This window comes from Apodemus sylvaticus, chromosome 16, assembly GCF_947179515.1.
Source record: "Apodemus sylvaticus chromosome 16, mApoSyl1.1, whole genome shotgun sequence".
Taxonomy (NCBI): Eukaryota; Metazoa; Chordata; class Mammalia; order Rodentia; family Muridae; genus Apodemus; species Apodemus sylvaticus.
Genome location: NC_067487.1, coordinates 37265847 through 37337935, shown reverse-complemented (window position 1 = coordinate 37337935; position 72089 = coordinate 37265847). Strand labels below are relative to the sequence as shown.

The following is a 72089-nucleotide window of genomic DNA, read 5'->3' as shown; positions in this document are numbered from 1 at the left end:
CACTGAACCCTGAGGTCATTCTTACCATCACCATAGACCTCATTTCTCTATAAACCTAAAGTATTAATGGACTAAAATGTAGTTAAGTCTCAACTGAGTGGAGTCTCCTTTTTCTATGGTTATAGTCTTTGCAAATGTAAAAGCTGTTGTCTTATAACACTAGTTTTGTCTGAGATCTTCCCTGAAATGCTTCATTTTGAGTTTCTTCTTTGGCAACACAGCTTTCACTATTTGTGTGTGCCTGGGCTTTTATAAAAATTCCTTGCTTTTTCATGGTTGTGTTGTTCAAGTGATGTGTTTCTCTTAATGTGACACGGGGTAATGTTTTCTACTGTCGAAAAGACTATTCCCTGAAACTCTTTGTATTACACAACTGTGTTCAAACAGACAACCACAGACATTCAAAATTTTAGGAGTTCAAAAGCCTTATTCCCAGTAAAGTGTTAGAAAGTTGTTGCATTCCAACTTATCTCCAGTTCCCAGGCTCACTGAATTGCTGACTCATGCTGACTCATGGATGGGTCTTGTCCCTGAATACTTCTTGCTTATTTCCCTAAAATCAATTAGAGAAAATAAAACATAAAGAGGAAAAATATCTCTTTAGCGTCCATTAATAATTTGAGTTTTGTACCACATCCACCAAAATTAACTTCTTGGGTTGCAATTGCCCAAAAGTAAAAACTACCTAACTAAATAATAATACAACTATATTTTTTTTAAAAGGGTGCAATTCCCTGAACTATCATAATTGTTTTGAGAATACTATGTTGACAAAAGATAATTTTATGTCAGAATTTATTGAAATACAGAAAACTTACAAGCTGCACATCAGCCTTACTGGAAATTTATCTCGTAGCCCCAAATTTCCTTCATAACTGTCAGTTGGAAGACACAGGTTCCTTTATTCCAATCCTCATTGATAATATTTACTTTTAGATCAAACATTATACATCACACAATACTTATATCTCTATCTATGTAGATTATACAACAACTAACAGAGAGTTAAAGGGGCTACAGTGGTCTTCAAGACATTTGAATAGGTTTTGCTAGAGGAAAAGGATGGCTGATGGGAACACAGGTTAAATAAGGAAGATGATTGGAGAGGATGCCAGAGCCAAGCTACCAATGACAGAGTTCACCAAAGACCCAGCTGCAGAGGTGAGGTGAGGACCACAGATGCCCTGAGGCATGGGGCATGGCCAGGGCTGGTTGAAGTAACAGATGGGCATCAGGACAGACAGAAGTTAGTCTGTGTCAAGAGTGGAGCTCAAGCTGAGCTGAAAGCTTAAGGACATTGGAGAGTTCTTCACACATCAGGCTTTGACTCACATACCCAGTGGCAAGATGGCAGGTCAGTGAGCGATAGGTGTCCTTTCTGTGGAATCTAGTTGAGGTCATTATAGACTTGTCTCTGGCCTGGTGCATTACATAAGTTCCCAGACCTAATTAGCAGCTCTTCCAAAACCTTCATTTCCTCTTTTGTTTATAAGGATGCCTGAAGTATCTTCTTGCTTTAATGTAACTTGCCACTGGCCATAGTATGATATATTTCTCAGACTTGCTATAGAGGGCTCTTCAGAAGGGTCTACATTGCATAAATACTAAACATTATAGAAAACTGAAATCCTAAACAGCATGATGGGACAGTACAGGTTTTTCTTTAGTTGTCAACCTAGGGAGCCATTTTCATAATAGATTACCATTTGTGTGACTACATTTTGTCTCTTTAATGTAACCTTCATCAGCATGGCTCTGTGGGAATATGAAGAGTAGAAATAGATTTTTGTACCTGATTAGTCACTTCATGAAGGCTTGAATGTGGTTTTAATATAGCTATGTGGTCATATGGTCCAAATTTGCTTGGAAAATCTATGAGGTACTACTTTTAGAAAGTATGACTCGCCTTACTTTTAGAAACAAATTATTAATCAGCCTGTGTCTAATGGGTGATACTAGATACATGCTATGGTATGCACATAAACAATAAAGTGCAATAATTTGTTTCTACTTATTCTCTTTACATCCTGCTCACTGTCTCCCTCCTGGTCACCACTCCCAAAATCCTTCCTCTGAGCAAGTGGGGACCTCCTTGCATATCCCCCAACCCTAGCACAACATATCTCTTTGAGGCAAGGCATATTCTTTCCCACTGAGGCCCAGAAAAGGTAGCCCAGCTAGTGGACTACACCTCACATATAGGCAACAGCTTTGGGGATAGCCCTCACTCTAGTTATTTGGGACCCAGATGAAGACCAAACTTCACATCTGCTACGTATGTGTGTGAAGGCCTAGATCCAGCCCATGTATGTTCTTTGGCTGATGGTTCAATCTATAAGAACCCTAAGGGTCCAAGTTAGTTGACTCTGTGTATCTTCCTGTAGAATTCTTACCTTCCACAAAGGTTCCCAAGCTCCAGCCAATGTTTGGTTGTGTGTCTCTGTACCTGTCTGAGTCAGCTGCTGGGTTGATCCTTTAAGATGACAACCATGCTAGACCCCTGTCTGAAAGCATAATAGAGTATCATTAATAGTGTCAGGGATTGGTGTTTGCCCATGGGATGGGTCTCAAGTTGGGCCACTTATTGGCTGGTAATCTTGCCTCATTCAGTAATGGTCTAAATATTTCTTATAATATGGTGTCCCACTGGGAGGAAAACTGTGATCAGAATATACTGTATGTATATATAAATATGTGGATGTATATATACATATTAAATATATAAAATATGTGTGTAATATAAAATATTATATATAATGAATGTACATATTACATATAATATGCAAATATAATATATGATATATATGTAAATATTTAACATAACAAAACATTCTCTAATTCCAAGTATGGTGCAAAAGACAAAATCTCATTGGGCATCATGGGTGAACCCTGTTCTGTGTGTACACCCAATGTTATCTACACCAGCCCATCTGTTCAGTGATATTAATGCTATTGTCATATCTTAGCTATCATAAATGGAGCCACAGCAAGTATGATATATATATGTCTCATCACCACACTAGTTCCACTTTCTTTACATATAATCCCCAAATTTAGATAGTTATATCACATTGTAGACATATTTTAAGCTTCTTGAGCAAGGACTTAATTGGGACCAATATAGACTGAATCTATCTTTTACTAACACAGCCAGGAAATAAAGAAATTTTCTGTATCAACTGTGCATCAACAAATCTAGGGCTCAACGATCCTTTTCAGATATCACATTCCTTAATTCAGAACATCAGTGTCCATGCCCATAAGTATATACAGTTCATATGTTAGAAGGGGATTTCTTCTCAGGCAGTGTTGACTTATTAGCCAGAATGAACAGCCCTCTTGCTCTGTTATGTATTGGAAGTATTGCTCTACTCTTTCTACCTCTGTTTCAAGCACACTAGTTAGCTCAATAAAATTGGATATTCGAACATAGAATTTTACAAATAACTAGAAATTGAATTAACAATCAATAAATAAGAGCCCCTTGCCTATACATTATTCTAAATCATAACACTTGGAGTCATTAAAACATATTTTTACATGCTCATGTATAATTAATTGATATCCAATTTGTATGCTGCTATTAGAAATCCTGCTCCCAGTCTTTGCCAGAGAGCTTCTTATTGCAATAGGTAAGGGTTAATGAGGAGACTCTTTACAGATCTAAGGAAAAACGACTGTGAATGCTCAGCGGAGGATGGACATCTACAGAGCTCCCTGAAGCTCCAAGAGCACTCTGCGAGAGGAGCTGGAGAGATGGAAGAGCTCTAGAATGGGAGGAGAGCTATACATGATGAGTTCTGGATGTGGCATGGTGGTTATATACACCGACTCAAAGCAACCGGGTTTATCTGCACAAGATCAAGCAAATTAAAAATCCAGCACAACATGGAGGAATGGGAGGCTCCTGATGCCTAAGCTAAGTTGAGGAGCTATTGGCAGTTGATGGTTTCTGGGGCAGAAAGAGTCACATTTGGAGGTGTGTGTGTGTGTGTGTGTGTGTGTGAGTAATAGTCACTGTTAGGCTCTCCATTTTTCATTTGGTGACTCCAAACCCAAGAACATATGGGTAGCACTAATTTCATACACTTAAAGATATTAATAACTAAATAATTCAAAGGAAGACAAAGTTGTGGAAGGAGAGGTGATGGCATAGTCCCAGTGGAAGTTGAAAGGGGCAGGGTATGGATATGGTCAGGATATACTGTATAAATATGTGAAGCATTCAAATAAGAAATAAAAATCAATTAAAAAGAAAGGTTAAAAAAGAGTCTTGTTTTCTTATTTTTTCTCTGCATTTATCAATTTGTACATTGGAACCAATATTTGCCATCTTTTTTTAGATTGCTAAATGAGCAATAAATCCCATGAAATGAAAGAACAGGAATACTACAGAGCAATAGTGATAAAAACTGCATGGTATTGGTACAATATCAGGCAAGTGGATCAATGGAATAGGATTGAAGACCCAGAAATGAACCAACACACCTATGGTCACTTGGTCTTCGACAAAGGGGCTGAAAGCATCCAGTGGAAAAAAGATAGTCTTTTCAACAAATGGTGCTGGTTCAATTGGAGGTCAGCATGCAGAAGAATGCGCATCGATCCATTCTTATCTCCTTGTACCAAGCTCAACTCCAAATGGATCAAGGACCTCCACATAAAACCTGACACACTGAAACTAATGGAAAAAAACTGGGGAAGACCCTGGAGGACATGGGCACAGGGGAAAAGTTCCTGAATAGAACACCAATAGCTTATGCTCTAAGATCAAGAATTGACAAATGGGACCTCATAAAACTACAAAGTTTCTGTAAGGCAAAGGACACCGTCAAAAGGACAAAACGTCAACCAACAGACTGGGAAAGAATCTTCACCAAACCTAAATCCGACAGAGGGCTAATATCTAATATATACAAAGAACTCAAGAAAGTAGAACCCAGAGATTCAAATAACCCCATTAAAAAGTGGGGTATGGAGCTAAACAAAGAATTTTCACATAAAGAACTTCAGAGAGCTGAGAAACACCTTAAGAAATGTTCAGCATCATTAATCATTAGGGAAATGCAAATCAAAACAACCCTGAGATTTCACCTCACACCAGTCAGCATGGCTAAGGTCTCCTGAGTTTTTAACCTTAGCCATTCTGACTGGTATGAGGTGAAATCTCAGGGTTGTTTTAATTTGCATTTCCCTAATGACTAATGATGTTGAACATTTCTTAAGGTGCTTCTTAGCCATCTGAAGTTCTTCATGTGAAAATTCTTTGTTTAGCCAGAAAACTTGTTAACGTAGAATACCCCAACTACCAAACCTCTATGTAAGTGTAGAGTAGTTTATCCCAGTATTGTATCATCATTTCCCATAAAATGTCCTCACCTTGGAAAAGTGGAAGGTAAGTAACAGTTGTTAAAACATGATTTATCTGAAACAATAAAATCTGGAGAGGCCTGAGGTATATAAGAAATAAAAAGACCTATATAAAGTGTCAAAGTAAATCATACACTGATACCAATTAATACAGAGAGAGAACAAGAGAGACAGAGGGACAGAAAGACAGAGAGAGAGAGGAGGGGGGAAGGAGGTAGAGAGAGAGAGAGGGAGAGGGAGAGGGAGAGGGAGAGGGAGAGGGAGAGGGAGAGGGAGAGGGAGAGAGATTGGTATTTCAATTGAGTCATATACCAAAGGAGTCCATTAAATCACTTCCCGACTACCTAAGGCCTCCAGCTATGAGAGAATGCAGCATCACTAGGTCCTATCTTGAGTCAAGAAGATGAGTAAAAAAGAACCACAGGCCAGAAGGAGGAATGATGAACAGTGAGAAGGAATTAACGCAGTCGTCCCCTGTGGAGTGATTCAACGTCTGTTCTTTATGTAGAAAGAATACATCATGTCAAATTCCCCCATAAAGGGAAATAAAAGTATATAGCTGAAAATTCATGAATAATCAATTAAATAATGATTTTTTATTGAGGCATATTAGGACACAGGACCAAAGTTACTATCTAGGATCATTGCTAAGGATAATTTTATATGGAAAAAAGTACTTGAAAGTAATTTATCTCACATGCGGCTGCTGGTACACACCTTTAATCACAGCACTAGGAAGGCAGAGGCAGGCACATCTCTGTGAATTTGAGATTAGCCTGGTCTACAGAGTGAGTTCAAGGACAGCCAGGGCTATGCAGAGAAACCCTTATTCAAAAACTAAAAGAAGAAATTTTTCTCAAAAGTTTAGAATATCATGTGAACTAGTTTCAATATGTTATTCTAATCTGAGTAGACTGAAATTGTGGTTTCCTCCAGGCTCTCATATCAAATATTCATATCAGACAACCCTTTCCATACATCTGGCCAAGGTAAAATTCAAACTCCATCTGGGCTGTCAAAGTGTAGCTATGCACACCTTCTATAGGGCCTGAAGCAAGAGAACAAACTGAGGCCTACATCCCATATGTCTATCTGCTAAGAAGATATGAATCAAACAACAAGCTAGTTTTAAGATGCTCTATCCTCCTCTTTAGCTAACTGTACCAACAAAAAGTATAATTCAGAAACATTTGTAAAGTGAATTTTATGTAGCTAAAAATCAGTACAGCATCAAAGACAGAGTCTTACTTTGTAATAATAGTACATTTGTTATCTTGATTAGTCAATGACTTTAAGAGTTATAAAATATGCATAACATAGAACATCATGTGTATTAATATATTAAAACTTGCTTTCCAATTCTCATGTTTATTCAGAATAATAAAAAACCCAGGAGCTCTAAAACTCTTCTCAAGAGTAAAAGAACTTCTGGCGGAATCACCATCCTTGACCTCAAGCTCTCCGACAGAGAAATAGTGATTAAAACTGCATGGTATCGGTGCCTGCTTTGGGATCTGAACAGCCTGGGCCACAGCACTCAGTCTCCAGGAAGTGCGGGAGACCTGGTGTGCACCCAGAGGCAGTCTGGGAGCTCACAGCACAGCTCATTCCTGTGGCACAGAGCTTAGGCTTCAGTCCTGAGGCCTCTGGCGGTAGCCCTCAGACCTCTCTGCTTCCAGATCCAGATCAGCCTGCGCAGCAACACCACATCTCCAGGTCCTGCAAGAGGCAAGAGGGGCTTCTGGGCGACCAGCGGGGAGAAGTCAGTATGCTCCGGTGAATCCAGCAGGCCCCAGCAGGAGCCTTCAGGCGCCTGCTCTGGGATCTGAACAGCCTGGGCCACGAAGTGCAGGAGACCTGGTGTGCACCCAGAGGCAGTCTGGGAGCTCACAGCACAGCTCTTTCCTGTGGCACAGAGCTTAGGCTTCAGTCCTGAGGCCTCTGGCACTAGCCCTCAGACCTCCCTGCTTCCGGATCCAGATCAGCCTGGGCAGCAACACCACATCTCCAGGTCCAGAAAGAGGCAAAGAAGGGCTTCCGGGCAGCCAGCTGGGAGAAGTCTGTGTGCTCCAGTGAAGCCAGCGGGCCCCAGCAGGAGCCTTCAGGTGTCTGCTTCCGGGTTTGAACAGCCTGGGCAACAGCACCCTGTCTCCAGGCAGTGCAGGAGGTAAGCTGTGTACCAGAGGCCAACAGGGAAGGGGCAGCTTGCACTGGTGAGTCCAGCATTGACAAGACCAACTAACACCAGTGAGAACTAGATGGCAAAAGGCAAACGCAGGAACATCACTAACAGAAATCAAGGCAATATGGCAACATCTGAACCCAATTCTCCTTTACCAGCATGTCCCGGATACCCCATCACACCAGTAAAACAAGATTTGGATTTAAAATCACTGGTCATGATGCTGGTACAGGAACACATGAAGGACATACTTAAAGAAATTCAGGAGAAAATAGATCAAAAGTTAGAAGCCCTTGCAAGGGAAACACAAAAATCATTGAAAGAAATCCAGGAGAATACAAAAGACAATAATGAGGAAACGCAAAAAACACTTAAAGAAATACAGGAGAACTTTGGTCAACAGGCTGAGGTCATGAAAGAGGAAACACAAAAATCTCTTAAAGAATTACAGGAAAGCACAAACAAGCAAGTGAAGGAGCTAAGCAAAACCATCCAGGATCTAAAATCAGAAGTAGAAACAACTAAGAAAACTCAAAGGGAGACAATTTTGGAGATAGAAAGCCTTGGGAAGAAATCAGTGGACATAGATGCAAATATCAACAACAGAATACAAGAGATAGAAGAATCTCAGATGCTGAAGATACCATAGAAACCATGGACTCAACAGTTAAAGAAAATGCAAAAAGCAAAAAGCTTGTAACCCAAAATATTCAGGAAATCCAGGACACAATGAGAAGACCAAACCTAAGGATTATAGGCATAGATGAGAGTGAAGATTTACAACTTAAAGGGCCAGCAAACATCTTCAATAAAATTATGGAAGAAAACTTCCCTAACCTAAAGAGAGAGATGCCCATGAATATACAAGAAGCCTACAGAACTCCAAACAGAATAGACCAGAACAGTAATACTTCCCGTCACATAATAATCAAAACCCCAAATGTACTAAACAAAGAAAGAATATTAAAGGCAGTAAGAGAAAAAGGCCAAGTAACATATAAAGGAAGACCTATCAGAATCACAGCAGACTTTTCACCTGAGACTATGAAGGCCTGAAGGTCCTGGGCTGATCTCATGCAGACTCTAAAAGAACACAAATGCCAGCCAAAACTACTATATCCAGCAAAACTCTCAATCACCATAGACGGAAAAACTAAGATATTCCATGACAAAACCAAGTTTACCCAATATCTATCCACAAACCCAGTCCTACAAAGGATAATAGGAGGAAAACACCAATACAAGGAGGGAAACTTCACCCTGGAAAAAGCAAGATAGTTTCACCAAACCCAAAAGAAGTTAACCAATCAAATTTAAAAAATAACGTCAAAAATGACAGGAAGTAGCAATCACTATTCCTTAATATCTCTTAACATCAATGGACTCAATGCCCCAATAAAAAGACATAGACTAACTGACTGGATACGTAAACAAGACCCTACATTTTGCTGCTTACAGGAAACACACCTAAGGGTCAAAGACAAACACTACCTTAGAGGAAAAGGCTGGAAGACAATTTTACAAGCAAATGGTCTCAGGAAACAAGCTGGAGTAGCCATTTTAATATCAGACAAAATTGACTTTCAACCCAAAGTCATCAAAAGAGACTCTGAGGGACACTTCTTGCTGGTCAAAGGAAAAATACAAAAAGAAGAACTCTCAATCCTGAACATCTATGCTCCAAATGCAAGAGCACCCTCTTTCGTAAAAGAAACTTTATTAAAGCTCAAAGCACACATTGCACCTAACACAATAATTGTGGGTGACTTCAACACTGCACTTTCCTCAATGGACCGATCAGGAAAACAGAAACTAAACAGGGACATAATGAAACTAATTGAAGCTTTGGACCAATTAGATTTAACAGATATATATAGAACATTCTATCCTAAAGCAAAAGAATATACCTTTTTCTCAGCACCTCATGGTACCTTCTCCAAAAATCGACCATATAATGGGTCACAAGACAGACCTCAACAAATATAAGAAGATCAAACTAATCCCATGCCTCCTATCAGATCACTATGGAGTAAATGTGGTCTTCAATAGCAACAAAAACAACAGAAAACCCACATACACGTGGAAACTGAACAATATTCTACTCAATGATACCTTGGTCAAGGAAGAAATAAAGAAAGAAATTAATGACTTTTTAGAACACAATGAAAATGAAGACACAACATACCCAAATCTATGGGACACAATGAAAGCAGTGCTAAGAGGAAAACTGATAGCCCTGAGTGCCTACAAAAAGAAAATGGAGAGAGCATACATTACCAGCTTAATGACATACCTGAAAGCCCTGGAACAAAAAGAAGCTATTTCACCAAGGAGGAGTAGAAGGCAGGAAATCATCAAACTCAGGGCTGAAATCAATCAAGTAGAAACAAAGAGAACCATACAAAGAATCAACAAATCCAGGAGCTGGTTCTTTGAGAAAATCAACAAGATAGATAAACCCTTAGCCAGACTGACCAAAGGGCACAGAGAAAGTATCCAAATTAACAAACTTAGAAATGAAAAGGGAAATATAACAACAGAAACTGAGGAAATCCAAAAAATCATCAGATCCTACTACAAGAGCCTGTACTCAACACAACTGGAGAATCTGGAGGAAATGGACAATTTCCTTGAGAGATACCAAATGCCAAAATTAAATCAGGACCAAATAGATCATCTAAACAGTCCCATAATGCCTAAAGAAATAGAAGGAGTCATAGAAAGTCTTCCAACCAAAAAAAGCACAGGACCAGATGGTTTCAGAGCAGAATTCTATCAGACCTTCAAAGAAGAGTTAACACCAATACTCTTCAAATTATTCCTCAAAATAGAAACAGAAGGAACACTACCCAATTCCTTCTATGAAGCCACAATTACGCTGATACCAAAACCACACAAAGATCCAACAAAGAAAGAGAACTTCAGACCAATTTCCCTTATGAACATCGGTGCAAAAATACTCAATAAAATTCTTGCCAACAAAATCCAAGAACACATTAAAACGATCATCCACCATGATCAAGTAGGCTCCATCCCAGGAATGCAGAGCTGGTTCAATATATGGAAATCCATCAATGCAATCCACTACATAAACAAACTCAAAGAAAAAAACCACATGGTCATTTCATTGGATGCTGAAAAAGCATTTGACAAAATTCAGCATCCCTTCATGCTTAAAGTCTTGGAAAGAACAGGAATTCAAGGCCCATACCTAAACATAGTAAAAGTGATATACAGCAAACCGGTAGCCAGCATCAAACTAAATGGAGAGAAACTTGAAGCAATCCCACTAAAATCAGGGACTAGACAGGGCTGCCCCCTTTCTCCTTATCTTTTCACTATTGTACTTGAGGTACTAGCTTGGGCAATTCGACAACATAAGGAGGTCAAAGGGATACAAATTGGAAAGGAAGAAGTCAAACTATCATTATTTGCAGATGACATGATAGTCTACCTAAGTGACCCAAAAAACTCCCCTAGAGAACTCCTACAGCTGATAAACAATTTCAGCAATGTGGCAGGTTATAAAATCAACTCAAGCAAATCAGTGGCCTTCCTATACTCAAAGGATAAGCAGGCTGAGAACGAAATTAGGGAAATGACCCCCTTCACAATAGCCACAAACAGTATAAAGTATCTTTGGGTGACTCTTACCAAACATGTGAAAGATCTGTATGACAAGAACTTCAAGACTCTGAAGAAGGAAATGGAAGAAGACCTCAAAAAATGGGAAAACCTCCTATGCTCATGGATCGGTAGAATCAATATAGTTAAAATGGCCATTTTGCCAAAGTAATCTACAGATTCAATGCAATACCCATCAAAATCCCAACTCAATTTTTCACAGAGTTAGAAAGAGTAATTATCAAATTCATCTGGAATAACAAAAAACCCAGGATAGCTAAAACTATTCTCAGCAACAAAAGAAAATCTGGGGGAATCAGCATCCCTGACCTGAAGTAATACTACAGAGGAACAGTGTTAAAAACTGAATGGTATTGGTACAGTGACAGGCAGGAGGATCAATAGAACAGGATTGAAGATCCAGAAATGAACCCACACACCTATGGCCACTTGATCCTCGACAAAGAGGCTGAAAACATCCAATGGAAAAAAGATAGCCTTTTCAACAAATGGTGCTGGTTCAACTGGAGGTCAGCATGCAGAAGAATGCGAATTGATCCATCCTTGTCTCCTTGTACTAAGCTCAAATCCAAATGGATCAAGGACCTCCACATAAAGCCAGACACTCTGAAGCTAATAGAAAAGAAACTGGGGAAGACCCTTGAGGACATTGGTACAGGGAGAAAGTTTCTGAACAGAACACCAATAGTGTATGCTCTAAGAGCAAGAATTGACAAATGGGACCTCATAAAATTACAGAGTTTCTGTAAGGCAAAGGACACCATCAAGAGGACAAATCGACAACCAACAAATTGGGAAAAGATCTTCACCAATCCTACATCAGATAGAGGGCTAATATCCAATATATATAAAGAACTCAAGAAGTTAGACTCCAGAAAACCAAACAACCCTATTAAAAATGGGGTACAGAGTTAAACAGAGAATTCTCACCTGAAGAACTTTGGATGGTGGAGAAGCATCTTAAAAAATGCTCAACTTCATTAGTCATTAGGGAAATGCAAATCAAAACAACCCTGAGATTTCACCTTACACCAGTCAGAATGGCTAAGATTAAAAATGCAGGAGACAGCAGGTGTTGGAGAGGGTGTGGAGAAAGAGGAAAACTCCTCCACTGCTGGTGGGGTTGCAAATTGGTACAACCACTCTGGAAAGCAGTCTGGCGGTTCCTCTGAAAACTGGGCACCTCACTTCCAGAAGATCCTGCTATACCACTCCTGGGCATATACCCAGAGGATTCCCCACCATGTAATAAGGATACATGTTCTACTATGTTCATAGCAGCCCTATTTATAATTGCCAGATGCTGGAAAGAACCCAGGTATCCCTCAACAGAAGAGTGGATGCAAAAAATGTGGTATATCTACACAATGGAGTACTATTCAGCCATTAGAAACAATGAATTCATGAAATTCTTAGGCAAATGGATGGAGCTAGAGAACATCATACTAAGTGAGGTAACCCAGACTCAAAAGGTGAATCATGGTATGCACTCACTAATAAGTGGATATTAACCTAGAAACCTGGAATACCCAAAACATAATCTACACATCAAATGAGGTACAAGAAGAAAGGAAGAGTGGCCCCTTGTTCTGGAAAGACTCAGTGAAGCAGTATTCAGCAAAACCAGAATGGGGAAGTGGGAAGGGGTGGGTGGGAGGACAGGGGGAGAGAAGGGGGCTTAGGGGACTTTCGGGGAGTGGGGGGGGCTAGAAAAGGGGAAATCATTTGAAATGTAAATAAAAAATATATCAAATAAAAAAAAACTGCATGGTATTGGTACAGTGACAGGCAGGTAGATCAATAAAATAGAATTGAAGACCCAGAAATAAACCCACCCACTTATGGTCACTTGATCTTTGACAAAAGAGCTAAAACCATCCAGTGGAAAAAAGACAGCATTTTCAACAAATGGTGCTGGTTCAATTGGAGGTCAGCATGCAGAAGAATGCAAATTGATCCATTCTTATCTCCTTGTACTAAGCTCAACTCCAAGTGAATCAAGGACCTCCAATTGAAAAATATCGGGCAAATATACACAAAAACATTACTATTTTGAATAATTTATCTAGTATACATTTAGTTTCATTAAGATGTTCCTAGTCTCTGTAATGTCATTTTTAAAACACTGCATATTCTGAAGTGTGCTTGCGACAGAAGTGTCAGTGATAAAGTCACTTCATTAGCATAGTATTTAACATGGTATGTGTCAGAGTTTTGAGTAGGATCCTTGGTCTTACCTACTAAATAGAAAACTGATTTTCCAAGTGCATAGCTTTTATCCATTCAAAATTTTGCTTTTTCTTATGTATAAGACTCAGAGGCAGGCGGATTTCTAAGTTCGATGCCAGCCTGGTCTGCAAGTGAGTTCCAGGACAGCCAGGGCTACACAGAGAAACCCCATCTCAAAAGGAAAAAAAAATCATAAAAATGAACATTCTGTATTCATTAGTCAATAAACCAGTAATTCTTCATTATTTAAAGTTAATAAAGGTTTTTATTAAAATTATCTATTAATTATAGAAACATCAACTTTAAATTAGTAAATTTTAAATAGACATTTTGTTTAATCTTTGAAACTTGTAATACTATCAATTTGAAAATACCAATAGAAAAAAAAATCAACATTTCAGTTCATGATTGATTCCTTAAATCAACACTTTTAATAGAGCTAATAACATCTACAGTAACTATCAATTTTTAATTTGACTAGATAAGGCAAATAGTAAAGAACTGTATTTACCCTAGAGATCTGAGAGTAAAATGAAAAAATACAGTTTTTACGTATACAAAGAAAACTTAGTTCTACTCTTACATTAAGACTTTTGAAAGAGAAGAAAGGACACAACAATTAGTTACCCAACACCAAATGGTCAGCCGTGAAAACATTCATATATGTATTATAGAGACTGAGCAGGTTGTAATTAGAACATATGCATATATTGAAGTGGAAGTTTCTGGTTATGTCATGTGATGCAGATTCACCTGACATTTTCTTAAAGTAGATTTACATGGTAGTCTCCTGAGGCAAGGGAGGACCCATGATGTTTGGAGAGAGTTTAAATAGGACTCAATCGACAGTGACAGGGTGCTTGCATAGCGAGGCTGGCAACACTATAGATTGGTCTTGAGTCCTCACTCATCTTCTCTCCATTGAGAAAGGCACAGTAGTCACTCCAGCTGACTCTTACTAATTTAGCAGAGGCCTGGCTGTTTCTGCTGGATCACGGCACCACTGCTGATTCCTGTTTGGTATCCTGACACTACTGAACTGGACTGCTGGTATCCTGACAAAAGGAAATTGAAATGAACCCTAAAAACTACATTTAAACAGGTCCACATCCCCTTATTTAATATCTTTTCTCCCCTACCAAGTGTTTGAGGACCCTTATCAAAAGTAGGTTTTAAAAAGAAATCTAAGCCCAATATATATATAATATATATTATATATGTGTATATATATGTGTATATATATATATATAATATGCATGTAATAATAGTTTTTATTCTTTAATCTTTTTTTATATAGTCCAATATTTATCCCACTCCTGATCTGTCCTCTGTTCTATATCTCATATGTCCAACTGCCAACCTCCATCTCCAAGAGGATGTCTCCACTCCCTAGCCCACTAGAAATCCCCACTCCCTTCCTATTCCCTGGGCCTCAAGTCTCTTGAGTGTTAGGTGCATCTTCTCTCGCTGAGTCAAGACCTGGCAGTCCTCTGCTGTATGTGTATTAAGGGCCTCATGTCAGTTGATGTATGCTGCCTGGTGGGGGGCTCGGTGTCTGAGCAATCTCGGGGGTCCGAGTTAGTTGAGACTGCTGGTCTTCCTGTAGGGTTGTCCTCCTCCTCAGCTTCTTCCAGCTTTTCCCTAATTCAACCACAGGGATCATCAAAAGGTCATAAATCTGAAAGAGAGCAAGTAGGGCCATATGGGAAGGTTTGAAAGGAAGAAGAGGATGGGGAAATAATGTCATTATATTATAATCTCAAAAAATGAAAGAACAGACACAAACAAAAGATCTTCAGATAGAAGGTTATCATGAAATATGAGTACTTTTAATGTAGCAGCTAAAACAAAGTAATAATGTTTAAAATTGATAATGGTAGTTAGATGTAACATCAGAGAGTAAAGTCACATCCCATGTTTTCTGGCTAAAATCAATTTTAATCTCGCATTTTCTGAAGCTATGGGTACAAACATTTGTGGGTATGATATTAGACATATGATGATGGCCAGTCATATCAATTTCTCAAACAATCTGAAGAACAATTTTTAAATACTGAAAAAAATACTTATAGTAAGAAACAAGTTAAGTTTCTTAGTTTTGAGGAACAAAATGTAATTATTTTACCCCTAAATGCTTTCAAAGGAGTAGCTATCCAAACATCAGGTATAAGAGAGACCCAAGAGACAGGGAGGAAGAAAAGAATTGCCCATGTACCTGGGATACAATCGCTGTGCAGGTTCTCCATCTCACTGACAAGGAATCTTAAAATGGACACAGAAAGATACTGGGTTATAATTTATCATTGTGAGAGAGAGGGGAAGTGCCCTGCCTAAATGCTTAATCTGAAACCTAATCTGAAAACCTTCAGATTGAAGGTATTGTGGGTGGAATGAAAGAATGGGACATAGAAAGTTCCACTTTTAACAGAGTCCAAATCAAATGATACACCTTGAAGGACAAAACACTCTCCCTTTGGAAAAGAGGAGGAACTGGGTGTGCAATGGCTTTTTTTTCCTTGCAAATATTACTTAAGGGCTGCACACTGTCCTCCTCCCAGAGTGACCTGGACCTGAGTCTCAATGACAACACTCCATCCTTTTGATCTAAAGAACGTTCAAATACTTAACCTTTGTATAATTTAGTTTTCCTGTAGTCAGCCTAGAACTCAGGGTGTCTAAGTAGGAAGAAATAACTTTGTGCCCTTAGTGTATATTCCTGTTTCCCTTTTAGCTTTCTTAGCTATGGGCCTGGAGGGAACAGCTAATTAAATGTACCATCATCCATTTACCTCTTAGCTTTTAGCCAGCCTCAGCCCTATATCAATTTAGGGCTCACCTTGCCTGCTTTAGAAGCAGCCCAGACATCTTTATCCCTTAATGAAAAGCCAGTACTGGTTTATTTTCAACCTAACAAAATAAAGACTATTCTTGAAGATTTTCAAATAAAGCACTTGAACTCTAATTCCTTTAAAATTTTCTGATTTTGTATCAGCTCTTTCAAACATCTCAGTTCTGAATGAATGTCCACAGGCAATTGCCTTTGAGGGCTTGGCTCTTGGAGCACACAAATTCCTATCTAAGAAAAAAACAATTACTACCCTTTTTATTATCTCATCCTGAGTTGTCCCATAGTTTATATTATTTTGTTTTATTTTTACCTTGTTTTATGCTTTCTTTCTTTAGATTTCTAGTGCAGATGAGATTTTTTCCTCAAAAGTGGTCTCTATCTCCTAGTCTAGACATGGAATGATCATTATGTTCATTTTTGCAAAGAGAGTTCTTGACTAATCATTTTATTTGTGCCAGAGGATACTGCCACATTGTTGTAAATGCTCCCCTCCCCCACTTCTTTATTTCTTTCTTCCTATCACCCCCTGTCACGTGGATGAAAACAAGCACTGTGTTTCACAATGTGCCAAGTCCTGCAATCTGCAAGACAAATTACCTCATGAGTTTTATCATCTCTGTGCTTTGAATTCACGCTGAGCCTGTTACGACTATGTATGTGATCCACAAGCTAACATGTTCAGTAAAAACAATCCAATATTTTACTCGGTATCACTGCTGAGTACCAAGAGAAATCATTCCTAGTGGGGTAAGAGATAGTCTCTCGAGTTTTGTATGCAGCCAGGACTGAAGGATGAAGAATATTGTTATGCAAGGCTGATCATTCAGATAATAGTTGAGAAATTTTACATCAATTTTACATCCTGCATCAATCTCCAATTCCTTTGTTTTTTCCAATATTTTATTGTGCTCTGTTCCCTCCATTTGTTCCCTCCATCCTGTGAAAGGTTTTCTGTTGTTCTGAATTTCATTTCAACAGTATGTTGACACGGCAGAGTATTTGAGCTATCGAGAATTCTGCGGATGCGCTGGGCCAGCATCTTCTGACTCTATTTCTCGGACCCCTCGTGTGGTTTCTGTTGCCAGATCCCCCTTTCTTCCAGCCAGCATCTCTGGTTGCAACTCTGGTCAACATGCATGCAGACATACCTCCATGTGCAGACGGCTCTGATTCACAGAGTCGTCATGCGCTCTTTTGCGTGATGTCAATAACCACCACTCATCGCGGTTTCCCCCACGGTGGAAATTCCTCAACTCGGGAGGAGGCATTGAGACTATTCTAAGACTTTTACTACATCAAGGAATTAGTGAGGCAGAAAAGTCATTTTATTTGAAATAACAACTGAAAGCCAACTTGGAATACTTCAAGCAGGGACCAGACCACCCCATAATGAGGCTGACTGGAACTGAATCCAAGAGCGTAGTTGTATCGGGAAGACTATATTTCTTTGGAATGAAAATACAAGGTGGTCAGAAGAACAATTAAATAACAACATCCATGGGTAGCTGGAATTTCCATCATCTTGATTCTGGTATATTCAAGAGTTAAGTGTGCTTGGCAAGCAAAAAGCAGTTAAAGATGTAATACCCAAGTGAGAACTTCACACACCTACGCTTCTGCGAAAGTGGTAGACAATATTTGGCAATTGACTCTATAAACGTGTTCTAAGCAAGAACTCATTATGCTGAAATAATACAGAGGAACACATTGTGGTGAGAAAAACATGATCTTGAGGTCAAGAAGATAGCCTGTTACGGTAATACTAGTAACACATTTTTGTCAGCGCTGACTGTGGTCCTGACCGCAGGCTAATTTCCAATATCTGGCTATTACACTACTATCCATGCATGCTTTGGGGAAATAAGTGTGCCTAAAGGTTAATAAGTCATTCAGTTAGAAAAGGCAATCTTAGCATGATCACATAAGTCTGCCATATTGATGAAGAACAAAAGGGACAGTAAGGTAGATGTGAAGATGGCTCAGGTTGGATTCTCAGCACCCACACAGAACCAGATGCCATAGTTTGTGTCTGCAATCCCAGAATGCCTACAGTGAGACTGAACATAAAGATATCAGAATGCCTAGGAGCTTAGGGAGCACGGCAATAAGGAAAAGACGCTGTATCAAACAACGTGAAAATGCAATACCCAAAGTTGTATACTGATCTGCACAAGTGTCTGCACTGATACACGATCATACACATACATAGATACATAGAGAGATAAAAATAAATATGGTAGTAATTTTAATAACATTCTATGAGTCTAAATAACTGTGCTCCCTTTATTTCATACCCTTTAGTGGTCTAGACATACCTTTGATTTTTTACTTAATTGCTGCATACATACTTTATATATTTAGATTTTTTGTCACATTAAACTTAGGGGCTAATTCATAATAGTTAAGTGCACCACTAATTAATTCCCTACCCTAGCCTCATATGCACATTTTAATTCAAAACAAGTATATCATTAGAAATTTGTTCAGCAACAAAATAACTTCCATCCCGTTATGATGTGAACTATAATAAAAATGTTAATTATTTAAGCAGTACCAATCAAATACTTAATTTTCTAACAAACGTGTAAGTATTAAAGGCTATTGTCAGCCATAGATACCGCATATGCTATCCTCCTAAGAGATAAATCCTTGCTTTAGGAAGACAAAGTTCCATGGCTACTATCATGAATGAACGATGTAGTTATTATCAACTTTGTGAGTAAAATATAGATATCAATGCTAAGGCTCATGAACAACCACGTGGTGGTGATTCTTATGGGAAGAGAGTGTAGAACTTAACACACCTGGGCTCACAGTCCAGTTATCTCCCTACATGACATCTGTCAGCCTGTTTTTATAATCTGTAACAACCTGTACCTTATTCTATTTATTACTAAAGATGAAATGTAAAGTCCTGTTTCATAAAATTGAGAGTTTGATGTACAAAAGTTGCTGAGAGTTTGAGTATTACTTGGGTTACAGAATAAGAACTTGAGTGTGTGTGTATGTGTGTGTGTGTGTGTTTACATGCATAAGAGACAGCACACCACTGTAATTCTAATTCTTTTAAATCTCTTTAAGTGCATAAGATTATGAAACTAATTAAATGCAATGTATATTGCCATTAAAATTCTTTAAAACAAAAGGTTTTTTAAGTAAATATTCACTAAATGCAACTAGATGCTACATACTCCATAAGAACTGTATACCATGGTGAACTTTGGGGCATACCAGAAAAATATCTAAAGGCAGAAAAGAATTACTACCTGGTTTCAAGATTTACTGTGAAAACACTGTGTGAATCATGGATGGTCAGATATATGGTCAATAGGAAGGAAATGTGACTTTGTTGAACTCTGGAATGATCTCTGGAAAAGAAGAAAAACAGCTGCAAACAACTCAGCAGAGAAAGGCTTTTCAACTGTAAAGCTGGAACAGCTGAGTATCATTTGGGGAAAAAAGGGGACATTGCACTATCTCAAAACAGACCCTTTACATAAAGGTAAAAGGCACTATTACATTTAAGTTTATAACAAGTTTTATAAAATATCCAGTACCAAAACATCTTCCATGAAATAAAATATTGATGGGTTTATTTGAGTAGAATTAGGAATTTATAGGTGGCAGGGCAGAGGACACAATAGGAGAGAGATAACTGCCACTATATTTTTAAAAGCCATTGGAAATATACTATTATAAGATACATACAAGCACATGTGCACACACACACACACCACCACCAACAACAACAATTTAATTGTAGTTATCTTACAGAAGGAATTATGCTCATCCAAGAAGTCAAAGGTTGTCAATTAAACAGTTCAGTTGCTGTGTGAGACCCCTCTCCTGAGGTCTTGTTCAGAAGTACCCCAAAGATACTCAAAAGAGTACAGGACATTGTTATTGCTTTGATTACCCACCAGAACTTGACAGTAAGACCCTATTGTTGAAGGCACCACACACTTTGGTCTGAGAACATGGAGAAATCAAGTAGGTACTGACCTGGAATCTTCTTCCTAATGGCTAACTCCAATAGTACTGGAGGCTAGGGTACAGGCATCATGAGCAGCCTTACCTAGCTATGTATCCTGAGGACTGTAATATTGTTCAGAGTAGTAAAATGCGCCTGTGGGTACATACTTTGAGATAAATCAAAGCATAGTACACCTACCTCCATGAACTAGGGAGTCAAGCATTATATAAAGCATACAAAAGAGATACCCATGGTTCTAGCTCTTAAATTGAATTCTGAAGACATACCAACATGACATTTGGAAAAGAAAGCAGCAGGAGAAATTAATCTATAATGCAGACTGTCTTAGTTAGGGTTTGAGTGCTATGAAGAGACATCATGACCAAGGCAACTCTTAACACCATAACTAACATTTAATTGGGCTGGCTTACGGGTTCAGAGGCTCAGTCCATTATCATCAAGGCAGGAGCATGGAAGCATCCAAGCAGGCATGGTACAGGAGCTGAGAGTTCTACATCTTCATCTGAAGGCTGAAGGAGAAGACCAGTATCCAGGTAGCTTGAACAAGGATCTTAAGCTCATGTCCACAGTATTACACTTCCTCCAATAAGGCCACACCTACTCCAACAAAGTCATACCTCCTGAGAGTGCCACTCACTGGGCCAAGCATATTCAAATCACCACACAGACACTTTGGATATTACTGTCAACCACTGTAAACTCTTTGTAAACATTCAACACAAAAATAAACTACTATGTATACAACCTTCCAAAGAAAGGGATATTGTACACTTAATATGAGGTGATCAGGATGAAGAAACTGTACAGAGATTTTTATACATTGCAGTAAATATAAGGGGGAATCAGCTTAACTCCATACCTCAGAATAAAGGGGATTTACAGAGTTCCTAATTTTTTCTGTGATAACCACACCACATCCCTGAACACATGGAGTTGCATGGGCCTCTCACTTCAAGGGATCCTAAACCAGATGGTATTCACTGTTTTCATGGTCCTGATCTGATGGTTGATTTTTCAATAAGGGTTTCTGAATTTTTATCTTGCGCTAAGCTCTACAAACTCAGCCTCAGTCCTGGTGATGATTTGCCCATATATTCTATAAATGAAGATCAGGGTGGAACTGTCCCTCTCAGTTTAAATCACAATTAAAGAATATCGAATAAGACTAAGTGCAACAAAAAGAGGGCCTTGGATATTTTATTTATAAAACTTGATCTAATGTATTTTTGTTTCTAGTTTTCATGGAAAACAACTTTCATGTTCCTTTTTCTTTTTCTGGGATGTGGGTGTTTGAGGGACAACATCTACAGTACCGTAATCACTGACTATAACTCTCAGGGTTTTTCCAGCATGGTACCTTTCCTTTTAACAACTGCTGGAGTGCAATGTAAGTCTTGCCAACTTCCGCCAAGCCTATGATCATAGTATGTGCACTAGTCTTTTCCCTTTCCCTTCTCATGGCTATGAGCATGAAAACAATCAGAAAGCCCCTGAGTTATATTTCTAAATAAACATGTTAAAAGGAATGTAATAGGCTTAGTGCATGTTTATAATCTCGTCACATGGGAGGCTGAGGCAAGGGGATCAAAAGCCAGAGGTTACACTGGTCTAAATAGCAAATTTGAGGTTACATAGTAAATATGAAGCTAGCCTTGATTATATAGTAAAACCATACCTCATAAATTAAAAATTAAAAGAAAATTAGTTGAAGAAACATTAGTACCTAAAATAGTAAAATTAACAGTGACAGAAAAATGAGATTTACGTTCTCACTCACAGAGAGTTGAGGAACACAGGCATGAACAACATACCGAAGAGGAATAATAGACAGATGGAAAAAGGGTTACATAATGCAACTAATTACAATGATGTAATGTTTAGTTAAGACTGGTAATATACACATCTGACTCACTAGCAAGTAGAATCCAAGGTCATGAAAGGGGCAGCTTTATATTAGACAAGACCAGGCATATACTCACCCGGCTGATAGCTTTCCTGCAGACCTTAGAGAACTTTCTAGAAACAGATTGAACAAGATCTACTCGTGCTACAAAGATCCTAAGGCAATATGGACAGACAAAGCTACTTTAGGATTCACACCAGGAATGTATGATACTGAAATAATGCCCTTTTCTGTGCAAAGAAATAAGAAAACTCTCTTTTCAAAAAGGGAGCAAGAAAGACGCGCAAAGGGGAAAATGCTGTGTCTAGGATCTACCCAAGCTCATCTGAATCCTCATCTCCAGACTGCCTAGGCTAGGGTTCCTCAAAAGCAGACTCATATTCATCCTCTGCCCAGTACACTAGAGACAAGTAACTCAAAAGGTTGCCCCAGAAAATTATGATTCAAGAATGAGGCTGTAATACTTGGCCTGCACAGTTGTACACCTATCTCCAGTTCCCTCGGGAAAGCTTCAGACCAACACAGCCTTTTGGCTGACCCTTCTCTAAATGCTCAGCTCCCCAAGAACAGTGATGTGAAAACAACCTTAAAAAAATCCCCTCGAGGTAAAAAGGAAGGCTTCTAAAGGAGCCAGGTTGCACATGGTTGTGATCGTTTGCTAAGGCAGACATAGCAATTTATAGCAAACTGGATGCCCCCCCCAAAACAGATAAGTAACATCTTATAGCTTTGTAAATTGGAGTGGCAAGGTCTGACTTCTGTGGGCTAGGAAGAGCAATCTCTGTGAATGAGCTTCCCAGGTTATCAACTGTGTCCAAAACCTTAAAGCTCAAAGCCTGATAAAGGCATTCCTCTGACTTCTGCCCTCATTGTCAAAGGGCAATAATTCATTTAAGACATAATATGACATGAACGTCTCTGTTGAAATTCATCCATAAAAATAATGAACACTAATCATATCTGGCTAGGCTCATCATGACAACCTCACAGAAATTGATTCCACACATCTTAATCTTCAAATGAGACCAAATTCTGGGGGTTACTATCACAACATAAGCAATCCAGTCAGTAACAAAGGTCAATAAACAGATTGTGATTTGCATTAATGTGATTGTATTCAGTAAGCTGGCTCAGTACTGCATGACGAGCAACATAAAAAGCAATTATTAACAGTTTGAATTTTCACAAAAATATATGCTTTCAGAAGTTAGACAATAACAATATATCTTCCGTTTATTCTACATAAATGGAATAGAGTAGTGTAATGACTGGTTTTGTGTGTCAACTTGACATAGGCTGTAGTTATCACAAAGAAAGGAGCTTCAGTTGGGGAAGTGCCTCCATGAGATCCAACTGTGAGGCATTTTCTCAATTTGTGATCAAGGGGGAAGGGCCCCTTGTGGGTGGTACCATCCCTGGTCTGGTACTCTTGGGTTCTATAAGAGAGCAGGCTGAGCAAGCCAGGGGAAGCAAGTCAGTAACATCTGTCCATGACCTCTGCATCAGCTCCTGCTTCCTGACCTGTTTGAGTTCCAGTCCCAACTTCCTTCGGTGATGAACAGCAATGTGGAAGTGTAACATTTCCTCCCTAACTTGCTTCTTAGTCATGATGTTTTGTGCATGAATAGAAAACCTAACTAAAACAAGTAGCATAAGTGATAGCTTAACAGTGCATGAGGCATACCTTTGACTTAATTTTGTTTTTCTATAACAAAATAATGAATTCTGGGTATTTTGCAAAAACAAGACTTATTTCAGCATACCACTTGGAGAATAACAAGGCTAACTATTGGAAGCCACTTCTGCTGTGGGCTTCATGCTGTGACATAATGTGTCAGGTGACATGACATGGTATGCATACACACAAGAGCTAAGAGCAGCACGTATTCTGCCAAGCATAGAAAAGGCAAGTATGTGCTAGCTTTATAATGACCGATTCTCCAGGTAACAAATCAAACCTAGTCAAGCCCCATCCAGGTAGGTGTCTAGACTCTCTGAAAAAGACACTCCTCTGATCATATTCTACCTAGGTACCTCTCACATGTCCTACCTATTTCTCCTATATTGTGTACCAAACCTCAATACATGTACCTTTGGAAGACCAATCATATCTAAACCTTTCATTGCAGGACACAGGATATAATAATAAACATAATGAATAAACTGAAGATAGAAACCACCATATTTATAGAGTACTCATCCAAGAATGTTTATTTTTGCTGTCTGTGTTTCATAGCTCAGAAACACTGACTGATATCAATCAAAATATGAAGTATTGACTGTCAATCACAAATGGTGCTCAATACCTGTATAGAGAAAATCTCTCTTCTCCCTATTCTACTTCTTTTATCCTGGCAGCAGATTGATGTGTTTCATATCTGATGGCTTGTATTCTTTCTTTACTGATATAGCTAGAGTGTAAAAATGCAAAGCACAGATCTCAGGGATCAAAAAATGTCAGCATTGCTTGTGCAGAATCCTTAGATGTTCTTCCTCATTATTGGTAATTCACTATAATACATGAGTTCTACTTTCTAAAGTCAGATTCAGAAAATTGTATGCCCAACTACATTGCAGCTTGGGTACAAATGTATGATTTGGTTCCTGAGCATGTCAGAAAGCAAAGAACAGACACTTGGGGTTTAGAGTCACAAAAGTTTGGGCAGTTGTAGCTGAGAGTATCAGAGTGATCCTGGGAGAAATTCTGCCCAAAGGGTTGCATGACTGTAATGATGGCTTTGGAGTCTTTTGAAGAGACCACTGAGAGATTAGAAACTGTCACTGTCTTAATAGCTAATGGGTATGTGCTTTTATGGGTATCCTGGCCACTGTACATGGTATAATGCTTTCTGATACTAGTTAGAATGCACTTTGCTATCAACACCTGAGGATTTCTGAGTAAGGGAGCAACCAATTGTAAAATATTGTGTATTACAAAGACAATATACAGACTGGTAATAGAAAGAATGGTATTCAAAACATAATCCTCACATCATATGAGGTACAAGAAGAACGGAGGAGTGGCCCCTGGTTCTGGAAAGATTCAGTGTAGCAGTATAGGGCAAAACCAGAACAAGGAAGTGGGAAGGGGTGGATGGGAGAACAGGGGGAGGGAAGGAGGCCTATGTGACTTTAGGGGAGTCGGGGGGGGGGCAGAAAAGGCGAAATCATTTGAAATGTAAATAAAAATATATCGAATAAAAAAATACGGAAAAAAAAAAAGAAAGAATGGTATCCAAACTTGTTTACTCATCTTTCAGGAACTATTAAGTTAGCAAAGATTACCTCATGCGTTAAAGCAATATTGAATTTCTGCTCAAGTACCAGGGAGGAATATAATCTTACAATATTGTTCACACTGGCTGAAAAAAAATAATGCTCTTTTCAATGTTCCTAATAGACGCTCATATAATTTTGACTATATATTAGAAAGAATATGAAGCAATTATCATATTTATGAATTTTGTTTTTCTTTGTTTTGAAAACATGTAATCATTCTACATTTGTGTAGTAATTTGAATCTTATAAAGTACTTTTTATAAAGTCTCTTAAGTATCTTCTTTCATATTTCATTGTGAAAAAGTATTTCTTTAAATACTATTTTCTCCATGTTAATACATTATACATGTAAAATGTTTTTATTCTATTATCATCATATGTGTATTCAAATATAGAATTGATGAAAGAAATGTAAATAACATTTATGACTCTTAATAAAAGAAATAGGGTCTTCTTAATACTCAGAGTTGTTTAAATGTCATAAAAATAAAAGATGCCATTAGAAAGTTAATCAATGTTATTGTTATTTTTCATTTTAATATCTATAAGCTTCAAGAAATGTTATTTGTTAACATTAATAATTGATGGTAATTGAAGGTATTGTATTATAGAAATTTCATTCATTTCTTTGAACATCTGAATTACATGCCAAAAATGACATTGAAAGATGACCTAATTAAATTCCTACATGATTTATTATTTAAAATATTTGCTGATAATAGGCCACTGCAAATTCTATTATTCAGATTATGAGATGCATACACAAAGTGACCTTTCCAAGAGGCATCAAACAACTATTATTTACAATGACTACACCTTTTAGCATTTAATTAAATATTCTCTGGACATTATAGACAACCACAATATTTAATGCACTGTATTTTGCTCAAACAGATTTTCAGGTAAATAGCTTTACTCTATTTATGCAAAATATATTTAATGTAAAATTTTGAAGCTGTATTATCAGCATACTTTATTTAATGAAAATGTGTTTAGTTCTTTAATATTTTAAATTCTTATACCTGTGTATTTGTATATTTATTTTGTGGGGGTTTAGGGATATACTTATCATAGTCCATGACCAGAAATCAGAGAAAACTTGTTTCTGTTCATTTTCTTCTTTCAAAATTTGAGCTCTGGACTCAGGACATCATACTTGGCCACAAATGCCCTTAACTTTAATCAACTGTTATCAATTTAGATAATAAATATAAAATTACTATGCACACTATGAAAGAGCTTATTAAAATCACTCAGGGCAAGAAAGATGAAAAATATAGACAACATATCTATATTTAGAATGCTAATAATAAATTGTTTCTATTTTGCATTCAATTTATATTGCAGTATTAGGCACTAAAATTGTTTATGATAAAGTCCAATAAGAGATATATGAAATATATGCCTTTAATATAGTGTGTAATTACATGTCAAATTGTAATAATTGGTTTATGGATTTAAAATGATTTTTATAAATCAGTAATGATTGTAATAAGTATTAAACATTATAAATTCACTTTTTCCTCATAGAGAAAATATTTTAAATTCTTTACATTTCAAATGCTATTTCCTTTCCCAGTTTTTCCTCCAAAAACACCCATCACATGCCTCCTTCCCCTGCTTCTACGAGGGTGTTCCCTACCCACCCACCCCCTCCTGCCTCAGCACTCTAGCATTTTCCTACACTGAGGCATGGAGCTTGCATAGGACCAAGGGCCTCCCCTCCCAGTGATGCCAGATAAGGCCATCCTCTGCTACATATGCTGCTGGAGCCGTGGGTCTCTCCATGTGTACTCTTTGGTTGGTGGTTTAGTCCCTGGGAGCTCTGGGGGTCTGGTTGGTTGATATGGGGTTGTAAACCCCTTTAGCTCCTCCACTCCTTCCCCTAACTCCTCCATTGATCTCTGTGCTCAGTCTGATGGTTAGATGAAAGCATCTGCATCTGTATTGGTCAGGCTCTGGCAGAGTCTCTCAGGAGAGAGCTCTATCAAGCTCCTGTTAGCAAGCACCTCTTGGCATCAGCAATAGTGTCTGGGTTTGTTGGCTGCATATGGGATGGTACTCACTGATAAGTGGATGTTAGGTAAAAAGCTCAGAATACCCAACTTACAACTCACAGACCATATGAAGCTCATAGAGAAAAATTAACAGTATATAATATGCAAGTATCTAATAATAAAACATAATAGAAGTTGCAGTATGGTCATGAAACTTCTGTTTTCTAGGTAAAAGGTTTAAAACGTATTAAATACTTGCTACAAAATCTTCAAATTATACTCTGTTCTGTCTGCAAGATGTCCTAGGGAAATGGTGGGACAGAGCTAGAGTAGCCAGCCAATGCTAGGTTTAACTTGAGGTCCAGGCCCGAGAGAGGAACAAAGAGAGGGGGGGTGAGAGAGAGAGGGAGGGAGAGAGAGAGGGAGAAAGAGAGAGAGAGAGAGAGAGAGAGAGAGAGAGAGAGAGAGAGAGAGAGAGAGAGAGAGAGCTCATGCCCTACATTGCCTGGATGGCCAGGAACCAGAGACTGAACCAAACACAACTGGAAAAAATAATGAAATGATTCCTAACGTTATTTCATTTTACTTATAGATTAGTGCTCTGAACAGTTCTCATTAGAGAGGCTTCCTCCAGCAGCAGATACGGAAACCCACAGCCAGATACCGATCAAAAGAGTGTAAGTTGGGTTCCTCCCCTTGGAGTTTGGGTTACTGCATGAAAGAGGAAGAAGGAAACATTGTAGGAGTCAGAGGGACAGGAGGGCACCAGGAGAACATGGCTCGCTGACTTACTAAGCCTGGCTCATATGCAAGATGTGCTAGGGAAATGGTGGGACAGAACTAGAGTGGCCAGGCAATGTTAGGTTTAACTTGAGGTTCAGGCCTGAGAGAGAGAGACAGAGAGACAGAGACAGAAAGACAGAGAGAGAGAGACAGAGAAACAGAGAGACAGAGACAGAGAGACAGTGAGACAGAGAAACAGAGAGACAGACAGAGACAGAGACAGAGACAGACAGAGAAACAGAGACACAGAGACAGAGAGACAGAGAAACAGAGACACAGAGACAGAGAGACAGAGACAGAGAGACAGAGACAGAGAGACAGAGAGAGAGAGACAGAGAAACAAAGAGACAGAGACAGAGAGACAGAGAGACAGAGAAACAGAGAGACAGAGACAGAGAGACAGATACAGAGAGACAGAGACAGAGAGACAGAGACAGAGAGACAGAGAGACAGAGAGACAGAGACAGAGAGACAGAAACAGAGAGACAAAGAGACAGAGGCAGAGAGACAGAGAGAGCAGAGACAGAGAGACAAAGAGATAGAGAGAGACAGAGAGCAGAGACAGAGAGACAGAGTCAGACAGATAGACAAGCAGAGAGAGAGACAGAGACAGAGACAGAGAGAGAGAGAGAAGCAGCAAGCAAGAGCCCACATGGGGCTGCACCAGGTGTTGTGCATATGTTATGATTTTTAGCTTGGTGTTTTTAACAGTGGGAGCAGGTGTATATTTAACTCCTTTGCTGGCACTTGGGATTCTTTCCTTCCTATTGGATCACCTTGCCTAGTGTTGGTGTGAAGGCTTTTACCTTGTCTTATTGTGTCTCGTTTTGTCATGATTGTTTGCTGTCTCTTAGAAGCCTGCTCTGTTATGAAGGGAAATGCGGAGAGTATCTGTGAGGGTGAGAGGGACAGGAAATTGTGGTCTGGATGTATTGTATGAGAGAAGAATGTGTTATCAATGAAACAAAGCAGAAAACAAACAAAAATAAAAACAAACATGAGACTTTAGCCCTTAGATTAAAGGCTCAGATGTCTATTTGTTTTCTAATGAAAGAAAGAGGTAGTGGATCTGGATAGAAGGAGAGGTGTAGGAACTAGGAGGAGAAATGGGGAGGAACTGTAGTCAGGACATATTTTGTGAGAAGAAAATATTATGTGAGAAAATATATTCCAATAAAAAATGAGCATTTAAGCCAGATTATATAGAACACAGGCTTATCCCAGCATCCAAAAAGCAGAGGTCTGCAGACCTCTATGAATCTGAGCCCACGTTGCTCTACACAACATGTTCTAGGCCATCCAATTCTACAGGATAAAACCCTGACTCACCCCAAAACATAAATATTTATTTGTTATAATTAAATAATATAAAAAATTCTATTGGTTATTGTGAATGAACTGTAAAAAGGAATGTATTTGAGTTTTGGATTTTATTTTCCAAAAAATGATAGCCTTTAATATAGTCCAGTTTGGGATTTTCTATAAAAACTAACATTATAAATAATGCTATTTTATCCTTTAAATGTGATTGTTTTTAAAAAGACAAATAAGACTTTTTAGAGAAGAACCTAAGAATTGCTTAGGTTTATATATATTTAATTTTTTATTAATCGGCTATTTTATTTACTTACATTTAAATGTTTCCCCCTCCCTGGTATCCCCTCCACAAACCCCTTATCCCATACTCCTCCCCTAAGAGGATGCTACCCCACCCACTGGCACACTCCTACCTCACCCCTCTAGCATCTCCTTACCCTGGGGCAATAAGCCTCCACAGGACCAAGGGCTTCCCTTCCCATTGATACCAGATTTCTTTATGTGTGTTTTAGGGGACAGTGGAGGGATCATGAGTCATCAGAGACATGCTGAATTTGAGCAAGGATTGCCAAGTAGAGAAATAAGCAGCTGAACTCATGTCTATTTAATCAAAAGAGGCTCATAGGATGGAGACATTTTGATATCATTTGGCAGAACATTCATGGAAAAAAGATTCTTCTAGAGAAAGGAGAAATATTTAAAGAAAAATATTGAGGTCATTATAACCTTAGTTTTGCCAAAAAGTTCCTAGAAATACATAAAAAGATGGGAGATTAAGAAAAGAAAAGTAGCCATATAACTATAATATATTACTAATAATATATTACTAATACACATAAATATGAATATCTTGGTTATGGTTTATTATGTTTTTAACCATGGCTAATTTAGTAACCTCTCTGTCCTGCTGTACATAGGAGGTTTTTCATCAAGACATACAGTATTTTCATCAAAGTTGGTTACTAACAATTGTTTAAAATTAAGGGCAATTGTAGGCAAGCCTGGTGACCTGAGTACAGAATTCAGATTTTGGAAGATAAAAACTAAAATTGAAAACTTTTGCATTTGTGAAATAGGTTGGCACTTACAGCCCAGCCTGATGGCTACAGTTCAGTCCCGAGGGCCACGACCTAGAAGCAAAGAGCTGACCTTTTTTATTAGATATTTTCTTTATTTACATTTCAAATGTTATCCCCTTCCCTCCTTTCCCCTCCAAAAACCCCCTATGCCATTTCCCTCCCTCTGCTCATCAACATACCCCCTCCCACTTCACTGTCCTGGCATTCTCCTATATTGGGGCATCAAGCCTTCTCAGGACCAAGGGTCTCTCATCCCTTTGATGGCCTACAAGGCCATCTTCTGCTACCTATGCAGCTGGAGACATGGGTCCCTCCATGTGTACTCTTTGGTGGGTATTTTAGTCCTTGGTAGCTCTGGGAGTACTGGTTGGTTCATATGTTGTTCTTCCTATGAGGGTGCAAACTCCTTCAGCTCCTTGGGTCCTTTCTCTAGCTCCTCCATTAGGGACCTTGTGCTCAGTCCAATGTTTGGCTGAAAGCACCCACCTCTATATTTGTCAGGTATTGACAGAGCCTCTCAGGAGACAGCTATGTCAGGCTCCTGTCAGCAAGATCTTGTTGGCATTCACGTTAGTGTCTGGGTTTGGTGACTGTATATGGGATGTATCCCCATGGGGGACAGTTTCTGCATGATCTTTCCTTCAGTCTCTGCTCCACACTTTGATTATGTATCTCCTCCCAGGGGAATTTTGTTTCCCCTTCTAAGAGGGACCAAAGTGTCAATACTTTGGTCTTCCTTCTTCTTGATCTTGGTTTGGTTTGTGAATTATATCTTCAGTACTCCAAGCTACTGGACTAATATCTACTTATTAGTGAGTGCATACCATGTGTGTTCTTTTGTGATTGGGCTACCTCACGTAGGATGATATTTTCTAGTTCCATCCATTTGCCTAAGAATTTCATGAATTCATTGTTTATAATAACTGAGTAGTATTCCATTGTGTAAATGTACCATATTTTTGTATCCATTCCTCTATTTAGGGGCATCTGGGTTCTTTCCAGCTTCTGGCTATTATAAATAAGGATGCTATGAACATAGCATCCTTAATAAGGACACATATGAACATAGTGGAGCATGTATCCTTATTACATGTTGGAGAATTTTCTGGGTATATGCCCAGGAGTGGTATAGCTGGGTCCTCTGGTAGTACTATGTCCAGTTTTTTGAGGAACCATCAAACTGATTTCCAGAGTGGTTGTATCAGCTTGGAATCCCACCAGCAGTGAAGGAGTGTTCCTCTTTCTCCACATCCTCACCAGCACCTGTTATCACCTGAATTTTTTATCTTAGCCCTTCTCATGGGTGTGAGGTGGAATCTCAGTGCTGTTTTGATTTGCATTTCCCTGATGACTAAGAATGTTGAACATTTCTTCAGATGCTTTTCAACCATTCGGTATTCCTCAGTTGAGAATTTTTTGTTTAGCTTTGTAGCCCATTTTAATAGGTTTATTTGGTTCTCTGGAGTCTAACTTCTTGAGTTATTTGAATATATTGAATATTAGCCCTCTGTCTGATAGATGAGGGTTGGTAAAGACCTTTTCCCCAATTTTTTGATTGCCATTTTTTTCTATTGACTTACAAAGACTTTGTAATTTTATGAGGTTTCATTTGTTAATTCTTGATCTGAGAGCATAAACTATTGGTGTTCTGTTCAGGAAAAATTTCCCCTGGGCCCATGTGCTTGAGGCTCTTCCCCACTTTCTTTTCTATTAATTTCAGTGTGTCTGGTTTTTTTGTGGAGGACCTTGATCCATTTGGATTGAGCTTTGTACTGGGAGCTGAGAATAGATCAATTTACATTCTTCTGCATGATAACCACCAGTTGAACCAGCACCATTTGCTAAAAAGGTCATCTTATTTCCACTGGATGGTTTTAGCTCCTTTGGCAAAGATCAAGTGAGCATAAATGTATGGCTTCATTTCTGGGTCTTCAATTCTATTCCATTGACCTACCTGCCTGTCACTGTACCCATGCAGTTTTTATCAATGCAGCTTTGTACTGTTGGAGGTAAGGAATACTGATTCCCCAGGAATTCTTTTATTGTTGGAAATCGTTTTAGCTATCCTGGGGTTTTTTTGTTATTCCAGACAAATTTGGAAATTGTTCTTTCTAACTCTATGAAGAATTGAGTTGGAGTTTTGATGGGGATTGCATTGAATCTGAAGATTGCTTTTGACAAGATGGCAATTTTTACTATATTAATCATGCCAATCCACAAGCATGGGAGGCTTTCCATCTTCTGAAGTCTTCTTTAGAGAGAGCATACACTAGTAGATAGCTTGACATCATATCTGAAAGCTCTAGAACAAAAAGAAGCAAATATACCCGAGAGGAGTAGATGGGTGAAAATAATCCAACTCAGGGATGAAATCAACCAATTAGAAACAAAAAGAACTATGCAAAGAATCAACCAAACCAGGAGCTGGTTCTTTGAGAAAATCAACAAGAAAAATAAACCCTAAGCCAGACGAACCAAAGGGCACAGAGACAGTATCCAAATCAACAAAATTAGAAATGAGAAGGGAGATATAACAACAGAAACTGGGGAAATTCAAAAAATCATCAGATACTACTACAAAAGCCTGTGCTTAACACAATTGTAAAATCTGATTGAAATGGACAATTTCCTAGACAGATGCCAAATACCAAAGTTAAATCAGGATCATATAGACCATCTAAACAGTCCCATAACTTCTAAAGAAACAGAAACAGTCACTAAAAGTCTCCCAACCAAAAAACAAAACAAAAACAAAAATAACCAAAAAACAAAAAACGCACAGGAGCAGATGGTTTAGTGCAGAATTCTATCAGACCTTCAAAGAAGACCTAATACCAATACTCTTCAAACTATTCCACAAAATAGAAACAGAAGGAACACTACCCACCTCATTCTATGAAGCCACAATTATGCTGATACCAAAACCACACAAACATCCAACAAAGAGAACTTCAGACCAATTTCCCTTATGAATATCGACGCAAAAATACTCAATAAAATTCTTGCCAACCGAATCCAAGAATACATCAAAACAATCATTCACCACGACCAAGTAGGCTTCATCCCAGAGATGCAGGGATGGTTCAATATAAGGAAATTCATCAATGTAATCTACTACATAAACAAACTCAAAGAAAAAAAACATGATAATTTCATTAAATGCTTAAAAATCATTTGGCAAAATTCAACATCCCTTCATGTTAAAAGTCTTGGAAAGACCAGAAATTCAAGACCCATACCTCAACATAGTAAAAGCAATATACAGCAAACCAGTAGCCAACATCAAACTAAATGGAGAGAAACTTGAAGTAACCCCACTAAGATCAGGGACTAAACAAGGCTGCCCTTCTCTCCATTTCTATTCAATATAGTACTTGAACTTTTAGCTAGAGCAATTAGACAACAAGAGGAGGTCAAAGGTATAAATTGGAAAGGAAGAAGTCAAACTATCCCTATTCAAAGATGATATGATAGTATGCTTAAGTGGCCCCAAAAACTCCACCAGAGAACTCCTACAACTGAGAAACAGCTTCAGCAAAGTGGCCGGATATAAAATTAGCTCTAACAGATTAGTAGCCTTCCTATACTCAAAGGATAAACAGGCTGAAAAAGAAATTAGGGAAACAACACCCTTTACAATAGTCACAAACAATATAAAATATGTCTGTGTGACTCTAACCAAAGAAGTGAAAGATTTGTATGACAAAACTTCAAGTCTCTGTAGAAAGATATTAAAGAGCTGACTTCCAAATGTTGCCCTTTGACCTCTCCATGCACATCTTCCTTCCCCTCTCACTTTCCCTCCCTCCATCCAAACACACAAACTTCAGTGTGTGAAAAGATAACAATAAGGTGAAAAGTTCAGCTCTAGAATGGGAGGAATTCTGGGAAATGGAACATATGTTGGTAGTTACACATTCAAAACTACAAGGAGCCCTTATTCTTAATCACAGGGCCAACCCCACTCAGAAATGGATGAATTGGGTAGGATCGTAGCTCAGACAGTAAAATATTTACCACACAAGTATAAGAATGCAATTCAATCCCTCAAACCTATGTAAAAAGACACGTGTAGTGACCTGTGCTCATAACCCCACTGTTGGAGAGGCAGAGACAGGTCAAATATCTCCGACCTCACTGGCTAGTCAGCTAACCTTTTCCACTTGGTTAGTATCAAGATGGCCAGGTTCCCTCTTTCAAAAACAAATAGCTGAGACTAACCTCCACCTTTAACTTACACACTCATGTTTGCACCTACACTCACACATGTACACATGTACACTTGCAAACACATAAGCAAATACCTGCACAGCCACACAGTAACAATAAGCTTTTATTTTTAAAGAAATAGGCAAAGAACTTGAATAAGTATTTTTCTAATGAAGACAGATGGCCAATACCCTCGTGATTGCTCACAGCACTTTCCACTTGGGAAATTCACTGCTGTGACATATATCAGAATTCCATTCCTTTTCCCAACTAAATAATACTCCATTACACACACATACCACATTTCATCATGTGTTTGTTGGTAAAGACTGAGTTATCTTCAGCTTTGGTTTAATGGACAGTGGCATGTACGTCTTACGTATTAATACATAATTGTCAGTTTTAAAAGCCTTTAAATGCCTATTAGTAAAATTGTTAGATAAAATGTTATCTTTTGTAGGGATTTTGGAGGAAATCCAAAAGGTTTTTCACAGAATCAGCATGATTATACACTTCCATGAATAATAGATGATATTTCAACTTCACAGGGCATTTTCTATACCACACCCATTCTAGTAAATATGAAGTATATGCTACTATAGTTTTATTTGTACTTCACCAGTGAGTTCATCTATTGATCTCATAGTATTTTCTCAGTGATGCAAACCTCACCCTATCTCATTTGGATTTGTTTTATTAGTCTTAGCTGTCCTCACCCACGTATCCTTATATTCAATATTCTAATAGACAAAATGTTCTGCTAAAGAAATATTGTGCCACAAACATTAGATTTTTTTTGATCTTTGACTTGACAAGTGATCCTTTTTTCATACACAATGGCATGATGAAATACACTAAAGTTGATAAAATTGATATATTTCCTTAACACTTTAGTGTTGAGATAATATTCAGGAATATCTTCTACAGCTTGGATATCATCTGTGAATAAGTAAAAGAGCTAAAGTAGAAGGTAATTTGCTCACACAGGATAATTGAAGAAAGCCTCATGAGATATAGCTACAGGAACTGAGGCATCCCCTATTAAAGGAACTCAAGATATTAAAAGCTAGGTTGAAAGATGCTAAAAGTAGAGAGAAATCATATACAAAGGTTGTGAACAAAGGATCAAACTTGGTATTTGAATGTTAATAAGGTAGTGTGGATGGACAGAAGAGACAGAAAGAGAATTATCGTCAGAGTGGTTGGAATGCAGAGTAAAACATATAAGTTTGTGTGAATGAGTAAATTTATATGTAGGCTAAATTGTCATAAGAAGGCATACAAAATTTTAAGTATAAAGATTTCTAATATCATTAACATTTTTGATACACATTTTGCTTTTCAATGAAAAAATCCATGACAAGAAATAATACAGAGGCTCTTAATACTCAAGACATAATTAACATATCAAATGATTCCCAATAAGAAGGAAGGAGAGGGCCCTGGTCCTGGACAGGCTTGATCGAGCTTTGTAGGAGAGTACCAGGACAGAGAAATGGGAGGGGGTTGATTGGGGAATGAGCAGAGGGAAGAGGGCTTATGGGACTTACAGGGCAGAGGGAGCTGGGAAAGGGGAAATCATTTGGAATGTAAACAAAGAATAAAGAAAATAAAAAAAAATAAATTAAAATAAAAAAGAAATAATACAGAGGCATGTAAAATCTAAATAAGAAATAGTGATGAATTAGGGAGATTGGGAGAAGAAAGTGAATTTACCTCAGAGGGATGTTTAGCAAAACGTGGAAATAAAATGGATTTGCTAGCTATGCAAGAGACATAATTGTGACAGGTACCCAGAGTTTGAGTTGATGCCTGTGCTTTTTACTGAAATGGAACCTACTAAAGAACTCCAATTCTTAGGGAGGCATTTAATGTTAGATATGTAATTTGCTATAGAATCAATATAAATAGACTAAATGTTCCTTTTTAAACATGCTCTGTATTGAGTTAAAAGAAATGCTAGAAAGTTTAAATTACCCAGGTATAGTGATATGTCTCAGCCACCACCAGCAATCAGAAAGCTAATAATATCCCCTCCCCCCCACACACACACTGGAAAAAAGCAAAAAGATGAAACTAACAAACTCAAAGAAAGTAAAAGTAGACACTAAGATGTAGGGAAGGCATGTCTAATGAATACTTTTTTAATTTTTAAGTTTTATCAATGTCATGATTTTGTTGCCATGATAAAAACACAGCGACCAAAAGCACATTATAAAAGAAAGAGATTATTTTAACCTGGCATTCAGAAGCAAAGTCAGTAATGGGAGGAAAGGCACCATGGTGCTCAACAAATGCATGAAGCCTAGAGGGCAACAGAAAAGAGAAAGCCAGATAGCAATACAGAAGTAGAACAAGGAAGGTGAGCCACTCTCAAATACCTCCCCAGTGAAGTCTTCCTACAGTGCATTTCCTTATTTTTATTAGATATATTCTTTGGTTCCCCCCCCCGAAAGTCCCATAAGCCATCTCTTCTCCCCCTGTTCCCTAATCAACCCCCTCCAGCAGCATTTGACAAAATTCGGCATCCTTTCATGTTACAATTCTTGGAAAGACCAGAAATTCAAGGCCCATACCTTAACATAGTAAAAGCAATATACAGCAAACCAGTAGCCAACATCAAACTAAATGGAGAGAAACTTGAAGCAAGTCCACTAAAATCAGGAAGTAGACAAGGCTGCCCCCTCTATCCATATTTATTCAATATAGTACTTGAAGTTCTAGCTAGAGCAATTAGACAACAAAAGGAGGTTAACGGGGTACAAATTGGAAAAGAAGAAGTCAAATTATCACTATTTGCAGATGATACGATAGTATCCTTAAGTGACCCCAATAACTCCACCGGAGAACTCCTACAGCTGATAAACAACTTCAGCAAAGTGGCCAGATATGAAATTAACTCAAACAAATCAGTAGCCTTCTTATAGTCAAAGGATAAACAGACTGAGAAAGAAATTAGGGAAATGACACCCTTCACAATAGTCACAAACAAAATAAAGTATCTTGGTGTGACTAACCAAACAAGTGAAAGATCTATATGACAAGAACGTCAAGTCCTTGAAGAAGGAAATCGAAGAAGACCTCAGAAGATGGAAAGATTTTCTATGCTCGTGGATTGGCAGGTTAATATAGTAAAATTGGCAATCTTGTCAAAAGCAATATACAGATTCAATGCAATCCCCATCAAAATCCCTACTCAATTCTTCATAGAGTTAGAAAGAGCACTTCTCATATTCATCTGGAATAACAAAAAACCCAGGATAGATCAAACTATTCTCAACAGGAAAAGAACTTCTGGGAGAATCAGTATCCTGGACCTCAAGCAGTACTACAGAACAATAATGTTAAAAACTGCATGGTATTGGTATAGTTATAGGCAGGTATATCAATAGAGTAGAATTGAAGACCCAGAAATGAACCCACACACCTATGGCCACTTGCTCTTTGACAAAGGAGCTAAAACCATCCAGTAGAGAAAAGATATCCTTTTCAACAAATGGTGCTCGTTCAACTGGTGGTTAGCATGCAGAAGAATGCTAATCAATCCAGTCTTATCTTCTTGTACTAAGCTCAAGTCCAAGTGGATCAAGGACCTCTACATAAAATCATACAGAGTGAAACTAATAGAAAAAGAAAACTTGGGAAGAGTCTTGAGCACACGGGCACAGGGGAAAATTTCCTCAACAGAACACCAATGGCTTATGCTCTAAGATCAAGAATTGACAAATGGGACCTCATAAAACTACAAAGTTTCTGTAAGGCAAAAGATACTGCCAATAGGACAAAACGGCAACCAACAAATTGGGAAAAGATCTTTACCTACAGTGTATTTCTTTTCCTAAAAGTTCCATAGGATCCCCCTAAAGCCCCAGTATTGGGGACCAAGTGCTTAAATATATAAGCCTATGGGGCTATATTTTCTATTCATGTTACTATACTTGATAAGAAACATTACATTTACTTAGAAGGATGATACGGGAGAACACGTTTTCTTGAAGAAGACCAAGTTTTACCGTGTGTGTGTGTGTGTGTGTGTGTGTGTGTGTGCATATATGTATGTATGGATATACATATATATGCCATAATATATATATGTGTGTGTGTGTATTGCACCATGTTCAAAATTTCCTTAAAACAATTATATTTTTTCTTCTCCACATTTGCCTTGTGATTTTGCAAAACAACATTATATTCAAATCCTAAATTTCATGAACTGAAGTGTTAAGTCTTAGGTCAGAAATTTAAATGTATATCTGGGTGTGCAGCCTAAGTAAATTATTCTTTGTTCAAAAAATTATTATTCAACCCTAGGCATGTTCAATATAGTTTCAAATTATTGTTATTATACTGACTTGGTTTATGTTTATGGAGAAAGAAACGGCATAAAATGCACAATTCACTACTGCCCTCTGCTGCACACAGGGCGGAGGAGAGAACTCAGAAAAATGGCCGGAGAAATACAGTATTGTGTCCTGACAACACACACAGGTAGGATTCTGTTTAGTGACCACACTAACTGATCCTGCCTAAAACACACTTACTGAATTTCACCACAAAATGGGCGTTTGAATCAGATTCATAGTGTTTCTAAAAACCCTCAGAACTCAGGAGAAAAGATAACTAGAATCCAAACAAAATCCTCATGCCAGACAGATCTTCGTGAATGAGTTTCTTTTTCAGAGTCATGGTCTGAAGCCAGAGGAAAGCATCTCATTATTAAGGGGTCACTGAAGTTCCTCTTTGATGTTCAGTAAATTATTGTGAGAAGAACATCCAGAGAACAAAACGTTCCAATGGCCAGTCAATGATAAAATCTTACAGAGGCAGATCAGCATAAGGCAATTTTGCCTTTTAGAAAGTAGGAAGGCTTTTCGTTGTTTTGTTTTCAGTTTTGTTTTGGTTTGTGTGGAAGGTTTCCAGCCGGGAAAGAACACTATGTGCCTCGTACCAACAGGAGGCTCGTTACAATGGAAGCAACCCTTAAACCGCATTCTGCAAAACATGCAAACATTCGTCAGCGAACAGGAAGAAGTCACCCAACCTAGTCATGCAAGCTGACTGTCTTCTCAGGCCTCAAAACTCTCAAGGGCTCACGGTGATCTTTTCGCAGACTCAGCCAACTTTCTAGAGGCTGCTAGAATGAGTCATTTAGGACTGGAATGGAAGGGAGAGGAGGAGAGGCAAACCAAATCCTGTATAGACCATATACCATCCCACCATAAAGACAGAAATAGTCTCCTTACATTGACAAAATAATGTTAGAGCATCTAGTAAAACGAAGAATTGTTTTAAGTATTATTTAACCCCCAGCGCCCTTTCAGTTCCTAAGTGGTCCCCAGTTAGCAACATCTCTGGTGCATCTCTCAACACTTTTCTTGTGGGGCTCTGACTTCTCTAGTGGTCACCAGAGTAGGACCACTGAATCCTATATGAAAGGTAGTTTTGAAGCTGATAAAACATGTTTTGAATGGCAAAATCAGCAAAGCTTCATTTTGGCAACTAAAACGATAAAGCAAGGGCAAAGAGAGATTTAATGTCACAGAGATTTTCATTTAACTATTGTTTATTCATATATCAAATTTGCAAAATTATCTTGCTGTGTATTTGCCTGTTCAATTAAAATTGCCTCAACGTTTGCAATTTTAGGTATTGTCTTTTAAATATTAATATCCTATTAGACAAATGGTTTGAACATATTTTCATGCATCATGTTGGTTTCCTTTTAAGGTCTACAAGTTGAATTCAAGGCATACTCAGCCTACACATACCACACACACACACACACACACACACGCACGCACACACATCCATATTTTTTTATAAAAAAATCTGAAAATCAAAGCTAAAATGAGCTACACCTTTACACATATTAGGATGACTGATATTAAAAGTCAAATTATACTAACTCAGAAATGTATGCATTACAGAATCCTGTTTAGTTGTTTTGTTTTGCATTGCCTATGCTTTTGAAAATAATATCAGTAAAATCATGCCAAGACCAGTTGTGTAGTTGCCCCAGTGTTTTCCTCTAGAATGTTTGTGGTTTCCAGCCCTGTAATTAAATCTTCAGTCTGTTTTGGGTTGGCTTGTGTGTTACATAAGCTGATGGTCCAGTTTCATTGTTTTGTACATGAATGCTCAGTGTTATGAGCGAGCATCGTTAGGTTGAGAGCTTGTCCTTTTCTTACTTTGTATTCCTGGCATCCTTATTGTAAATTAGTGTACTGTGTATTTATGAATTTATCTCTGGACTCTTTACTATGTCCCACGGCTTTTATACGTCTCATTTTGTGCCAGTTCTTTGCTGTTCTGATCACTGGAACTCTACAATGCATGAGAAATTTCTCAACCTCAGTCACCAAGAGGAAAAAATAGAGGTTAAGGCCAGGGGACTGGCTAAGCAGGAAAACACTTGCCTTCTAAATGTAATGACACCAGGATCTGTATTGCAAGCATCCATATAAACACCTGGCATCACGTGTTTCTTGCTTGTACTTCCAGGGCTCAGAAGGAAGATGCGTACAAAAGAATCCCAGAGCCAATTTATAAACTGGATAAGAACCAAGCTTATATTAGCAGTTCTATGCTCAACTAAGAAAGCCTGACTCAAGCCTGAACAAGGTGACTGTCTAACAAAGAAGGCTCCTGATGTCCACCATGAGTTTCAATATGCACATAGACATACAAGGATGCTTAACTATATACATATGTACTCCTACACACATAAACATAATGCACAGATGTATGCCACATACACATATATGCATACAAAGGAGAGACACAGATTAAATCTATGATGAGCTATTATTCTACACTTTTTTTATTCGATATATTTTTTATTTACATTTCAAATGATTTTTGCTTTTCTAGACCCCCACTCCCCAAAAGTCCCATAAGCCCCCTTCCCTCCCTCTGTTTTCCCACCCAACCCTTCCCACTTCCCTCTTCTGGTTTTGTCCTATACTGCTTCACTGAGTCATGCTCATGGATCGGCAGGATTACTATAGTTAAAATGGCCATTTTGCCAAAAACAATATACAGATTCAACGCAATACCCATCAAAATCCCAACTCAATTCTTCACAGAGTTAGAAAGAGAAATCCTCAAATTCATCTGGAATAACAAAAAACCCAGGATAGCTAAAACTATTCTCAACAATAAAAGAAATACTGGGGGTATCAGTATCCCTGACCTCAAGCAATAATACAGAGCAATAGTGTTAAAAACTGCATGATATTGGTACAGTGACAGGCAGGCGGATCAATGGAACAGGATTGAAGATCCAGAAATGAACCCACACACCTATGGTCACTTGATCCTTGACAAAGGGGCGGAAAACATCCAATGGAAAAAAGATAGCCTTTTCAACAAATGGTGCTGGTTCAACTGGAGGTCAGCATACAGAAGAATGGGAATTGATCCATCCTTGTCTCCGTGTACTAAGATCAACTCCAAATGGATCAAGGACCTCCACATAAAGCCAGACACTCTGAAGCTATTCTACACTTCTTAAGATAACCATTATCTAAAAGTCAAATTGTAATGAATGTTGACAAAAGAATGGTGGAAGGGGACCTCTTGTCCACTGTTGGTGCTATTGATGGAAAAGATGTGGAAGTTCCTCAGAAGGCCTGAGAATAAAAATAGCATTTGATTCATCAATTCCAAGTCTGTATCTATATCCAAAGGAATTGGAATTCAGACCTCAAAAACGTACCTATGTGCATCAGTACTTTATTTCTAATTACCAATATAGAAAACATCTGTGTGCATTAGAAGGTGAATATATAATGAAAAATATACAGATATGTGTAAATATGATCATTAATGCCTTATTTTAATTATTCATATATTATAGATACATTCATATAGAATATTCGTGTATTATATGTAGTGAGCCACCCTTTGTTCTTCTCTGTTACAAGATGGCGCTGGCCACATGCAGCTCCCTGGTAGTAAATCACTTGAATACATGTGCAGTGTGCTGTATTCCTTATCTCACTTACATGCTAATGAAGAACTCACTGAGTTCACCTATGAGAAAACGGCTGGTTATCTCCCTGGGCAGATGAGGCTATCTAGGCTTTATAAGGTCAGGCTGGCAGAGAGCCCGGGGCCGCCAAAAGAAGAAATAAGCTTAATTCAAGGTTTTCTGAATAAACCATTAAAGGAAGAAACTCCTTGGTGTTGCGTACTCTTTGCTGGCGAAGGTGGACGCGACATTATTGGTGGCCCATACGGGGAAGTGTTCAGAACCTTTTTATGGTCGGGGTTTTCAGTGCGCTGGTGAGTACCCAGTAGTTGGGGGTTAATTAAATTTAAAATTCCCAGAATATGGGAGGTATAAAGATCCCGGTTATGGGACAAGACAGCTCTCGGTATTAAGAGGCTATAAAGATCCCAGTAATATATGGGACAAGGCAGCTCTCGGTATTAAGAGGCTATGAAGTTCCCGGTATCTGGGGCAAGTTTTAAATTATAAAAGAAAAATTAATCGGTAATAGAGGCCACTGGAGTCTCCGGTCTGTAGTACAAACGGACCAATGAGGAGAGTGTGGCTAGTTAGCCCCGCCCTACAAATTAAGGCAGGAAGTTCGTGGTGGAACAAAAGGAAAGAGGATTTGCATAGTAATCAACTAACAGTGAACTCACAGTTCTCAGTTAAGAACCATGGGAATTTTAAGTAAGAAGTTCTCATGCCTAATGTGATTATATGCACATGCACACCGGTGGATTGTTGGCCAGCCTTAAAATAATCTTTCTATAAATGAGTGCTCCAGTGGATATTTTGCTATGTAAAATAATCAAGATGCATAAACTAAGTTTACATCATTTCACACATGAAATCTAAAGTTAAACTCGTAAAAATGAAGTATACACTTGTTGTTGGAGACTGTTCAGTGGAAGAAATGGAGACCACAGCTTCTGATTTAGGATCAAAGGTGTGACATGGCCAACAGTGCTAACTAGTAATGTAAAAATACACCTGAATTTGATGTGAGTCTACATTAAGTACTTTCACTATTATAAATTATAAGTAATTTGATGATTACATTAATTAGCTCAATTATAGGGATGTCTTTACAGCTATACATATATACTTCATTCAGTATATATGTATACTGCATCATCCCTTGATATGTGTTAAACTTGAATCTTAGGGTTTTACTTCTTTGAACAGACACCATGACCAAGGTAACACTTATAAAGGACAACATTTAATTGGGGTTGGCTTTCAGGCTCAAAGTTTCAGCCCATTATCATTAACATGAGAGCATGGCAGCTTCCAGGTAGGTATGGGGTAGGAGGATCTGAGAGTTCTGAAGACTACTAGTGGAAGACTGGCTTCCAGGCAGCTCAGATGAGGGTCTTAATGTCTATGGCCACGGTGCCATACTGCTCCAACAGGGCCACACCTCCTAATAGTGCCACTCCCTGGCCCAAGCATATATAAACCATCACAACATGTATAATTTATAGCTCTTAATGATACCTCAGCAAAGCTAAGGGAAAGGAAAAGTGTAAAGTCAGGTCTGGGGTTACAATGCTACAATACTGTACTGTTGCATTATTCCTGTAAGGCCATTGTCTAAATTGGCCAGAGACAGAGATGAGTAGTGTCTCTGTCTCTGAGTGTTAAAACATGATTATATCTGTGTTGATACCTCCTTTTGAATATTCACTTGATTTTTTACAGGCAGTAGTTTAAAATTGCCTTTACTGTACCGTAAGTTGATTTTTCCCTAAAAGCTAGAAAGACTGATGACTGATAAGTGTTAAGTTGCATTGAGTCCACAGTGATGTGCACATTGCCAAAGGATGCAAGAGATTACAAGGAGTATGATGGACACTTTGAACAATGGTTGGAAGCTCAGGATTTTTCTGTAAGGGAACCAGTAAGAACAATGAAACTGAGAAGCCAAGCACCAAACAAGATGTATCTAAGAATACTGCCTTGAAAATTAAGGTAAAATTCAAGACAGATGGGATTGGTCATAGAAAAATTGTGAGACCAGAATTTGGATTAGTAAAGTCCAAAGGAACAATCTCTACTATGGCAGAGACATTGAAGAAATTCTACAGGGAGCTGTTCCTGTGCAGAACAGTGAAGGCATATAGAGGAGGAGCTCCAGTGAAGGGGGAATTTATTAATAAGGACTGCTATCGTCTCCTCCTTAGAAAGATAACTATCATAGGGACAAAGCACACTTCTCTACTTCCTAGCATGATATGACAAAGTTCCATTTCAAGGACATTGATTGACATAAAACTAAAAGCATCAAAATGTACTTTGACCTTACTTTAAACTTTTATGAGTATTTTACATATGCAATGATATTTCTATATATCCACATTTCATTCCTTTCCCTTCCAAGTTTCTTCTATCCCCTCTACCCACCACCACTTTTCTCCACCAGCTTTAAGTGCCTTTAAAAAAAGTATCCACTGAGTTTGCTTCACAGATTCACTGTTTGCATGGATGTAGAATCTACCATTGTAGCATGGGTAGTCTTTCAAGGATTGCGTTCCTGAAGAAAACTGACTTTTCCTCCCCCAAAGTGACAAGATGACAATATCTCCTCAACTAAGAGTGGCACTTCATCAGCCTCTGCCACCTGTGCTAAGATTTTTGCTGACATCCAGGTTTTGTGCATGCTGTTATGGCTTCTGTGAAATTACATGCTTAATGGCTCAGTCCATTAAACGCTGTTTCCCAGAAGGTATTCACTCCTTCTCATCTTACAGTGTTTCCATTTCCTCTTCCGCAGTGACCTTTGAAACTAAGGGAGGAGGACATTATGATGTACATGCCTACACCATAGTCTCTTACTCTCTGAATATTGATTAGTTACATGTCACAGTGTTTACCACCTGAGTGGAGGGACGCAATAATCTGCAAGCATAAAGATAAATACTTACATGGCAATTTAATACTGTGTTCATTTAGCAAAGTAATGGCTTTAGACTCTGCCTAAAAACTAGGGCCTAGTCAATCACAGGATTTGGGCCCACTTAAAAGTACCAACTATATCTAAGGATTTGTACAATGAAAACTTTAAGATACTGAATAAAGAAATTGAAGCAGATAGCAGAAGATGGAAAGATGTTCTCCTAATCTTATGGGTTGGAAAGATTCTTGTTGGGAAAATGGCCATCCTACCAAACTCAGTCTACAGATTCAATACAATCCCCATCAAAATTCCAACACAGAAATTGTAGAGCATAATCTTAAAATTCATATGTAGAAAGAAAAGACACAAGATGAACTCGTACTTTAAATCTAAAAGCAAAAAACAACAATTGTCAAAAGATTAATGTGGAATACAAATGTAAAATAAAGCAGAAGTGACAACTGGAGCAAAGACAGGGTCCCTCAGAGTGACCAATACTACAACGAATTTTACAGTTTTGCCAGGAAAACAAATAAAAACCAATAGGAAATTCCCTTAGGAATTTGTTGTGGGAAGGAAAATCCAGAGGCTTAAAGATGTGAAAAAAGATAGGATTTGTTATGGCTACCATTTTAAAACTGCATCTTTTTTTTTTTAAGGAAAGCATGAGTTTTTAAATCTATACTTAATTGGTCAAACAACAACAATAACTTCGTTTAGATATGGTGAGAAGACTTAGTACCCATCACTCTAAGTTACTTTTCGTTTGTCCACCTTCATCTTCCAAGTGTCTCTATGTGTATTGTCTTTTCTTTAATTCAATGAATTCTGATAAAATACAACAGGCAAACGTACTGCCTTTTAGACAGTTGTGCTTTACGTAGCAGGGTATCCCTTTACACAGTGTATATCTTTTCCTAGTTGAATTTCTGTGATTAAATTCCTTTGACTTCATCTTCTCACCCATGACACTTAATGGACAGAAATAAATAAGGCGGACAAACATGGATCACCTATGATTCTGGCAAAACACAATTACATTTCTCAGTTGTAAGGCAGACTGTTTGCCACTTCTATACCTTGAATGGATTACAGGACAGCGTGGGAACGTGGTGCTTTCTGCTCCTTGGAAACGTGCTACTTGTGCACATCTAGAATAACTTGCTCCATTTGTTCTCATGCAGTTTATTAGATTTACCAAAATCATGTAGTTAAATTTAGGTTCTTGGAAAGGAACTAGCCATGAATTAGCATGAATTTACAATAATACTGTACCTCTTTCCTTTGACACAAAAAAAAAAAGAAAAAGAAAAGTCAACCCATTTCACATTGCCCAACACTAACATTTAAAATGTAGGAAAATATGTGTCCTCATCCAAAACTGGAAATGTGATGTATAATTAAAAGTACAGTGATTCAATTTCTCCTTAACTGAAGGGACAATAACAACTGGCATTTTCCTTAGGGAATTACCTTCCCTGATGCTACATGCCAAGTAGCATTTTGAAATCCTTCATAGATACCCCTATTTTAAGTTAGAAATGCAAAGTTCACAATACCTAGAATGAGTCTAGGAGATAACCAAACATAGCTAGGCTCCTACAGCCAAACCTTACCACCCAGATGATAAAGAGATCTGACTTTAGAAAGTAGTTGTGTGACTTCTAAATTCACATTCTGACATCATTTATTCCCATCAATAAATGAATAAAGGTTATTTTAAGAAACACCAAAGAATGAGGCATAGTGATGCACTCCTTTATTCCCAGGACTTGGGAGGCAGAGGCAGGCAGATCTCTATGAGTTCAAGGTCAACTTGATCTTTAAAGTGGGTACCAGAGCTACATAGACCTTGTCTCAGAAAGGGTTGGAGGGTGGAAGGGAAAAGAACGGGAAAAGGGGACTGGAAAAGAAAAAAATCAATCAATTGCATAGCAACAGTCCATTCCAGATGCAAGGATTGACATGAAATGCCAACCATACTATATTTTTTTATATTTCCTTGTAATCAAAGACTAAATATCTGCCCTTGAACATGTTTTCTTTTATATGACTTTTGCTACCTTATTGATAAATTACAAGTAATAATAATATCAACTCATAGAGCTCTTGTGAAACCTGAGTTAATTTAAATTTATGTATGTAAATAAATATATGTAAATTTAATAGTAGAAGCTGGCACAGAGCAAGCACAAAATATGTTTGCTGTCAAAATGATTGACAGAAAATTATGTATGGGCTTATGATATCATCATACTGAGGCACGTGGTTCTGAAATCAAACCAGCAGGCCAAGAAAGAGGATGATTAATTATCCCAGCCATAATATTTCATTTTGAGGGCTTATGACTATTCAAGATAACATCTTTAATAGAAGAACTGAGATAAAATGAACTCAGAATTAATTATATTTTAGGTTGGGTAAGAAGAGGATTACAAATAGTTGTCTCTGGTTTCAGACATCTTGATCATTGCCTGTATGCTTTTAATGAATTGATGGATGGGTGATAAATAATATTTATTTTCTTTTTCATTCATTCCTTCATAACTAGACTTAAGTCAGCCAACCAAGTTTCTCTTCTGTAGCAAAAATAAAAATCTAGAACACAAGATCCCTAATAATATATTTTAAAGGAATAAGCTAAATAAAAGATGATTTTAATGATAACCTCTCTTCTTACTGGGGATATAGATGGGAAAGTCGAGGAAAGATAGAGGAATGTTTTAGCTCATCTTTTAATATCTGAACAAATAATAAGATTACCTGAACAAAAAGAAAAAGGGGATCTCAGAAAAGCAGCCAAGCAAAGTGACCAAAGTCCATCTTGAATAAAGACATTTGTTCTACACTGGTGTCTTTAAAGTGGAAAAAACGGCATCTCTGACTGGTTGTTATGGTGGTTTGAAATGCTTGCTCTAGGGAGTGGTACTGTCAGGAGGTATGGTCTTGTTGGAGTAGGTGTGTGTCACTTTGGGTCTGGTCTGTGAGACCCTTCTCCCAATTCCCTGGAAGCCAGTCTTCTCCTGGCATCGGATGAAAATGTAGAACTTTCAGTTCCTCCTGCACATGCCTGCCTTCCTGCTGCCATGCTCTTGCCTGATGATAATGGACTGAACCTCTGAGACTCTAAAAGCCAGCCCCAATTAAATGTTGTTCTTCTAAGAGCTACCTTGGTCATGGTGTCTCTTCACAGCAGTGGAACCCTAACTAAGACAGTTGTCTCATCTGCAAGTAATGGTGGATGTCCAGCCTGGTGACAGATGTATGATCCCAGAACTTAGGAAGCAAGGGCAGAAAGAGCATGAGTTCAATGACAGCTTCAGTCACACAGCAAATCCCAGACTACCCTTGGCACTATGAGACACAGCCACTAAAAATACACTGTATGCTGCTTTCTCACAGGACCCAAGGGTGGACCCCAGCCCCTACACATGTATTTTTAGTTCCAGAGAACCCTCTGATCCTTTCTGGCACCTGCACTCACATATACACACCCAAGAAAAGAAACACACATACATGTAATTTAAAATAATTTTAACAATTTTCAAAACTATAAAAACATAAAACTGTGCTGGGAGCACACTTAATAAAAGAATACTTACCTAGCACATACAAGGTCCTGTGTTCAATTCCAGTAATGTCAAATTATTATTATTATTATTATTATTCTCATTAAATAGTGATAATGATGATGATGATAGCAACAGAAGCAGCAAAATAAGATTTTTGAGTGTTGAGACAAATCATCCCGAATATTCCTTTGAAGAGGTGAACTGACGTTTGAGTTCAGAAAATTCTGCAGGAGACTTTCAATGTATCGACTCTGAGATTCACTTTCTGCCTGTGCAGTGCCCCAGTGCCCCACAGAACAGGAAGCACAGACTTCAGTTCCCAAGCTTTGGGTCTAAAAATTGTGGTGTCACTTTCTCATCATTGATTCCAATTTTGTATTTTGGTTTCTGTTGCATAAAACGTATTATGAGAAAATAAACTTTCAAGTTGCACTGCTGAGCCCTTAAAACTAACCTCATTTGCTGAACATAAAGTTTTATGACTTTAGAAACTAAGCATTAGTTATCTAAAATATCTTAAAACCACAAATCATAATTTGATAACATGCGTAAGGGAAGAATGACCACAGTGGCAAGAGAAATAATTCCATTTCTTCCTATGAACATCTTGTTCAAGACTCATATTAGGCAACTGGGATTATCCACTCCACCAACACACTTAGCACAGAGCACACAGTTTGTAGACTCTAACATTAATCTCCACTTTTCACTCAGCCTTGACCCTCCAAATTCCTGCTTGCCTGAGGATTTTACATCAGTTCTGGTCTTTTTCTTTTCTAACTGTGGCCCCTGGTTCTGGAAAGACTCAGTGAAACAGTATTCAGCAAAACCAGAACGGGGAAGTGGGAAGGGGTGGGTGGGAGGACAGGGGAAGAGAAGGGGGCTTGCGGGACTTTCGGGGAGTGGGGGGGCTAGAAAAGGGGAAATCATTTGAAATGTAAATAAATTATATCGAATAAAAAAAAAAAAAAGAGAGATGCTTTCCGGCCTAGTTTGACTTTTCTGCCAATGATCTCCCTTCAGTCTAGAAGCTTACTCCTGGACCAGCACTGACTTCAACACTTGCTCTCCACGATGCTCAGCTTGGGGCTACTCCCTTATACTTCACAAAAGGATGAGCTCCTCATCTCCCCTATTGCTGAAGGCAAGGCTGCTTCTGCCTTCCATTTGCCAAATGACTAGCCAAGGCGAGTTCTCACATCCAAGATGTCTACTGAGAAAGGTGGCTCTTGAATCTCCAGTCTCTCTAACCTGGTTTGTTGCACCAGAAGTGTCACCTTCATTTCTATGGTAATCTCCTAATTTGCTCGGGATTCAGTTTTACATGGTCACAAATAAATAAGCGAACAGTTTTCTTTTTTCTTTAATTGATATATTTTTTATTTACATTTCAAATGATTTCCCCTTTTCTGGGTCCCCACTCCCCGCAAGTCCCATAAGCCCTCTTCCGTCCCCCTGTTCTTCCATCCACCCCTTCCCACTTCCCTGTTCTGGAATTCTTCACCTCACACCAGTCAGAATGGCTAAGGTCAAAAACTCAGGAGACAGCAGGTGTTGGCGAGGATGTGGAGAAAGAGGAACACTCCTCCACTGCTGGTGGGATTGCAAGATGGTGCAACCAATTTGGAAATCAGTCTGGCGGTTCCTCAGAAAACTGGGCATGTCACTTCCTGAGGACCCTGTTATACCACTACTGGGCATACATCCAGAGGATTCTTCAGCATGCAATAAGGACACATGCTTCAGTATGTTCATAGCAGCCCTATTTGTAGTAGCCAGAAGCTGGAAAGAACCTAGGTGTCCTTCAACGGAGGAATGGATAAAAAAAATATGTGGTATATTTACACAATGGAGTACTATTCAGCCATTAGAAACAATGAATTCATGAAATTCATAGACAAATGTATGGAGCTGGAGAACATCATACTAAGTGAGGTAACCCAGTCTCAAAAGATCAATCATGGTATACACTCACTGATAAGTGGATATTAGCCTAGAAACTTGGAATACCCAGGACATAATCCACAAATTAAATGATGTCCAAAAAGAATGGAGGAGTGGCCCCTGGTTCTGGAAAGACTCAACAAACAGTTATCTTTTAATTTTCAGATCTATTCTGTGAAACGATGTCTCCCACAGCAAAGCTGCCTGAACCCTCAGATTGTGTGGCCCTTGCTGTGTTCATGAGGCTGCACTGCCTTCACTCAAGCACGTGTGCCAGTCCCCAACTCCTATAGGTTTCAACATCAGATTCCTCATTTTCCTATAGGTGTAATGAAAAATGGCCATTCCGTATCCTTCCAGTCCTGTCCTGTTGCTCTTTTATGTAACTTAGACACTGCCAGGGTTCTTTTAAATGAGCAGATATATTTGTATATCATTTCTTCATATTTTCCCCAAAGAAAGAAGGTGACAAGGTTTGAAGATTAGTAGACTGAAATAGATACCATGTTTATTTCTTAGAACCATGCATGAGTATGTGCTCTTGTCTACCCAAGGAAAAGATACAGTTGTACAATGAACATTCTTGCCCATGAAACAAGCCAAAGACTCTGCGTTCTGTCTCATGACCATTTTTCCATGACTTCCAAACCAAAATAACAAAATCCATGTTTCTAACCATGGGTGTCAAGCTACAAAGTCATGATTTTAAAGCTCTCTCTAAAAGTTACTAAGGATTTAACTGTTTATTTATACTGCCATTACTTTATATAGATAATAAAAATACACCATACATTCCACTCCATGTTTATTTAAAAGCATATATTTATGGGGATGGAGAGCTAGATCAGCACATAAGTCCACCTTCCAAAGTACCCATGTTCAATTCCTAACATTCACATTAGAGCTCATAGCCATCTGTAACCCCAGTTCAAGGGGATCTTGTCCCCACTTCCAGCTTGCACAGATACCAAGCAAACACACATGCACAGACATATATGCAGAGAACACTTATACTCATAAAAGAAAAAATTAAAATACATACTTATAAACACTCGAGCAACAGTGACCTACAGAGTATAAAAGTATAAAATGAATTAGAAAAGGTATAAGAAAATCAAGGACAAGAGGTACCCAAGTACTAGCAATGCTTAAACTGATGGGACTACTGAGGGCCATCTGGGGAGATGTGGACCCTTTACATAATTGTACAAGGATGGCATTGAAGCTGTTTTTTCCCTTGTTTTATAATATGAGGGTGTGTAATGTGTTGTTCAAGAGAATGATGTATTACATTCCTTTAGGGGACACAGTTTTTCTCATTGGCAGGGCAGAGATTTAATTTGGGGCCTTGTGCATGCTAGACAAGTATTTCCTCACTGAGCTACAGCCCATATGTATCTTGGATGACATTGTTTATGCAGGACTTCTCTGCATTCTGAAGTGACAGACACTTCAATAGTGTTTGTTAAATATATATTCTGACAAAGTTTGTTTTTTATTTAAATATCTTAAATGATATCAGTTTTGTCTTATGTTTTCTTCCTGTGAATGTTATCATGAAAGTTTCAGAGTGAATGGTTCTGTATGTCTCATATCAAAACACAGAATCTTGTGTTACAAACAGAAACAACTCTTTTTTGGTAAAGTCCAAATTCCAGTCTTCTGTTGCACATAGAATACCGCAAAATCATAGTGGGAATGTCTTAATAAATCATCTGATATTGTACGAAACAAAATTTACCTGTTTCATGCCTGCAGTCTTAAATTCTGCCATCCTCCCCACCCCTCCCTTTCTTTCTTCCTTTCTCTCTCCCTCCATGTCTCATTTCCTCCTTTCTTTTCTTCTTCCTGTCCAACCCATATCGCTGCATACATTCTAAGAAGGGAAGAAGAAAAACAATTTTCGTTAATGTCAAATTGTAAAATGTCTTTGCTTATGGATAAAAAGAGTACTTGGTCTATCTCTTTGGAAGAGATACAACTGATACAGTCAGTCGCAGAAGTCTGTTCAATTAGAATGATGTGTTACATTACTCCTTAATGTACCTTTGATCTGACTTATGAGAGCCCTCTTAGAGCAAATGACTCCAGCAGAGAGAAGGCGATATGTGTTCTCACCCAGATCACTCATTCTAAAGCAATAATGGGAGCAGGGATCTAGGGACACAGCATAAGGAGCTGTGCCCTTTGGGATGCTGCATGGTCACTCCTTGTGGTCAGAATCGAAAGAGAGGAAAAAAGGTATCACCACACTTTTCTTCTCTCTTACACTCCTAGATTTCAACATTCTACACTATGTAATGCAGATAAGCTTTTCCTATTGGCAGCAGTTCTGGAGAAAAATGTCATTACAACTGACAAGAGAGCGCAACTGGTCAAGGAGCTTGATATCAGGCTTGAAATACCTGAATTCAATCCTCTGGATTTGCATGGCAGAATGAGAGAACTGCATCCTATGGGTTGTCCTCAGGTGTTCATATTCATAGTGTGTCAGGCATGTATCTGCACACATGAACATGGATTCACACGGTAAATAAAATGTAACAATTTTTTAAGAAAAATTACATTAGACTAAGAATACAGCCCAGGGAGATAATATAAGGTGTCAGACAAAGGTAGACTGAGACCAGATCTCAAGAAGGAAGAATGCAGGATTCTGTACTAAGCTGTGCTCTTTAACCAACATTAACCAGTCTTTGTGAGCAACAGCTGTCCGTTTGGACTGCAATATTGGTACGGCATAGTCTGCATCACCTGGAAACCAAAGAAACTTATTCCTCACAGATTTGTAAACCAGTTCAAGTTCAAGTTCAAAATGCAGGCAGATTTGCTACTGATGAAAAAAAAAAAAAAAAAAAAAAACCAATGACAGGTTAATGCACACTCTCCCACCAGTCTTACTTATTTGTTGTCTACCTTTTCTCAATAGAAATTAACTCCATAAGGACCAAGGCTAATTCCATAGTTTTTGTGCCTTTATCCCCATAATCATAATGTAATAAAACCTAATAGCACCTAATAATCTGAAAGGACCTAATAACAGCACCATTAATATACTTTAAAACCCTCTGTTCTTCATAATCTGGAAAATTATACAACCATGTGCTAACTTACTCAACACAAAAGCACTCGATTCCTTTTTCACTAGTTTTTCAAATCCCATTAGATCCAATCTAATATAGAATGATCCTCTCACCCCAGCACCGATCACAGTTAAAAAACAACGCTACCTGCTCCAGTCCAGTGTATCTGTCTCACTGGATGCTTTTTCCCTCACAACCAATCATCTTGGTCTTTACAGTTCGGTGACTTCTTGCTTCCCGAATGATATAACATCACACCCGTAGTAACTTCCCCATGCCACATTCTAAGTTGATCAGTGCAGGTTGTGAGGGTCTACATCTTCTCTCTTGCTCATACGGCCTTTTTTTATTTTACAGGCTTACAGCATTTCCTTTGAGCAAAGCATAATCATCCCCATGCCAGGACTCTTACATCAGAATACCTACCAAAAATGTATTCTTATAAACTTAATTTATTCTTATAACGCAGTTTATTCTTATAAACTTGTGAATTGAATAATGCTTCAAAAAGCTTAATGCGTTAATTTTCTTCCACCTGAAACACATTATCTTGTATTTTACGCGTATAAGTACGGATGCTAATTGTTGGGTTTTGTGTGTTTTGTCTATTGCTCATTAGGTTAATTTGTCTCCACGCGGAGACTGTGAACTCTTTTGTGCTTGCTTCTGGTTCCTTTATCTTTCCTTCTCTCTCTTCTCTTCCTCTCCTCTTTGTCTTCTTCCTCCTCCTTCTCTTCCTCCACCCTCTCTTTCTCTTCTATCTCATTATTTGTCTCTCTCTCCCCTAGGATAGGGTCTTATTCTTAGCATGTCTTCAATAAATATTAATTTCTAGTTATTAATTTGGAGTTAGAAAAAACCAGGCAAATTTCAAACTAGCGCCCAAATCACTAAATTATTTTGGAATGTAGTAAATTATTACAAACACTTAGAGTTATGTCTTTAACATAACAATAATAGACATACAAATCTTAGGAATATAATGAAGCTTATCTGTGGATGGTCAATTGGAAGAGTTTTATAATTCATAAAGTGATATAATGGTACTTTAGTAACCATGATCCTGGAATACTGTGTGGTTAAATATTTATAGTGATCATTGTGAGTGTTATGTACAGTGTAGTCGCTGAAATTAGTTAAAAATATCAGTTTACAGCACGGAGCTTAGGTTTCAGTCCTGAAGCCTCTGGCGGGAGCCCTCAGATCTCCGCTTCGGGATCCAGAACAGCCTGGGCTGTAACAACACATCTCCTGGTCCTGCAAGACACAAGAGTGGCATCCGGGAGGCCAGCTGGGAGGAGTCAGTGTGCTCTGGTGAATCCAGCAGGCCCCAGCAGGAGCCTTCAGGTGTCTGCTTCAGGATCTGAACAGCCTGGGCAACAGCACTCGGTCTCTGGGAAGTGCAAGAGACCTGGTGTGGACCGGGAAGCAGACTGGGAGCACACAGCTTGCTCCAGCAGCACAGAGCTTAGGCTCCAGTCCTGAAGCCTCTGGCAGGAGCCCTCAGATCTTTGTTTCTGGATCCAGAACAGCCTGGGCTGCAACACCACATCTCCAGGTCATGCAAGCTGCAAGAGGGGCATCCGGGAGGCCAGCTGGGAGGAGTCAGTGTGCTCTGCTGAGTCCAGCCGGCCCCTGCGGGAGCCTTCAGGTGTCTGCTTCCGGATCTGAACATCCTGGAACACAGAACCCTGTCTCCAGGCAGTGCAGGAGGTCAGCTGTGCACCAGAAGCCAACTGTGAAGAGGCAGCTTGCCCTGGTGAGTCCAGCATTGACAAGACCAACTAACACCAGTGAGAACTAGATGGCAAAAGACGAACAGAGGAACCTCACTAACAGAAATCAAGGCAATATGGCAACATCTGAACCCAATTCTCTTTTATCAGCATGTCCTCAATACACCATCACACCAGTAAAACAAGATTTGGATTTAAAATCACTGGTCATGATGCTGGTACAGGAACACATGAAGGACATACTTAAAGAAATTCAGGAAAAAATGGATTAAAAGTTAGAACCCCTTACAAGGGAAACACAAAAATCATTGAAGGAAATTCAGGAGAATACAAAAGCCAATAAGGAGGAAACAGAAAAATCACTTAAAGAAATACAGGAGAACTTTGGTCAACAGGCTGAGGTCATGAAAGAGGAAACACAAAAAGCTCTTAAAGCATTACAGGAAAGCACAAACAAGAAAGTGAAGGAGCTAAGCAAAACCATCCAGGATCTAAAATCAGAAGTAGAAACAACTAAGAAAACTCAAAGGGAGACAACTTTGGAGATAGAAAACCTTGGGAAGAAATCAGGGGACAGAGATGCAAATATCAACAACAGAATACAAGAGATAGAAGAAAGAATCTCAGATGCTGAAGATACCATAGAAACCATGGACTCAACAGTTAAAGAAAATGCAAAATACAAAAAGCTTGTAACCCAAAATATCCAGGAAATCCAGGACACAATGAGAAGACCAAACCTAAGGATTATAAGCATAGATGAGAGTGAAGATTTACAACTTAAAGGGCCAGCAAATATCTTCAACAAAATTATGGAAGAAAACTTCCCTAACCTAAAGAGAGAGATGCCCATGAATATACAAGAAGCCTACAGAACTCCAAACAGACTGGACCAGAACAGAAATACCTCCTGTCACATAATAATCAAAACACCAAATGTACTAAACAAAGAAAGAATATTAAAGGCAGTAAGGGAAAAAGGCCAAGTAACATATAAAGGAAGACCTATCAGAATCACAGCAGACTTTTCACCTGAGACTATGAAAGCTAGAAGATCCTGGGCAGAACTCATGCAGACTCTAAGAAAACACAAATGCCGGTCAAAACTACTATACCCAGCAAAACTCTCAATTACCATAGATGGAGAAACTAAGATATTCCATGACAAAACCAAGTTTACCAAATATCTATGCACAAACCCAGCCCTACAAAGGATAATAGGAGGAAAACACCAATACAAGGAGGGAAACTTCACCCTGGAAAAAGCAAGATAGTAACCTTCTTCCATCAAACCCAAAAGAAGTTAACCAATCAAATTTAAAAAATAACATCAAAAATGACAGGAAGTAACAATCACTATTCCTTAATATCTCTTAACATCAATGGACTCAATGCCCCAATAAAAAGACATAGACTAATCAACTGGATACTTAAACAGGACCCTACATTTTGCTGCATACAGGAAACACACCTCAGGGTCAAAGAAAAACACTGCCTTAGAGTAAAAGGCTGGAAGACAATTTTACAAGCAAATGGTCTCAGGAAACAAGCTGGAGTAGCCATTCTAATATCAGATAAAATTGACTTTCAACCTAAAGTCATCAAAAGAGACTTTGAGAGACACTTCTTGCTGGTCAAAGAAAAAATACAACAAGAAGAACTCTCAATCCGGAACATCTATGCTCCAAATGCAAGGGCACCCTCATTCATAAAAGAAACTTTACTAAAGCTTAAAGCACACATTGTAACTAACACAATAATTGTGGGTGACTTGAACACTTCACTTGCCTCAATGGACTGATCAGGAAAACAGAAACTGAACAGGGACACAATGAAACTAATTGAAGCATTGGATGAATTAGATTTAACAGATATATATATATATATATATATATATATATATATATATATATATATATATAGAACATTCTCTCCTAAAGCAAAAGAATATACCTTTTTCTCAGCACCTCATAGTACCTTCTCCAAAATCATATAATTGGTCACAAGACAGACCTCAACAAATATAAGAAGATCGAACTAATCCCATGTCTCCTATTAGATTACTATGGAGTAAAAGTGGGCTTCAATAGCAATAAAAGCAACAGAAATCCCACATACATATGGAAACTGAACAATATTCTACTCAATAATACCTTGGTCAAGAAAGAAATAAAGGAAGAAATTAAAGACTTTTTAGAACTTAATGAAAATGAAGACACAACATACCCAAATCTATGGGACACAATGAAAGCAGTGCTAAGAGGAAAACTCATAGCCCTGAGTGCCTCCAAAAAGAAAATGGAGAGAGCATACACTAACAGCTTAATGACACACCTGAAAGCCCTGGAACAAAAAGAAGCTATTTCACCCAGGAGGAGTAGAAGGTAGGAAATCATCAAACTCAGGGCTGAAATCAATCAAGTAGAAACAAAGAGAACCATACAAAGAATCAACAAAACCAGGAGCTGGTTCTTTGAGAAAATCAACAAGATAGATAAACCCTTAGCCAGACTAACCAAAGGGCACAGAGACAGTATCCAGATTAACAAACTTAGAAATGAAAAGGGAGATATAACAACAGAAACTGAGGAAATTCAAAAAAATCATTAGATCCTACCACAAAAGCCTATACTCAACACAACTGGAGAATCTGGAGGAAATGGACAGTTTCCTAGACAGATATCCGACACCAAAACTAAATCAGGATCAAATAGATCAACTAAACAGTTCCATAACACCTGAAGAAATAAAAAGGGTCATAGAAAGTCTCCCAACCAAAAAAAGCACGGGACCAGATGGCTTCAGTGCAGAGTTCTATCAGACCTTCATAGAAGACCTAACACCAATAATCTTCAAACTATTCCACAAAATAGAAACAGAAGGAACTACACCCAACTCGTTCTATGAAGCCACAATTACACTGATACCAAAACCACACAAAGATCCAACAAAGAAAGAGAACTTCAGGTCAATTTCTCTTATGAATATTGATGCAAAAATACTTAATAAAATCTTGCCAACCAAATCCAAAAAACACATCAAAAGGATCATTCACAATGATCAAGTAGGCTTCATCCCAGGGATGCAGGGATGGTTCAATATAAGGAAATCCATCAACGCTATCCACTATATAAACAACTCAAAGAAAAGAAAACATATGATCATTTCATTAGATGCAGAAAAAAGCATTTGACAAAATTCAGCATCCTTTCATGCTAAAAGTATTGCAAAGAACAGGAATTCAAGGCCCATACCTAAACATCATTAAAGCAATATACTTCAAACCGGTAGCCAGCATCAAACTAAATGGAGAGAAAATTGAAGCAATCCCTCTAAAATCAGGGACTAGACAAGGCTGTCCTTTCTCACCATATCTTTTCAATATAGTACTTGAACTTCTAGCTAGAGCAATTAGACAACATAAGGAGGTCAAGGGGATACAAATTGGAAAGGAAAAAGTCAAATTATCACTATTTGCAGATGACATGATAGTCTACTTATGTGACCCAAAAACCTACACCAGAGAACTTCTACAGCTGATAAACACCTTCAGCAAAGTGGCTGGTTATAAAATCAACTCAAGCAAATCAGTTGCCTTCCTATACTCAAAGGATAAGCAGGATGAGAAAGAAGTTAAGGAAATGACACACTTTACAATAGTCACAAACAATATAAAGTATCTCGGTGTGACTAACCAAACAAGTGAAAGATCTATACGACAAGAACTTCAGGTCTCTGAAGAAGAAAATTGAAGAAGACCCCAGAAAATGGAAAAAGCTGCCATGCTCGTGGATCAGCAGGATTAATATAGTTAAAATGGCCATCTTGCCAAAAGCAATCTACAGATTCAATGCAATCACCATCAAAATCCCAATTCAGTTCTTCACAGAGTTAGAAAAAGCAATTCTCCGATTCATCTGGAATAACAAAATACCCAGGATAGCTAAAACTATTCTCAACAACAAAACAAATTCTGGGGGAATCAGTATCCCTGACTTCAAGCAATACTACAGAGCAGTCGTGTTAAAAACTGCGTGGTATTGGCACAGTGACAGACAAGTGGACCAATGGAATTGAATTGAAGATCCAGAAATGAACCCACACACCTATGGTCACTTGATCTTGACAAAGGAGCCAAAAACATCCAGTGGAAAAAAGATAGCCTTTTCAACAAATGGTGCTGATTCAATCGGAGGTCAGCATGCAGAAGAATGCGAATTAATCCATTCTTATCTCCATGTACTTAACTTTACTCCAAGTGGATCAAGGACCTCCATGTAAAACCAGACACACTGAAACTAATAGAAAAGAAACTGGGGAAGACCCTTGAGGACATGGGCACGGGGGAAAAGTTCCTGAACAGATCACCAATAGCTTATGCTCTAAGATTAAGAATTGACAAATGGAACCTTATAAAATTACAAAGTTTCTGTAAGGCAAAGGGCACTGTTAAAAGGTCAAAACGGCAACCATCAAATTGGGAAAGGATATTCACCAACCCCACATCTGATAGAGGGCTAATATCCAATATATACAAAGAACTCAAGAAGTTAAACCCCAGGGAACCAAATAACCCTATTAAAAAATGGGGTACAGATCTAAACAAAGAATTTTCACCTGAAGAAATTCTGATGGCCGAGAGGCACCTTAAGAAGTGTTCAACATCATTAGTCATTAGGGAAATGCAAATCAAAACAACCCTGAGATTTCACCTTACACCAGTCAGAATGGCTAAGGTCAAAAACTCAGGAGACAGCAGGTGTTGGTGAGGATGTGGAGAAAGAGGAGCACTCCTCCACTTCTGGTGGGGCTGTAAGATGGTACAACCACTTTGGAAATCAGTCTGGTGGTTCCTCAGAAAACTGGACATGACACTCCCGGAGGAGCCTGCTATACCTCTCCTGGGCATATACCCAAAGGATTCCCCGGCATGCAAAAAAGACACATGCTCCATTATATTCATATCAGTCTTATTTATAATAGCCAGAAGCTGGAACTAACCCAGATGTCCCTCAAAGGAGGAATGGATACAGAAAATATGGTATATTTACACAATGGAATACTACTCAGCAATTAGAAACAATGAATTCACAAAATTTTTAGGCAAATGGTTTGATCTGGAAAATATCATCCTAAGTGAGGTAACCCAATCACAAAAGAATACACATGGAATGCAATCTCTGATAAGTGGATATTAATTAGCCCAGAAGCCCTGAATACCCAAGGCACAAATCGCATAGCAAATGACTCCCATGAAGAAATATAGAGAGGGTCTTGATCCTGGAAAGGATTGATCTAGCTTTGGAGGGGAACATAAGGACAGAGAAAAAGGAGGGAGATGATTAGAGAATGGATGGAGAGAAGAAGGTTTATGGGAGGGGGGATCTGGGAAAGGGGAAATCATTTGGAATGTAAACAAAGAATATAGAAAATAGAAATATTAAAAAAAAAGAAGTCACTTGCTTTTTCATGTCCTGATACTAACATGTGTGATAGTAGCAGCAACTGGGACTTACAATTAAGTTCTTTACTGATAACCAAGAGTACTCAATGTTAATAAACTGTATCATTTGTAGGGTTTCCAGAATACCCTTGACAAACATCTCAGAGAAAAGTATCTCACACCTGGCACTGAACTTCACATTAGGCAGTGTACAGCTTTGTGAAAGCAGGGGTAGCAATATCACAAGTCCCAGTCAACTTAGAATACAGAGTAAGACCTTTCTTAGAAAGTCAACATAGAGGCATGGGTAGGAGAGGATTAATTCACACTAAGGATGTTCCACTTCTCTGGGAATCAATTTCTCTATCTAGAAAAAGAAACTTAAATGAGCAAGTGCACAAGAATGCCTCAAACAGCTTCCAGAAAGCAGGTCACCGCTGAGAGAATCTACTGGGTACAAAGAACATTGTTGAGAAGCTAGAAAGAGGCATCAGTATCAGGGGACACATGTCCTTTAACTAGAGGTTGAAGTCTAGTCAGGTCATGATACAAATTCTGAGCTCCACTAAAAGCTTTCTGAATAACCTCTGAGTGTCTTTTGCTTTATTTTATTCCCCAAATTCCAAAGAAATTTAAAAATTATATGCAATAAGGGTAGGAAAGTACCTTTCTCTCTTAGAAAATTCCAAAAGATAATTTTAAATATTTTCTATTCTCTGTAAACTCAGATTAACTATTGGGTATTTATTTAAATTAAATATTTGGATCAACTTTTGTTATCACAGATTATATCAGAGATGATAGAGTATTACTCCATTTTTATTTATTATCAGGCTGTTAAAGGAATGTATACACTTTGTCATATCTCTTAGGGAATGTCAGAACTCCCTAACTGAAAATAAAAGAAGTTAACTCTGAGAATATAAAAAATGTTGGTTTAAGAAGGCAAGTATTCGAAGACATGTATCAATGCAACCTTCAGTAGTTTTCATGAGTTACAATTGCACTGGAAAATTTTTTCAGAGACTTTAACTTGGATATTTTCCTACAAATCCATTTGTGCAACCTTGACTAATGTGGATTTTTGCATTTATTTCTCTACCAAATTCTCCTCACAGACAGCGATTTAATTAATTACATTTTTAAAATCATTGGTAAACACAACTAACATAAAATAAGGGTAGCTACCAGAGGGGAAAGATATTTGAGTTCCAAGTTTAGTCTGATCTCTCCACATGGTATTTGCTAAAAAGTCCCATATCTAAGCCATGCCATTAATCAAGGTGTTATGCTGTGAACCTAAAAATTCAGGGATCAAAGTGTTTTTATACCTCAAAGACAAATATTGTACTCCATTTCTAAGCATCAAGAATATTCCCAAACTTTTGACCTTTGACAAACCTTTCTCTTTTTACTGCAAATGTAAAACTATATTGTGTTCATATTAATCAAAAAATTCTAAAATGTAATTATAAATACTTCCCACAGCTCAGTCATTGATTAGCTGTCTTAGTTTCATTTTCTATTGATTAGTGAAATAGCATGACAAAAGCAGGAAGGTTTAGAAAGGGAAAATATCAAGGCATGTAAGTATCATCATTGTGATGTCTTTTGTTGGGGGAAGATTTCATTTGGCTCCAAATTTAAGGCCAGTGTCCATCAGTATAAGGAACTTGAAGCAGGTAGTCACGTTATATCCAGAGTCAATGCCAAAGAATAATGAATGAATGCATGCTAGGGATTGCAGCCTGTGTTCTCCATTTATTTGAAATTCAGAATCCCTTAGTTCTGGAATGGTGCTAAGCAGAGTAGGCTGGATATTCCCAATTTTAGTTAACATAATCAAGATAATGCCCCACAGACAACCCCTCATTAAGACTGTTCCTAGGGAGACTATACATGGTGTCAATCTGACAATTTATACTAATCACGTAATTAACATATGATCCTTTATTGATGCAAAAGCAAGTGTGTTTCTAATTCACCTCAAACTCACATTTTTAGTCAAGCTTACTTGAGTAACTGAGAAAAACACTAATTCTAAGGTTAGCTATGACATGCAAAAGACAAATAGAATGTACATTTAAGAGAACTCTGTAGGCACTGTAGATTTAAAAGACAATTAGTTCAACATCGTAACTTGAAAATCTTCAGAAAAACATAATACAAACTCTGATAAGCATTTTAACACACACCTCCTGTCTCCATCTTCCCTGAAATATAGGAGAGATATAGAAGATGGGGTGGAGGGGGAAGATGATGGAGAAATGAGGGAAGAAGGGGCAGAGCAAAAGGACATCGCAATGATGGTAATTGCACATCGTGATGAGATTTTTCCTTTTATGCCTCCTTGCTTGACACTTTGAGTCTGATTAAAAACTAGTTTTTTGTTTTGTGACTCACCTGCCTTACAAGAGAGGAGCTCTGTCCTGTCCAATTCATGATCTAAAATGTGGAAAAGGGGAGAGAGGATGATCATTTAAGCTGTTGCCTTTCCCCACAATGTAAGACAGGACAAAGAGATGAACACATCATCTTCCAAGATACTGCAATAATCAATTCCCTTTTTATCTTATTGTTTTTGAGACTCAGATAGAAAACAGTCTCTGTATCCAAAGAATGGGGTTGATGATTCTGAAACAAATGTCATGATATAGTCACTTGTGAAATCTTCCTGATGGAGAGAAAGGACAGGAAGGGGAATAATGAAATGAGGGGGGAGTTTTCATTGTACTGTCTCTTCGGTGTTAGATTATTTCCCTTGGTATTTGCTCTAAAGGACATGATTGCTCTGAAAAAAAGCAGTAAACACACTGTCACAGACTTAACTCTCGGAGGGAACACGTCAGTGTAATTATAATAGATGTAATATTTTAGTGTGTGTTCTTTTAGTTGTCAAACTACACAATAGCCTCACAAGAAATGTATGATTTTTTTCCTAGCATCATCTAGGATATTGGTGAAAAAATGGCTCTCTTTCAATTTCACCCCCTGCTCATTCACATAAACACGACAAATAGGCTTTCAGGAATCTAGAAATTCTATTCTGGGAAATATGAAATCTTGAAGGAGGATAAAGCTACTCATTTTTGCCTTGATGGACGTGATAGACTGGGGCACTCTAGCTGCATGTTTTTGTGTCAGGATATCTAAAGCAGCCTCCATGCTCCAGCTGGACTTTGCTTTGCCCCAATAACCTCCAATAGCCTAGATTTGTGGTTCTGTAGATAAGATTTTTGGTAGTCTCCATTTACCCACACATAAATCAAATACTTTTGAGATTCATATTAGATGTAGTATATTATAGTGAATGCTGTAGGAATTTAAAAAGTACTGTGCCTATAAAATAAATTGAAATAAAATAGAGATTAATAACTATATGAAGGCAGGATGTACACATGCTTTATTCTATTCTTTTTAATTGATCAATTCATCTATCTCATTTATTTATTCATTCATTCATTTTGCATCCCGACCACAGTTTCTCTTCCTTCCCAGTCTATTTCCCTCTCTCAGTAAGATCCACACATTCCCCTGTAGAACCCTCCTCCTTATTTAGCATCTATGTGTCTGAGGTTTGTAGCATGGTTATCTAGTACTTACAGCTAATATCCACTTATAAGTGAATATATACCGTGATTGTCTTTCTGGCGACAAGAAGCAGAGTAGTGCTCCTATTAAATATACACTCTGTCAAAATGAACAATACTAGATTTTCAATGCATCATATGTAATCCACAAAGAAATCTAAGCAGACACTTGTTGCACAATTAGTTACTAGTACACACAGCCCAGAGAATGATTCTGATAGAAACATATGAATAGCATTCGCATATCTTTCTTCCCTCTCCATAGGATTTCAACCAACCTCAATATCCAGACTCCTAGGTTTGATTCATTAGTATGTGGTTGGATATAACATAGCAGCTACAAATAAGAGAACATTTAGAAAGGAGAATATAACCTGAAGTCATCACAGAGACTAGGAGAGTGAAAAGGACCATGGTGGGAGGAGGTCTAGAGAGGGGAGTAGTAAGTCATAGGCACTATGAAGGAGGAAACTGGGAAGATTTTATCTGGGAAGGAGGGAGGGGGAACAAAGAGTGAGACTGAGGAGAGATAAATCTCACTAAGGATATTTGAAAAAATCACAGGAGCCCTCGTGACTCTCTTGGTGGCACCAGAGTGGTCAACACCAGATGAAAGAGGGTAAGAAGGCAGGAAAGAGGAAGAGACATGGTGGCTTCAGACACCACAAGGCTCAGTTCTCAGGGAGCATTTGCTAGTCATTTCCAGCCTGATTCTTTTTAGCCCTGTGACTGAGGTGTGTGATATCTTCAGCAACAGGATCTTTGCTCTGGCAGACAACTAAGGGCAGTAATAATAACTATTGTTTTGGGAGTCCTCTGGGTAACCTTGACCGACAACTGGAAGAGATGTTTGCCATGCTGAGCACTGGGAGCTTTGTTAGATAGTTGATGGCTTTGGAAGAGAGAAAAACACGTGGTGTGTGTGTGTGTGTGTGTGTGTGTGTGTGTGTGTTTGTATACCCACACATATATAGTTTGTAAGTACATCATGTGTACCTAAAATGATATTTCCCTATGGAATTTGTCTGTTTGATTTCATAGAGAGGACAACTTTTCTCACTATTAACACTCTGGATTTTAAATGACTTCCTAAACCAGTTGTTCATCTCCATCAACCTCCCCCAGATCTTCCTGAATGCGATGAGTTTTCACAACTCAGCTTCTTCAGCCCATTTGCTTTTCTGATGACGACACTGTGTGAAGGATAAATGGACTGACAAGCCTTTTCTTTATCCTTACCTATGCTGAATCAATTTGATTAACCACCCTTTCCCAAGTTACTTGTCTTCCCTTCTCCAGTCATGATTTGTGTCATCTTTTTGTGGACCTGTGGATGCTGTGAATAAGAGGTCTTACATATCTGGCCATTACATAACCCTGGAATCTTCATAGTCAGGTATTCACAACCTTCAAAGAGGAGAAACATTTTATGTGTGACACAAAACATTCTCTCCTAATCTATGCATTATGATCCAGCTTTCAGTACTTTAAACAATTATCAGCAGGTAGGATTCCTTTCCGAGAGAAGGGAGGCATGTTGTTACAGAACTCAGTCAGTGATTATATCTAGGCTTAGAATTGGGAAGGTTTGTTTTATCATAACCTTACCCAAATGTGACATTTAATAAACAAGTACAACAGTCATGGATTGAGAAGCTATTTTTATAAAAATGTAATGAAACTTCTTGGAATCCAGAATGTATCATGGAACTATAATAAAGATTTGGTCACAATTTCAAAAGCAGCTGCTATGGAGTGAGCTGTAGAACTGGCATAATAGAGTTTGTCCCTAATTATAGTTGGTTTCAGCAGCATACCAGACACTGGTATAGGCAGACACTGATAGACAGGTCTTGTATGATGCCTAGTTACACGGGACATGGTTTATAAACAGTCTTGCACTGTCAGTCACTTCATTAAAGAACAACCAAATTACAGGAGGTCATGTCATTCCCTGGGTACTCATTCAGTTATTGATTGAGATTAGGTTGCTCTATTTCTTTCCAGGGCAATCTGTGGGCAACTTGGCTGTGGAGTTCCCTAGCAGAGGCTATTATCAGGCCTGTGCTACACATTGGCAACTCACAGCATGTACCCACTACACACTCAGAGTGCATTTCCAAGAAAACACGCAATGTAGAAAGCAACTTGAGATGTTTGAATAACAATACTGATAAAATATAGATAACTTATGGGTTTCTTTAAGGGTGATTTTTTTATACGTCATCTGTGTTATCATCAGTGCCAAGCATGGTAGGTGAAATATAGCATTAAATTGCAAATAATTAAATATCCTGAATTAGAAGGCTGGAATAACGTCAAACGTGTAAGACTTTAGAGACTCCTTTTATAGTATTCGGTTTACATGAGCTTATAGTACAAATATAGCAGCATACTTGTGGGCTTACAAAAGGAAAAATGTAAGGTACAGCCATTAACTAATTTATAACGCTATGCTTTTGCTCTTTAAGAGATCCCTTTCCACAATTACATTTCCATAAAGGAATATCCATGAAAGTCACACGCAGCCTCTCTCAGCCACCATCTCTGGGAGGTGCTGAGAAATAATGACATAAACAACCGCCCATCTATCCTTTGGGACAATCCTGCCATGGTTGGTACACATTATTGCCTATCATATAGGAAGGCTCCCGAGTCTCTCACTACTTAGGAAATTCTTTTTATATGAGAGCATGAGAGTAATATTTAATAAATCTATTTAAGTCTAATCTACAATCTCAAAAACTGCTCTGTTAGTCAAAAAGGTGCTTTTTCCTACATAGATATCTCAGATGGGGAGAGGAAAGGTTTAAGCAGTGACCTCCTACCTGACCTCTATCCACTGAGTCCTTGTCTAATGTCTTGCAAGACCCTACTCCAGCTGGGCACCCATCACATCTTTCAACACGTTTGATCAGTTCATTCTCACATCTTTTATGACAAAAACACAACCTGTGTCTTGACTTTTGATGAGGTGAGAAAATTCAGAGCTGAGAGATATAAACAGGACCAGAAACATTTTCCCTCCTAACCTATGTGTTTGCTTTACCTGTCTCCTCCATGCCAGAAAACCAATTTTGGTAGATATGCATTTCTCTTTTAAAAAATTAGGCAGGCCCTTTAATGACAGAAATTCATAACGAGTGATCTCTCACTCTATGGTTCATATGTAAATATACCTAATAATGACCTTCTTTCCTTATTTTACTGTTCTGTTTTGTAAGGGGGTAAAACTTTGCTTCACAAAATTTTGTTTCAAGAATTGGTTCTCGCCCAGGAGATGGGTCTCAAGTTAAACCAGTCATTGGTTGGGCAGTCCAACCATCTCTGTGCTATCTTTGTCCTTGTACTTCTTGTAGGCAGGATATATTTGGGTCAAAGATTTTATTGGGGGTGGGGGTGGTAGATATCCTTATCCCTCACTAGGAATCCTGCCTTGCTACAGGAGATGGCCACTTCAGGCTGCATGTCACCCACTACTAGGAGTCTCAGCTGGAGTCAACCCCATTGACTCCCTGGGGACCCACCCACCCACCCAGGTCTAGTGCATGTCCTAGAGATTCCCCTTCACACACACTGTCTGCCACTGATTTCTGTTCTTTCTTCCCAGCTCTCCCTATATCTGATCCCGCCCCCCTTTCCACGCCCCATTCCCCTCCTCCACCCATTTCCCTCGCTCCATCCACCTCTAATGTTTATTTTATTTCTTCTTCTGAGCAAGATTCGAGCATCCTCCCTTGGGCCCTCATAGTTATCTGGCTTCTTTGGTCTTCTTTGGGATTGTAGTGCGGTTATCCTGTACTTGGTGGCTAATATCCACCAATCCCTGACACTCTTGATGATACCCTGTTATGCTTGCAGGCAGGAACCTGGTATAACTGTTCTCTCAGGGGCTCCACCCAGGTCCTGACCAAAACAGATGCAGAGAAAGAGTTCTGCCTTGTGGACGAGTTTAGGAAAGGATTGGGCGACCGAAATGGGATAAGGACACCAAAAGAAGTCCAATGGAGTCAATTGGCCTGGACCTTTGCGGGCTCCTAGAGACTAATCCACCAACCAAAGAGCAAACTTGGGCAGGACTTAGGCGCCCTGCACATATGTAGCAGACGTGCAGTTCAGTCTTCATGCGGGTCTCCCAACATCTGGAGCAGAGGTTGTCCCTGACCCTGTCACATGCCTGAGGATCCCACTCCCCTAACTGGGCTGCCTCGTCTGGCCTCAGTGGGGGAGGATGCAACTAATCCTGCAGATACTTGATGTGCATGGGTGGGTTGATACTGAGGCAGGATTTCCTTTCTTCAGAGAAGGGGTTATCAAAAAACAGGTTGTATGAGGGGGCCCCTGGGAGGGTCCTGCAATTGAGATCTAAAGCCAATAAATTAATTAATGAAAAAATCTATTTCAAGTAACAATTATAACAGCTTTGAAAAATATGTAACATATTGTATTATTTTCCAATATTCAAGTTGCCTAATGGCTCTCCACTGGTAATACCTAAAAAGGAGAAACAGAGAACTTAAGTTTTGAGATAATATAGATAATATACTATAGATATTATAGTCCTGGAAGTCAGTTTTTAATAAGATTATTTTAATTGAAAAAAAGGATTTTTCATATTTATAAGATTTCTTATAAATCTGAAGCTCACTGTACAGGAAGGAATCTATGCCTGGTCTTGGTCAAAAACCTATGCTCTGGGAGATTGTACAGATGGTTGAGCAAATTAATTATGGTGATGAGGTAAAGTAACATAATTTCAAGCAATATTGTAGATATTTTTATTAATGTATAAAGGCAAACTCGATCATCAAACTTAATCAGAAAACTAAAGGTTTTCTAAAGGTGTTCACGCCTGCGAGCCAAGCACTTTACTGATGGGGCTGCATCCTCCGTCCACATTTTAAAATGGAAAACAACTGTGAGACCTCAGACTTCACTCTGCTGATATTGTTTTGACTGTAAGTGGCCTTGAGGGCCTACATGAATATTATCGGTAACTTTTATATTTCTGCAAAAAGAACGCATTAAAATTTGGACAGAAGTTGCACTAGCTCTGTAAAGGCTTTAGGTGGTGTGAATGTATTATCAAGACTGCTTTCTGCCCGGGAGCGTGCAGTCATCTTCTCAGGTGAGTGGATCTTCCTCATTGCCCTTTAACAAGCATTTATAGTGGCCAGTTTTTCTTCCTTGACTGGCTTAATTTTTAGATTGTCCATTGTTAGTTTGTGTGGACAAAAAACTCATTATGAAGGGTTGATGTTTATTTCCTATGGCTGTTAGTCTCTTTGGCAAACTATAAATATTTCTCTCTCTCTCTCTCTCTCTCTCTCTCTCTCTCTCTCTCTCTCTCTCTCTCTCTCTCTCTCCCTCCCTCCCTCCCTCCCTCCTCTCTCTCTCTCTCTCTCTCTCTCTCTCTCTCTCTCTCTCTCTCTCTCTCTCTCTCTCTGTGTGTGTGTGTGTGTGTGTGTGTGTGAGAGAGAGAGAGAGAGTAGCTGGTCCAGCTACATCATGCTGGGTCACCCGTAGTTCTGGTGCTCATTCCTGGGAAAATTCATTCTCCCTTGTTCAGCAGCCGTCCTTACTTACCTGTGGTTCTGTGTCTAGGGATGGACACACCCAAGGAGATGTCCATATTGTTATGCTATCCTGGGTGTAGCTTCATTCTTCATTCTCAGAGACACAATCCCAGGGCAGACTTCAGTTCCTCTGGTTAACACAGTCTTCCCATCTCTTCTATGATGCCTTTTGAGCCATAGGTCCAGGAATCATGTTGTAGATGTGAGTTTATTGGAGACAGACACCCATGATAGGTTGTCATCTTATTCTGGATGGTTGTGTATTGTTGTTTTTATTGTTGTTGCTATGTGTGATGGTTTCCCACCACTGTAAATTTGCCAGAGCAGCATAACTAATTCCTTATCTTTTTACCTACAAGTAAATGTGCCTCTTACTCATCATCACGGAAGTTTGTCTTTCCATAAGGCTCCTTTGGTTTCTTTTGATTACATCTGTATTCTGATGTAAGAGCCTGGGTATATTTAAAAAGTAGCACAAGTGAACATCCTTGTCTTGTCTTGTCTCTACTCTTAAGAGAAACCTTTGTTGTGCTTGAGCCTTGAGTAAGATGTTAGCAGGGGAGTTTTCATAGACATCCTTTGCTGTCCTATGTAGTTTCCTCTCACTTATAGTCCACAAAAATTTTATTACTGGAATGTATCAAGTGCTTTGGCCCTGCATCAAATAGATGAACATGTATGTACCATTTTTCATTTTCTAAACATGGTATACTCACTATTTTCATGTGAGCCATCCTTGAATATGGGGATAAAATCTTGATGAATAATATCTTTAATGTATTATTTAATTTTTTCTGGCGTTTTACTGAAGATGTGGCACTGGTATCCATCAGGAATGTTGGATTGTTCCTTGCTTTCCTTGTAATATCTGCATCTCCCTGAGCTATCAGAGTATGGCTAACTTTCTTCACAATGTATCTCCTGAGGTGTCAGAGGACAGCTAGAATTTATTCACAAATCAGCCATCTCCCTTAATTTTTTGGAAGAATTTGATGAAGATTCAGGTTTAGAGAATGGAGGGAGCTTGGTTTGATTCTTCTTTTATGCTTCTGTTTTTATATTTATTGGATCACTCTCAGTTGCAGGTCCATGCGAAGTTTGTATTTCTTACATGTGTGTGGCCAGACTGTATCTTTCCCTCTTGTGGCCTAGGATTCAGTTTTATGAGGATGTGGGTTTCTGACCCACTCTTATTCTCCTATCTCCTCTGAGTCCATTTCAGCTCTTTGGTCTTTGTTGGGCTACATAGTTGTGGGAATTTGTCTGTCTTATGTAGGTCCTTTGGTCTATTTACATCACATTCTTTGTTGCAGTGTGTCTATCGTTCCAGAAGTTTAGAGACTGAGCCAGACTGACCGCAATCTGAGTCTGTCCTGATCTAAATGAAGAGATCCTCATCTCAGAACAACAAGATACTC

At 38.5% G+C, this 72089-nt stretch overlaps 1 long non-coding RNA gene across 1 annotated transcript; it reads right to left on the bottom strand.

The window, feature by feature from the left end:
• Window positions 1-13833: 13833 nt before the first annotated feature.
• Window positions 13834-49580, bottom strand: LOC127667003 (uncharacterized). Its single transcript, XR_007973765.1, has 3 exons — window positions 49330-49580; window positions 15642-15688; window positions 13834-15104 (listed from the first exon to the last, which is right to left on the bottom strand). It is a non-coding gene; the product is annotated as an uncharacterized LOC127667003 (long non-coding RNA).
• Window positions 49581-72089: the final 22509 nt, after the last annotated feature.